Source organism: Apteryx rowi, unplaced genomic scaffold (genome assembly GCF_003343035.1).
Source record: "Apteryx rowi isolate R43461 unplaced genomic scaffold, aptRow1 scaffold_15, whole genome shotgun sequence".
Lineage (NCBI taxonomy): Eukaryota > Metazoa > Chordata > Aves > Apterygiformes > Apterygidae > Apteryx > Apteryx rowi.
In genome coordinates this window covers 2800992-2873080 of record NW_020447752.1, presented here as the reverse complement: position 1 = coordinate 2873080, position 72089 = coordinate 2800992, and positions in this window count along the sequence as shown.

Here is a 72089-nt window from a genome sequence, read left to right as displayed (position 1 = left end):
GGATTTTTGAGCTTTCAGGGTACAGTAGTTAGTTAGTTTGCTTTTACCATTTCATCTTCTTAGTGGTAGTTCTTGCCCACTGTATTCCTAGGATGTAAGTAATTCAGTTGAATTGATTTGAATTAGTGTGATTTTCAAACCCAATGAAATGGGAAACAAACAAACAGATAATCCAACACAACACTGTGTTTCCTTCATAAAAAATGAAGGTGCTATTATGGATAGCAGCCATGGAACATATAAAATATCTGAAGAATTCTGTTCTAATCTGTAGAAATCAAACTGTGGACACACGAAAAAGTCCCAAAGGCTATGTGAAAATTAGAGCTAGGCTGGTGATATACAGTATTAGTGCATACAGATTTGGAACTAGTTTGGAGTAGAGAGAAGGGCACAGCTAAGTCAAGGTTAAATAGCTTATGGTCCTAGTTTTCAGACATCAACAGGCTTATACTGATTTATGCCACTGAAGGACCAGGTCCGGTATAGGTGAGAAGAGATCTGATATTACTGAGACTCTGTACTATTGCAGTACTGCTTTGTTTTCTTATAGCACTTGAAGTCATTTAGGAGCAAGCTCAGTTTTCATTTACAATAATGTAGTCTGAAAGCTGCAGGGATGCAATGGGAAAAATGAGTGGCTATTGATCAAAAATGTCTTCGGGCCTCACTGAAATATAAGTAGGAGGTGGAACTGAATGAGGCATTTGGAAACAATAGGCCTGTATATTGAAAGAAATAGCTTGAAGAACGGTTACAAGTGCTGACTGGTGCTGGGAAACAGATACTTTCACCTCCAGATCATTGTCTTGGAGCCTGTTCTTGTTTATGGTGACTGCAAATCATCCTCTCTGGTGGTCAGCTGAAAATAACCAGCTCCTGTCCAAGTGGCCAGACATCACCAAAACTGTATTCTTGTCAGTGTGAAAAAGGAAGAAGGAAAGGGCAAGAAAGCTAAACTCTGCCACTCCTAGCAGAGGATCCTGAGGGTCAGTGCTGAGGATCAGTGCAGGGAAAACTGCCATGTCCATCTTGCACTCAGTGAGGGTACAAAGGAGAGAGTGACGAGCGGCAGAGACCAGCGTTCAGGGCTGTAGTTGTCACACTTCCCAAACTCTCTTGAAGAATTTGGACTTATATATGTTTCATCTTCTCCTTATTTTCCGATCTGCTTCTTGTTTTTTAACAGTGGCTCAGCATCCAGCATAGTAGTATTTGTGCTTGCGAAGTGGCCAGTTCAGTATGCAGGGATTCTCTGCGACTGGCATAGATGCTGGTGCAAGTAATGAAATGGGGCACCATTTGTCACTACCCCACCTTATCTTAATAGACTACTGCTTCAATCCCTCTGTCCTGTTATCCTGGTGAACTGTACTGCCCTCATGTTCACCGGCTAACTCACCTGATGCAAAGCCATTACTTATAACTGACTGAAGGTTGCAGAAATTTGTAAAAGGTATGTCCTTTTGTTGATAAATATCTATATCAAGGTTAATTGAAAATAAAAGGAAAAAAAAAGCATTTATTTTTTTCTTCACAAATTGAAATGTTATAAACTAAAAAACCCAAACAAACAAAAATGTAAGTCCCTCCAGTACCTTTCTATTTTGGTATCTTAGATACTTTGCAGGAAATGGAACTGTATAGGAGGAGAGAATCAGGCAGTGGTCCATCTCATCCATTATCCGAAGAGACACTTCTAAAGAAGACACAGAAAATGCCTCCCATACGATCTCTTGTCTGCAGGGACCATGTGTGTTCTTATTGCATCTTCCCTGTGTTGATGAGCATAAATGTGTATTTACTATTTCTTAATACTGCCTACTATTAAAAAATCAGTTATCATAAAAGAACACTTTCACTATCAAGACCTATAAGTAGCAGTTACAATTTAAGCTATCCTTGCTAAAGAAGCTGAAAGTACTTTTTCCATTTCTTTAAATTTTAGAAGATACTTTTGCTTTTTTGTCAAATGCATCTTTGTCATGAAATACCTGTAATTGCTACTTCTTGTTGCTGGCTTTCCTTTTTATCTTTTCTGATAGTAACAGTGGAAACTTTAATTGGTTTCACCCGGTAGAAGGAGTGACACTTCTCTCCCTCCTTTAAGGGATATATTTGTCAATTAAGACACTTTGAATATGTATTTGGGAAGCAGTTCCCAGGTGCTGTTTATTGTGCAAATGCCGCATGTTATCTTAGGCATTGTAGTGACAAGTTATACCCTTTTTTATTTTTATTTTGTTTTCAAAGAAACTCAGCCCTTTGTGGCAGCAGGAGGCTGTTCTCATGTCTTTGACTTCCTCTGTGAGAAGGGCTACGTAGTCACCAGGAGGATTTCTGGCGGGCCAGATCAGCCCCTTCCGTGGATGTTTACAGAAGGAAGGAGAGGGGTGTAAGAAACTCTGCCTCTGTTTCTGCCCAGCTCGGATTGATTGCGGGTTGGCTCACAGATGCAAATTGCATTATATTCTCTCCCTTTGCTGGAGGGCTTTGAAACAGCCAAAGCAAGGTGGTCAGTGAGGTCAGCTCCCTCACTCACCCGCACTTTGCCTGTTAACTAGGCAGTGTAATTCCAAGCTGTTTTTCTGCTTCCTTTTTCAAGGGGAGCGCTTTTGTTCATGCTAGAAAAATATGAAAAAAAATCTCCATTTAGTCTTTGCTTCCACTTTGCTGGAGAGATCTTACTCAATTAAAAAACAGGGGTTACTGGACCTTCTGGTCACTCAAACCCCTAAAACTTTGGACCAGACCCTTCAAAACACTTCAAAAGAGGATTCCAGAGAAAAGCTGTTAAAATTAGCATAAGACCAATGGGCTGGAATGACAAAATGCATCCAATTCATAATCAAAACAATTCTGTCTTTGTGATTTACCTGAAGTTTATCATCAGGAATGTCTGCTGTGCAGGAAAGCATATAGCTACATTAATAACGTTGTCTGCTGTAAATTAACACTGCCTCTTGGTTCCAGATTATTCATCTTTACGTTTTGATCAACTGTAAAGCACAGTATATTGGATCCTATTATATTTCAGCTACTTCATCTCTCATGTTCCTTGTTTCCTTCTCCTCCCACCAGTTGTGCACATCCATCTAAAAGTGGAATTGTTTTATACTAAAAATAAAATTAAAAAGCCCCAAGGGTTTCAGCTCCTGTTGCACTCACAATTGCTCACCCTTTCCAGTCCATGAGCAATCATCATTTAACATAGAACTGAAGTCAGATTTCCTAAAAAGAAAAAAAAAAGCTTGATGACGGAATGTGTTTTCCTGTAAATCRCACAGATGGAGTGAGACACAGTGATTGTGATGCAGGGCTGACATTCCTTTACACTGTACAGTCATCTAATATTGGTTGCCATAAACACTATAAATCAGTGCACAGTGTAACTGTGCAATGCAGTTTAAAACATGAGAGTCTGAGGCTGATGCAAGATGCCAGCAATAAAGCATTTACCTCTACCTCAGTTGCTTGTTTACAGCTTGTTTGCTGGCTTTCTAAACTTTCTCATGGTTCACACTTGACATCWATTGGTGTGGCAAAGAGCATAAATGAGGAGGGAAGCAGACGGCCTGGCCAGGGAGCTTGGTCAGATAGCTTCTGGCAGGCCATGACTGAAGCAGATTGTTTTCACTTCTTGAGGCAATTTCTATATAATTTGTGCTTTTTTTCCCCTTTGTATCCTAGAAATAATTTTCAGAGAGTTGGGAGTGAGTGTTTTGATGACTAACGTTAGAAATTCATATGACTTCAAGCCAAAATTACTGACTGGGACATTTTTCTTAGGAGCTGGATATGTCTCTCAGTGTCACCTGCAATGCCTAGGCCTTGAATGGATGACTCTTTAAAAAAAACTTTGATGTTTGTACTAGATTTAAATTAACATTCAAGAGTTCAGACAATCATATAAAAATGTTTTACCTGAGCCTCTCATTTCTCATCAGTGTTTGGTTTGCAAGAACTGTCTGTTGTGTATAGTTCCTCTATACCCTTACTCTTTTCTGACTGAATTTAATTTGCTCCTTTCCTGATCTAGATGTATTGTTTAAGCAAGTAAATATCAACAGACTCCGCTGTGTAGAATGGAGGTCTGAAAGCACTTTGAGAATGGTGGCAGCTCTCTGAAAGATAACGATAATAATAAATTAGTAGAAAGTTCTTAATTTTTTTTGTAATATACCTCAGGGAAAAGCTGAATTGAAGTTTGCATGCCTACTGTCTTCCTTTGGCTTCTAGACTTCAGTTCTAGTTAGTGAACGGCATTAACAGCACTATGTAAAATGTTTCTGCGGTGACCTGTGCTAACCAAGCTCCTATCTCCTGTTCTGAGACCCAGGGGTTTTTTGCCATTCTGAGCTTGCTTCTACTAGAGACATGGCATTTAGAAAGATCTAGGTAATATTCAGATGATGTCTTCTTAAACCGTGAGTTAAAAGCCATTAAAAGCCAACGGTATGACCTGTGAAGGTATGAGCCATCTGAATTATCTGTAGAGAAGAATGCAGCAGATTCCCCTTGCTGCCACATTTCATTGAGCTCCCAAATGCAAAACTTGAACAAAGCAGCCCTCACAATCTGAGGGCTTGTGGAAAGAGTGGAAGGATGTGCCAGCAACCCGCCGCCGCTCACTGCCGTGCTCCAGCAAACGTTCTGCTGAATTTTAGTTCCAGTTAGTTTAGTTTAGTTATGGGAGAAACGGAAGTGAGCAGCAGAGTCATCCCCTGACCAGAGATTTTTCTTGCAGTGCCACCTGATTGTAGTGGGTTTTTGCATAGGGGCTGCACTCTGCATATGGAGCAGCTTGCAGGATAGAGACTGTGTTTTGTAAAGCTGTGCTATGAGATTTTTGGATGAAAGGTTGAAAACTAGGCAATTAAAGTTGATTACTAATTTATGTATTATGATTAGTGCTGAGGGTTATCTCAATAGGTGGATGATACAAAACCACTGTAACTGTTGCTGTTTAGTAATACCTTATACCTTATAATACCTTATAAAGGTCAGGTCTCCAACGATGGGGGTGCCGCATCAGCACACATCTTTCCTGCTTGCTGTTAACAAATAAAGCTTGGAGGTACAAAGCACAGGCACCTACGAGCCCGTTCCCTGGTCCGCTGAATCAGTGTTGAGTCTTTCCACGGAGTTCAGTGGGCGCTAGATCAGGTCCCAAATCCAGAGTTTGCAGGTCTGCATTGCCTGTCATTGCAGAGAGACACAGAGCAGCTAATAATCCAGAAGATTAACCATCTGAGTCGCAACAATCTCCTTCTTTAATTTCTTTCACTTCTTTTTGTCCCTCAGCACAGATTAGCAGCAACTGCTAAACAGTGGTTTTCTGTAGGCTGCTGATGTGGTTTGGCAGGGGAGGTTTTTTAAAGTGTTATTTAAAAAAACCAGATGATTTTCTGTTTTCTAAATCTCATTTTCCTAAAGCTAGGCAAAGTGTTCTCTTCAAGTGCTTCATGGCTCCTTACGTTCATACTGCAAGACACTGATAGAGAGGAACCATTTCAGGATAAAAACAACATCTSTCCATAGGGTTCTTTCTTTAAAACATTTGCAGTTCTTGTCAGGAAAACTCATTTCATTACATTTACTTTACCTTTCTCTTCAGTATTAAAATCTCTTTGTTCTCCTGTCCTCATACTCTAAGCTGAGATGTAGGGTAGCTGTGAGAGGTAAAGGCAAATAAAATCCGCTCTGAATACAGAAGCTGTTAGTGGCATATTCTACAAGTACCAGACTCAGGCAAGATAAGGCTGCTCAGAGTTCACAGTTTGTCATCTGTCACTGAAAGCCTATCTGTAACCTGATTTCATGGGCTGCATTAGCTTAGTAAACACCATGGCTAAGGCAGAGGAGGAGAGAAAGGTTGTATTTTCAGGGTAAATTTGAATTGTTGGTATTGGATGAAAATAAGGCATTTCAAAATTAAAGTATGGAGATAAGGAAGGGAAGGGAAAATGACCATAACTATTTTTTATTGAAGGTGGAGATAATGAAGCTTAATGCTTAAATTCAAATTAGAATTAATAACGGATTGAAAAACCAGACATATGACAGGTAGCACGCAAACTTACTTGCATTATAATCTTATAAAATGACAGGAGTAACATCTGAATTTGGAAACATGTAATATTTGTGTTATCTTTTTGCATTCCTGCTGAAGATAGCTGGTTCTTGGCAGGCTGCAAGTAAGAAATGCTTTGCGAAGGAAAAGAAAAAAACAGTTTATTGGCTTTTTTGGCGTCTGCTTCAATCATGTATTTGTATGTGACGTTGAGGAAGGTAGCATTAACGGTAGCCAGGCAGGGATTGGCCATAGTCATTTTCATCTGACTTTATAAACTTTGCAGTGCTGGTGCTCAGCACCCTGGCAGGGTGTTACGGTATGTCTACGTGTGCAGCGCATYGCTGCGTGTGGGTGCCCACGCTGACCTGGGCTGTGGGAGGTGTGCCGTGCCTGGCTGCGTTTTCATAGCGTTCTGTGTTGTGTGATGCCTAAGAGCCAAGCTCGTTTGCTCAGGGAAATCTCTACTCCAGTGCCCCCCGATGGGTCTTGCTGTCAGGCTCCTGATTATAAAATTTCAGTCTAGACAGTAAAGCTCCAAAGGATCTCCATTCCTATGCTAATTCTTACTGAAGATATTAGATGGCATTTCTTAGTAAAATGTAGGACTTGTTGGACCTTTTTTTTTTTTTTAACCAAGAAGCCTGGAATCTCTTTTGAATTAATATCAGCTCCCTGTTCTTCAGCTAAACTAAGTATCAACTTCCTTGTATACTTGTGCATCAAGAGAGTATCCATTCAGGCCTTAAGCTCTCTTTAAAAATAATGTACACTCTACTAAAAGAAAACATCAACAGTCAAATATTAATTACCTATACTCATTTGGATCCTGAAGATTGTTAAATATTCAGYTCTTAATGGAGAGCTGCAGCATCAATTTTACAGTTTGACTTATATAATGTTGCCAGGTATGTGATACCAGCTGCTGCACCCTTTGTTATAAATCGCTAGATGCACAGTATGTTTCTATCACATAGTCTGTTTATACACTTCCACCTTGGAATTCATGTATTCCATAAAGTATTGAATGATTACTGGGGCATCCAGCTGCAATTTGTTTTCTAAACTACAGGCAGTGAGACAGACTGTGCCCATGTGGTTGTATATTCTTCTAAGGAAGCTGAAGATCTTGATGTGTGCTACTTCCAGTGTCTTCTAAAGGGCTTTCTAATGTCACAAGCACACGCAGTGGAAAGTTAACTGAGGTGCCAGCTGTGCAGGACTTCAGTTCTTGTACCAAGGAGTATGTTCACTAGGACTGCAAATACTACCTATTTAAAGCATTATGACCTGAACTCTGTTCCTTCTGGAATTCTGTTTTTATCAATAAACTGCAAAGACAGAATTTAGCCATTTACAACCTTAAAAGCTGAATTATAAAGATCAGTAAACAATTGTGAAATTCTCTAAAAGCAGTACAAAAATTCCTCTCTAACATTTAGACTTAGTAAGAGCTCAGATCTATATTTTGGGGTTTTTCACCATGCCTAGCTCTTATCAGTAGTGTAAGTTATTTGTTGGAAATAGTTATTGTACTATTATTAATAGTTATTGTACTATACTAATCATTATTCTTAAATTCAATATGATAGAAATGGAACACTGATATTTCTTTTAAAAGAGGGTTGCAACAATAATTATATGATGTGACATTCTTGATTCTTGCAAAGAAATGCTTCACTTTGCTTGAAGTATAATATAAAAATTAACTGAACAAAATTCTAAGTAAATTATCTGCAGAATGATTCGTGGCTCTAAACTTCATGAACGTTGACCGAAATATCTGAATTTTTTTATTGTGCCAAAAAGAGGTGGAGAAAAAAAATGTACAGCTTACTGTCTTGCCACTTGAAAGCCTGCTCCTGATCAAATACAAGGGTGTYGGATTGCATTAAAAAAAAATGAGTCTAAAAATGCTAGGATAATTTTTTGAATGTTTTTCTGGTTAGGGAAGTGAATTGAGATTCAACAGCACAGGCTTCACTTTCTTATTCTATTTTGCAGACTATCTATATTACCATTTGTTACTTTTTGTCTGTCACCTGTAAATCTCAGTTCTTTTCTTTAGGGTATGAATAAGCGTACTTGCTTTTATCCTGTCCCTTGTCTCTGCAGATTACCCTCTCTCTACCTGGGACTCTGTTTTAAGTGCTCGTATTCAAGATTCTCCTACATCACTGTAAGACAAAGGAGAAATTCCCAAAGACTTTCTAGGTTCCAAGGGAGAAGTCCAGCTTTAAATAATTCCTTTATCAAAAATGCAAATCAACACTGAGTACTTCTGTCACATACTCTCAATTTGAATATGCTTTGATTAGCCGCATCTTTGATCCCTATGACACACAATGGAATTTACAGGCATAAATGTTTTAGGATTCCTATTAGTTTATTGAAAAAAAAAGTCATGCCAGTCCCTAGAGATAGCAAGACAAATTATCATTGTTGACCTACTGTGCTGGTTTCCTTATTTATATTTATTTAGACTTGATTCACAGTCTTTAAAATGAAGGAAAATAATGACTAGAAAAATATGAAACAGCTGGTAAGGTCCTTACCTATCAGCTGGATAGTTACAGGATTGTGTATGCAGGTTTTGAATACAGAATGATGGTAATAGGTTTTTCATTTTACACCACATTTCAAAAATATCCCCCACTGGAAATGAATTGGAAAGATACATTAAAAATAAAATAACTCCCAAGTTTTGACTTAAACTGACAAAAGCAGGGAGATTCAAAGACTAGCTTCCCCTTCTTTTTCCCCTCATTGTGAGCACTCATTTCACAGTACATTACAGTGCATAGGATTGTGCTCTGCTCTAAGATCTTTTTAATAGCTTAATACAATAGGATGAGTTAATAAAGATGGAGTGACAACTTAAATTCAGAAATTCCTTTTTATTGATGATATAAAACCATCATGTTTGTAACAATTTATTGTGGAGTTTGATATATATTTAACTCTTCTATAGTACTTACAGTCCACAACTGACAAAGAACTTAAGAAAGAATGATAAGTGACATTGGGTTACATTTTTCAAATGTTGTTAAATGAATTAGGAGCCCCAGTAGCACTGACTTTCAGTAAGATTTGGATTCCTAAGTCACCAGATGCTTTTGAAAGAGATAGCCTTTTTATTTATGAAGAAACCAAAGAACTAAATAGTGAAGTGACTTGCACAAGGTTACACAAGACAAATGGGACCAAATCTCCTTTGTCTTGACTCTGAGCCTGGATTTCCAACCAGATGCAAACTATGCCTCTGTGCTGCTAAATGAATTCATGTTGTGCATACCAGTAACTTAGTTTGGTTTAGGCAGCTGGCCTCTGTATCTGTAGAACAGTCATGGAAAGAAAATAAATTTCTTCCATTAGATCCTGGTTCTATGAGATTCTGAGCACTTCATCTGAAGTCAGTGGTAGTTCTCTCATATCTCCATTTCTTATTAGCAACAGAAGTTTTGGTATAAGGCTAATTAAAGAGAGATGCCTGTTGTTGTTAGTGACCTTGGATCAGACCTTGCAATAACTAGGACCATTAAAGCAACAGAGATTAAAGATTGCTCAAGTTAACTATGACAGCTCAGAATATTTTCCCTAGCATGCACATATTATTGAATGTGCATAACAACAGATAGGGTGGAAACAAATAAGATTAATTAGATTCTGCTGAGCCAAATGGCATTTGACACGAATTATACAATATCTGCATATGTTATTAAAACTATGAGTAAGTAAATGCCATTTCTCATCTCCATTTGCAGCATGGTCTATTTTGAAGCACAACAATTACACAGACATGAYGTCTGCAGTTTTTTTTCAAAATGTCAAGGGATGCAGATTTTTATTTACTCATGTTTTTAATTGCTTCATGTCCACCCTGTTGGTACATGCCCTTGTGAACGAAGGAGCAGTGTTAAGTGAGGTCTGCATGCAACTTTTGTATTGCACAAAATTATTGAGTTGGTTTTCTTTCCCATTATCTTTACATTTGTCTAATAAATTTGGCAGTTCACAAGAGATACTAAGTTGTGAACAGCTTCCTTCTTTCCTTTTGCAAAGTCTCCTAGCCTATCCTCTGTCTTCCTTTTTGTTTGTTGGTATATGCCATAAAAAACAATTCAGGCAGGTCTTTGCATCCAACTGTACTTAAATGTGCTAAGCAGTTGTATACTTTGAAAAATATGCCAAAGAGCATCCTAAATAAAAAATGTTCTCTTCTTGACAACACATTAACATCTGTAAGTTTAGGATTTAATTTGTCTTTCACTATATACCTATGCTCTGAATGGTAGGTGTTGTTAAGCTTGATATATAAATACTACACTTTTGATGAAACTCTTCTGGCCTGAGAATGAAACTGCATTTCCCTCCCGGGGAATGCTGGACCGTTGTTTGCTGTGCTCATCTGCTTGGAGCAGAGGTGAATGACACTTTCAAAGAATTATCCTTTTATCTATCTTCTTCGCACAGCATAGTTCAGCCTAAAATCAACAGATTACTGCTCTCATTATTGTTAATCATATCCATGTTAACCATGATGCTTACAGGATCTCTCAAAATGGGAAAGTGCCTTCAAAGTCTGATTTAACCTATGATATTTTGTAGGTACACATTTGCCCTTCTGCTTCAAATGCTATTTATCATGAACATGCACAAAAGCCACCTGATTTGTGCTACGCTTGTCAAGGGAGAAGGGCAAATGCCAAGTTTAAGGGGTCCTCTTGGAGAACTTCCTGCTGATAACTTTCTTTTAAATACCATCAAGGGAGCTCCATCTCCAAGCCCATTCAGACTGTACTGCAGTATTTGTCCAACAGTAGCTTTTGTTTGCAAGTAAAGATTTTTTATTCTCATTGTGCTAAGGGGTAAGTACAAAAAAAAAAAAAAAAAAGCTGAGACTGTCGCATAATTACCCATGAAGTATTTGTATCTAAATTGCCACCCCAACAGGTCTCTGCACAGGTCTCAAAGGTGGTTAGCAAAGGTTTGCATTTACTTGAGGTGTACAGGAGGCCTGCAGCAGGTTCAGGAAACGTGAGCAGCCTAGAATCAAAGAATAAATGAACCTGACTGACAAGGGGTCAGAGAGGGAGTGAGAGGAAAAGGCAGTTTGTACAAGTGTGATGGTGAGATAGCAATCTCTCTGTCTGAAGGCAAACAAGAATAGGCAGACTATGACTGACACCAACTAGTCAGAATTTTACACAGCTAGAAACAAAATACTTCCATCGGATCTCCTGTGTGAAAGTTTCAGGAGTTAACCTCTGAGGATGAAAAGAAATGAGACATGCCCAAGCAATGTGATTTAGACAACTGGTAAGAAAGTCAAGCAAATTTCAATAGCATTCTCCACCTACCCAAACAAGGCAGATGATCCTCATTGTGGGCTGTACACCACAAAAAATGCAAAGCCCAATCTGCAATGTGCAGCATGCCGTGTCCGTGTAGCTAAGAGGTGAGCTGTGGTTCTACTGTTAATTCCTGAAACTAGCAGAAGAGGAGACATTGGTAAGAATGAGCATGAACTTTAATGACACTGCAGGATACCTTACAGGGCATTTTTAGAGGACAGAGAACATGGCTGAAGGAGAGGAATGTATAGGAGTTTTCCTTGTGAGATTTTGCAGGATATTCAGTGAGCCACTGAAAAGGAAGGAGAGGACACTGCATGGCCTTCACCTTTGTCAAAGGAGGACTGGTGTCCAGATGCTTGTCTTGCTAGTGGTCAGCAGAGATATATGTGATAACAAACAGAAAGTGAAAAGAGATAAAAATGAGTGCCCATTTTGCACAAAATTAGGATGTTGAGAACAAATTGATCTATGCAATTAAAAACACAGAGAAGTTCTTTAATTGCATATATACGCATGCTAAGTAGCCTGAGCATTAAACAACAGAAACCAGAATTGCTCATTACCAAGCATAATTTCAATCTTTTGCGTATACTTCTGAGATATGGTGGAAAGATCTGGTGCGTGACTGCATTGTTGAAGTTAATTGTTCTGAGTAACTTTGGATGAATTCAAGTGGGAAGAAAAGAAGGAAAGAATGACATCCCCTGTAGCATGACCTTACCTCTGACTCCTTGGCAACTTGGAAGCAAATGTGAGTTCTAGGAGATAAAGCAGAAGTTGCCAAAGTCATTGTTATCAAATACTGGCCCCCAAATCACACTGGAGAGCAATATGATGGGTCCCTGAGGCATTTCTTAATATGGTAAGAAAAAGTCGTCTTGGGGGGTTGTAGTGACAGATACTGGAGGCCTCAAGTGGTCACTGCTCACAAGCCTAATAAAAATTATGGCTGATAATTTCGTAATACAGAAAGTGCCGTGTCTAACATGGATGAGTCTGTGTTAGATGCTGTTATGCCAGAAAGAAAAATTAATGTATTACAGGACTGAAGATTGCTGATATTTTAGGAGTAGAGGATTATGGCTTGATTTCATCTGTAATATGCAAACAGAATAAAGTCCAAATCTGTCATGGATGTATACTAGTGATTTTAAAAGGGCTAATTTCATAAAGCTTAAAATAATTATGTGTCACATTGATTTGAAGAAATAATTAAAACTGAAAAATTTTAATAATCGAAAACTGTGTAAGAATATTTTACTAGGTACTATGCAGAAATATTTCCACAGATGAGAAATACTTGTAATATGGCCAGTGTTAAACAGCAGGCACTAAACTGTCATATTTAAATTGGCAGATCTGGCTAGGCTGCATCCTTGACTTCTAAGATGTTGGCCAAGAAACTGTCTGGGCCATTACTATTGATTTTCGGGAAGTCTTAGAATACCAGGAAATGTTCAGAGGACTGAAAGAAAGCTGGTGAACTAAGCTCGTGTCACTATTTAGGAAGCTCAGTAGGACAACAGAGGGAGGAATATGTATCTCCTTCTGATACTGAGGGAGAAAATAATGGAAAAGCTGATAAAAGATTTGATTAATAAATTTGATTGATATGATTAATAAGTTAAATGTGAGTAATTAATATCATTGAACAAAGGCTTGTGGAAAGTAGTTCTCTCTTTTTTGAGATGTAATAACATGCATGGCTGATAAACTTTAAAGAAACCCTTCTCATAAGTCATTTCATAAGTCATTTCATAAGTCTTTTCATAAGAATTTACCAAGGACTGTGGTTCATTCTCCACCAGTCAAGTGAAGATGGGTTTTTTTGTGTAAGACTTGTATAAGGCTTGCTGTAGTACAACAAACAAAAAACCTCAGGGAAGCCCTGCAGACTATTATTATTATATTCTTATTATTACTATTTATTATATTAATATTTATATTGTTATTATTATTATTATATTTTTAACAAGATAAATGGTGCAAATGGCTTTATTATCTGTGAATTTGTGGTAAAAATCTGTCCCTGTGAATAGAAATACTGGCCCTCCCAAAGCCTTGCATCATGCTATCTTTTCCTCCTTCTTGAATCACTGTGGTCCTGAACTGCAGCACACCAGGAAATTCATAAAATTCCAGTAGTCCTTATGCAGCAAAGATGCATAAATTCACATGAGTTTTAAGTAAGTAAATCATCAAATTGTTGGCTGCATTGGTATTTGTTACCTGTGTTCAATGAGATGCTTAAATTCTTAGCTATTTTGTTTAGCGCTTACCTATCTGTAACATTCATGCTGTTCGATAAAGATCAAAGCTTTTTTTTTTGTGATTGGGTATCAGTGCATGCTGCATAGCTTTGGGCTGTATTTTCTTTTCTGTCATAGCTTCAGGCTATTCTTAGCTCTCTTTAGCTACAACCACCCCCTTTGACCAGATCAGGTTATCAAAGAATCTGCATATGGCAAGGTTTAAGGCTGGGATGGACTCTTTGATACTGTCTGCACATGTGTCTTTTCCTCTGCCCTTCCACTGTGTAAACCTATATGGATTTCGTTTTGTACAAAACATAGAGAATATACCAGATAAGGCAGRCTGAGGAGAGATAGAGGAAGCCTTATATTTTAAATTAATGTTTTTTCACTGTGGCAAAAAAAAAAAGCAAAAAATGTGGTGAGAGCAAGCTAGGGACAGGCCAGGAGAGAAGTCAAAGCCATATAATTGCCGGGAAGGACTGTAGTATTGAGCTTTGTATGTTAGTTTATCCTATTACAAGAGAGGACAGTGAACCAGAAAGTCAGACTGATGTAATAATTTATTATAGGTAAAAATTCATCTCTAAGTTTAAATAGTCAATATATATAACAGTATGATAATTATATAATAAATAGTTATATAGTTAATATCCTATATATAAAAACATATATAAAAATATATAATTTACAAGGCATATCATTAAAAGAGATCTACTCAAAAATGGCATTTCTTTCCAGAACAGTCTCATTTTTGAAAACAAAACAAAACAGTCTAGTTCCTGTTTGGGTGGATACAATTTTTTGAATATTTAACTGAACTGAAGAATTCAGAAAAATTTCCCTGCAATGTGCAACTCAGTGAATCTGAAACATAAATTTTCATTTCTACTGGCTTCCCAAGTCCCCAGGATGGTGATGGCCCAGCTGTCTGGTTGTTCCTGGAGGAGGGAGACCCAGGCACCCGTCACCTGGAGAGCCAYGGGAGCTCAGACCGGCAGAAAGTCAGCAGACTGCCTTGACTGTCTCTTTACCCCAGCTCTACTGTTAAGTTTCAAATGACCCAACACATTCTCAGAGCACAGTGTCACAGCTTCTGACCAGCCATTTTCTATTTCCTAGGGATAGACAGTATCTTCTTACTGTGACTGAGAGTCCGGAAAGCTAGTTTTACACCTGTTTTGCCCCTAAGGTGCACTGTGAGCCCTAATAAATTACTTCTTTTCTCTGTCCTAATAGGAAAGTAGTGACAAAGGAATCACATCGACTCATATACTGTAGAGCTTCGGGATTTACTTCTGTTGATACCTGCTACTTTATATTCCTGTTTGTCTCATTTCTATTTTTCTTTCAGATTACCCAGTTTAGTCTCTTCCTCTTTTTTCTGGAAATAGATGAGTCTGGGCCCTGCACAATACATTTGCCAGACATTCTGACTGTTATTCAACAAGATAGATCAATCCCTGATGGATATATAAAATATCAGGTTCCAAATAATAAAAATTTATTTATAGTTTGAAAAGTTTAATTTTGAGTGTTCAGATAGAGATAGGCAATCAGAGTTAGGCATCTGAATGCAGGACAGACTTACAATATAAATTAATTCTGTCCCCATTTTTATCATTTTGTCTGAGTAATATTTAATTTATAGCTGGAATATTAGTTTTATTTAAAGATTAGCTGCAGAAGTAAACCTTACRTTGGTTTAATTTGTAATATCTTGAAAACAGATCATGACTCAAGTTTTGTAGCTCAAATATGAAAAATCTTGTCCATCACTCTTCTCCCCACTCTTTTCCCAGCCTCCCCTGAAAAACAAAGAGCTCTTGGAAACTTGAAGACAGTAAATGCTCTTTGCAGTGATCAGTGATTGCTACTAGCAATGTGCACAGTGCCAGAATCTAATGAATGTTTTCTGATGGTGCTTACATCATATCTCATATTCTTCTGAAATTGCCACTGAATCAGGTCATGGTTTGTGAGATCTGCTGTTTTGAAAAACACTGTATTGCTGTGTTGGTGGAAACTTGATTCTCTAGTTTCAGAGTATTTATATGAATGACTGCTTTGTTCTTTATCTATCTGGGAAAAAAACCTGTGACTATTAGGAAAAGCATCTCGGAAAAACCTGTGACTCACGTGAGTTCTGATATAACCACTGTGCCATCATCACCTAAAAGTCAGCTACTATGTGGCGGTTGTTGGGGAATATACTGTTTTATCACATGCTGATATATATAGATATCTACAGGACTCGAAAGACCCTGCAAACTTCTTACCTCATTTGATCTCAGAGAGGAATTTTATTTCTTTATAGAATACCCCTCTGTGCTCTAGTGATGCAACTACTTATATATGGTTAGCTGACGATCACAGGTTAATACGAGTGTATAACCAAGGATCATTATTGTCTGCAGCTCTTGGGGTACACTGACTAGTTATTAAGCAGGAAATAGTATTAATAACACTTTTTGGTATTGCTGACATGCTATGTTTCATCATAGCAAGACATTTCAAACAAGGGAATTAGTAGCAATGCTTGGACAATGGGTTGCCTGGTAATTGATGTAAATAGCTTGGTTAATGACTCTGCTAAACCAAAGTGGCATGTGATTGTAATGGAAATGCTACACTGGTTGGAAAACAAGATATTAATTTAGAACATAAGGACAAGAAGAAATAATGTTTGGGGACTGAGTAAAGGGCATTCAGTTTCTCAAGGCTCATTTCCTTTTTCTGTAGTACTCCATTAACCACAAGATGCTATCATGATTTTTAATGACCCCAATGTTTTTGCCTCAACAACTTTGTCTGGTAGACAATTCCAGACACCTGTGATGGTCTACATGATTGATAGCTTGTTTCCTTGGGCCTGTTTGGATTTTATTCTTTAATCTTATATCAGAAGCTCATTGGGAATCACCACTACGAAGGAAAAATTCCCTTCAGTTCTCATCATACTAAAAAGTGGCTGGAATAAAGACACATTTACACTGATGCTCTACATTTAATGGCACTGTGTAATTTCATTTCTTTTTTATTGAGTAACACTCTAAATCAGTTTTCAAAGACTGTCTCAATATGTTTTAAGGAACTTACTGGTGCTGGAGTTCCTAGTTTTTTGGGTGAGATGTTTAGATCTGAGTTTTTATGATAATTAAATCTCCCGTGACAATTTAAACCATCTTAGGAATGTATTCTTCCTAGGAGGTGTTCAATAGAACTGTGATATGAGCAGTAATGTACTAGCTAAGGAACTTCTTCTGTAACTGTTGTACATTGCATATTTTTCTTCTATTCTGTTTTTAAAATGTAGTGCACGGTATTTTTGTATGCTGGAAAACAACTGCCTTACTTCATGCAGATATTGGCACAGACATCCTTACAAGTCCTGTTTTTTCTCCATTATGGTGCAAAAATAGATGTATTTGTATTTACATATTTATGATGCAGTTTTGTCCAGAAATGCCAATCAGGTGTCACAAAAATCCTGTTAATGAAGATGTCTCTGTGCTCTTGCAAAAGAAGAATGCTGCTGCTGTTACTGAGTTGTCTGGAAGAAATCCACCAACTGGGCATAATCACTCAAATATGTCAACTTCTAAACATTTAGTGATGGCCTGTTACCATAAATTTTAAAGCTGACCCTAACGAATACATACAGTCCCTAATATGTCAGCTGTTGCAAACAAGTTTTGGATTTCCCCTTGCAGAAGTAAGGTTTTGATTGACAAATTCCTTGTACAAACCTTTTTCACATCCTTGCTTTATTTAGATTTGTAATAATTTTAAAATACACTTCATGTGGTCTTAGGCAAAGCAGACTGTAGTAATTAATTATATGTGCTGGAAAGATTTACATTTCATCATGAAACTCTTAGCGTGCTTCATTCTTTAGTGGATGTTTTGGCAGATGCTTAAAAATGCAGTGACCTTTACTAAACATCTGCTGATGAAAGTTTATCCATTCCAAGAGAGAGAAAGAGAAGTGCCTGGGTTGAAAATTCAACTTTTTCAACCTGAAAATACACAGTACAAGGTGATTCTGGCTCCCCCAAATGTTTGGAAGGTATTTTGTTTTTAAGACAGGATGGAAATAAACTTAGAAAGAGAAGGATATTGTAGAGAAGTGACATTGTTGTTCTCTGCACGTATCTATGRAAAACAAAGAATGTATACATTTTGAAGTATATGCTGTAAATATATAAAGGTGCTTTGTTTCTACTGTATCTTGGCATATATTAAGAGCAGAGTCTTATGGCTGAAGCTCCAGCACATGCACAACTCTGAGGTTAATGCTCTTTTGTTAGCCTGGCTCTTGTGGTTTGCTCCATACCTGAATGGTTAATTCACCCTCTTGTATTCCCACCATGCAGAAGATCAGGCATATGCTGCCGTGACCTGAAAGGGACATTATAATTGTGAGGTGCATAGATAAAAAAGGCCACATTTAAAGAATAAAAGAAAAAGGCAAAACCACATTTCATGTTTCTGAACAAGAAGCATTTTGTAAAGTAAACTGAAGCTGATACTACAAACAAGCATGGGAACTTCATATAACAGATTGCTTTAGGACTAAATGGAGATCAGAAAATGGTGAACTCAATTTATTATCCTCTGTGCACATTATACAAACCATTTGGGTATTGACCCAAGAGGTGAGGGTCGTTATATCTCATGAAAAGCAAAGGATTATTTACCATACTGAAAAACACTGATAGTGGAAATTGCTTTTTTATTAATCCATGCTTAAATTCCCTGTCTCTAATTTTTGTGACCTAAATAGTTGTTCAATGGGAAACTTGAGTACTCTCTAAACTCTGTGTGAGATCTTTGTTTACTTTTGTCATTTGGAAAGACTGCACCACCTAATACTTATACTCCGTTAAAATTGTATACATTTTTACACATGCTAAGCCTAGCACAAATTGTTTCTTGTTAAGCTGCTGGTGTTTTTAAACTGCTCTCCTCAGCAGACACTTTGCCTGCAACAGTCCTATCTGCGCTTCTGTTCTGCCAAACAACCTAATGTTCCTTCACTGCCATGGGCAGCTCTGGATGCCTAATACACAGCCCTTTAGGGTGAATGAAGTAACCAGTGGCCAAAAAAGTAGATTTAATTACTATGCGATAAAATGGAAAAAGTAAAAGCAAAAAAGGGTATCTCCTTTCCAACAGGCTTGGAAAAGCAAAATAAGGTGTTGCCCAAAACCAGTGAAGTCAGTAGGAACCTTTTGGTCAACTGCAGTGGGTTTTGGATAAGGCCCAGGATGTGAACAGATGACTGTTATTATGCATGGCTATTATTTAGCCCCCCTTTTTATTAGCGAGAGGATTACTGAGAAAACGCTGACCACCTGCTGTTTAAGCAGTGAATTGTTGTTTAAGAATTTTGGTGGGGTTTTGATCACTTACATCTCCATGTCTCTTAGGTTACTTGAACTATTTTGGAAATTATTGCAGAAGAAGGGGCTGGTGGGGATTGGCTGCTGGAAAAGCCAGGTGAAAAGAATTTTTCAAAATATTCAGAGTATATGAAACAGGGGATTTGTAATGGGGAAGTGCTTCTCAAATGTGTGTGTGGTGGGGGCAAGGAGTAGGGCTTGGTGTAGTGTTAAAAGGCTCGACTCTGAGCAAGTGGGAATATTTCCAAAATCACTGTTGTGCCTTAGAAATCTTAAAAATAGAACTTAGGTGCCCTGTTTAGTTGGGAGCTTCTATTGATTGTATCCCAGAAGGAGTAGAGGAAAGCTTGGGGACTTAAAAAAAAAAAAAAAAAGTAATTTTTGCAAGAGTGTGTTTGCTGTGATAACTTGGAAAAGTTTTGATGCACTTATTAGGAGTATATTCTAATCCCACTTGTGGTTTCTGCTGGCTCTGGTATTCTTCACTGCCTGCTTTAAACTGTTGTGGAGTATTTCTGTGCCTGTTGCTAAACAGGTGCCATCTATCACTTCAGAGGTGGGTGACGTTATTCTTGTGTATAGATATATCTTGTAAAGCACTTTGGGATCCTTTGGGATGAAAGGCGCTATTTAAATCTGAGACTTTATTATTGTCTGTCCTCCTCTACAAATAAATCATCTTGCAAAATGACTGTGGAAGAAATTACTCTTGCATAAATGGATTCATCCTGCTTTCCCACAGAGAGATGAGAAAAACTTTATAATAACTATCAAATTGTTTTACAACCAAAACATTGCAATGGTTGAGTAGTTTCCTACTTGTGACTTTGATAATGAGTTTTTGAAAAGTAACAGAAAATGTTTCTAGAAATTGGAAAATAAGATTAGCATATCTGATATGTAGGATTCTTTGTTAAGTCAAGTTATTTCTTGTTTGGGTGATAATAGCTGTGCCTTTGTTAATTATTATTTCATATTGTCATTATTAGGGCATTAATAATTTATAGTAAAAGCTGCTTCTTCCTGCTATGTAAATGTTTTCATTCTTATTCATCAGATCCTTGTTCCATTATTAATATGATTCATAAATACATTACATTTAAATTCTCTGATAGGAGATATGTGCTACTATATTTTTCCCTTTTGTTTGGAAATGAAGTAAAACAAGCATGAAGGCAAGGGAGGATGTCCAGAGAGTTTCTAGGGGTTGTACCCACACCTCCAAAACAAAGCAGAGATATAATAATAACTGAACAACTCTTATGTTCTATTTGGTAAATGTTTATTCCTATTTAATGATTTGCCAGCCTGTCACATTTGCCCATTAAGTGGTAATGGCTTACAGGTTTCCAGATGCATATTACAAACAGCAGGACTGTAATGTGGCTCTCCTGTATCCAGAGGAACTTGCAGAGAGACACTATCTCCACCTTTCCCAGTTTCTCAGTGTTTTGCTGTAACCTATATTCTGGATAGCTGCACTTGAGGAGTTTACAAGAAGCCTACCAGTTGATCAGGAATCAGTTGATTCCTCAGTTTGAAAGAAAATAAGATTCTCAGAAGAGTTCATGAGTTACACAGTTAAAAATGTTTTGTAGGGGGCCTCTGACAGAACAGAGGCTTTCACCTGGAGGCTATTTCTTCACGTCTACCCCAGGTTGCTAATGACTAAAATTTTGTTGCCATCTGGCTTTCCAGTGATGTATGTGAATTGAAAAATGGAAATATGAGGAGGAAAAGGGGCTTCAAATCTCAGTATCTCTTGTAGCAATGCAGACAGGCAGGGCTAATACATATGGAAATTCTTAAAAATACCATCCTGAGGTTATTTTCAGTTTTCATACTTGCAGATTAACAGGAGCTGAGAATTTACTGAGCACTGAGGCCAGACCCCTGCTATCACAGTCACCTGGACCCTTTTTCAGTTTTATATTAAAATTAGTTGGGATGTGTAGACCCTGTATCCTTTTGGAGAACTGTTTCAGAACCTCACTTCTTAGGTATCTCTTAATATCAAGTTTAAACATATGCACAGTGAGTTTATATAACTGCTTCTGCTTGCACCAAAAATGCTGTTACCTTAAATAGCTCTTTTCTGCATATTTACATGTTGGAGGATTTTTAGGCAAAACTTGTATAGCCACTCATCTTTCTAGGCTAAATGAAGCAAACTCCTTTTGTCTCCTCTCCTAAGGTAGGCTCTGTTTCCTGTATCTTCCTACGAGCCCTCTCTGTATCTGTCCCTCTTTGCACGAGTCTTTCTTGATTGAGGGTGACCAGAACCGGGCACAGCATCGTGCCCACACAGAGCCGATGCTCCACAAGTGCGGTACAGAGCCTTACTGCTTCCCCCACTCTCCTGCTGGAGTGGCCCAGCCTAGACCATCTGAGAATGCTGTTTGCCTTTCTCATGGCTACATCTACTCTTTTTAGTTGAAGAGATACCAATTCACAGGAAATTCCTATCATTCATCTTACTTGTTGCTAAGTTGTACAATTACTTGTGCCCCCGCTGACTGAGCCTCAGCCTCGCTGTGGCAAAGCCTGTCTCAGTTAGGAGGGGCTAGTGATAACAACAGCCGGTGCCGTATGTGCAAGTTCGCGTTCTGTCTTATTAAATTTCATAACATTTATTCCAGTCCTAAAGTTTACCACATGTTCATGCAAGCTTTGATCCTACTTCATACTGGCAATTCCCTTGGATTTTGTCGCAGCAGCAGATTGCATTAGCTCTTTTCTGGGTTTTGTGTTAGTAATTTGAAAAGAGAAAACCTGCAGCATAAAAGGCACTTTTTGTATCATGGCAAATGTAAGTGTTCAGGACTTGCTCATAATAATCATTCTATCAGCCCTCACCTAACACAAATGAATATCCAGTTGAATGATGTTTGGATTAGGTCTTACAGATGGGAAATATAATAAGCAGCTTCTTAAAGAACAAACAAACCCCCAATTCACGACCAAATACTTTTCTTTATAACAGGTTATAAAGAAGCAAAACACTGCTCTTGGATTCTGTGCTTTTAATGCTTTAGATGTTTGTAAGTTCAAGAGCAATAAATGTTAAACTTGGAGCAAACAGAAATTAGGTTTATGTCAGCTTATCTGTACCACGATACTGCGGGAAAAAGTCATTTATTTTTTCACTGGTTCAGAACAAATATTTTTTACTCAGGCCATGGAATAATCAGGAAGAGTCRGCTTATTTGTTATGATTCTGTTGCATGTACCAGCACTTCTAACCCCAACCATTTGGCTATCATATGTCAGCAGCAAATCATATAGACATCTTAAAAATCACATTTTAGGAAAGTATGTTCTGATGTCTTTTTTATGTTTTCTATTTGGATTTGGAATGAGTGAGCTTCCTGTTTTCAGAGAGGATTTTTTCCATCTTTCTCTTTTTGAAACCCCTTTTCCTCTCTTCTTCCTCTTTCCCCTTTCAAGATTCTCGTGTGATCATATTGGGTCACCTGGATAATGGCTGGGTGGGTCTGGAAAAGCGCATGACTCTAGCATGTGGGAGATGGTCTAGTGTTCCCTCAGCTTTCAGTTCTCTAATGAAGACCTGATTGCAAAACAGCCCTCCCACCTTCTCCAGTTTCATGCTCTTCTGAGCACTCTTCAGTGCTTTTTGCTGGAGTGATGCACAGAAGAAAGCAGCTGTATTTGAGTCCCCTGTAAAGACTTCCGGGAAGGAAAGAAGTCCATAGTCCCCTGTCACCACTCTCCTGGGAAAATACCAACAAGAGAAGGCATTTTGAGGGGAAAAAGAGTTCAGTGGTCCCGTTGTAGCTTTGATTGCGTCGGTGTTCCAAAATGAAAGACAGTACGTCATGGGATTCCCTCTGCAAGGACCTTCCTGTTTAGAGTCCTCTATAGAAAATGGCCAGGGCCTGTGTTGATATCCAGCGCGCCATGAGAGGGTGTTACAGAGGCTGATGGCAGCAGTGAATAAACGCTGTCATGTGCTATCATGTAGATGTAGCAGGATGGGTTAAAGATTTTGTTTGTTTTTCAGCTGCATTATTGTTTTTTGTGAATCTGAAACACATGACTGTTAGAGAGAAAGAAACCTCGCAATCAGCCTGGTTTGAAACACTTACTTAAAAATACCTTTGGATTTTTGGAAAAGCTCTGAAATTTGGTTACCGGCATTAAAGCTTTGACCCAAGATGGTTTCCATTGCTAGGACTGGAATGTATGAGGTTTTATTATCATAACAGTACTTGAATTGCCAATATGTGAGGAAAAAGTCAATGAGTATTATGTATTACTGACACAGTAGGATAGTTATTTGTCCTTTCTATACATAAACATCATGACATACTACTTTCTTTATGAGAGTCTTGCTTCATGAAAAGTGGCTTAACACCAAGTTAATGCAATATCAATGACCCTTCATCTGATAATCCTATGATAACTCATAGACTGTACAACTGTTATACCTATTGGTAAAAGCTGTACAGGTTTAATTGTTCCTTTTCACATCCATTGCTGTAGCGTAACTAACTAATGCCATCCAGTGGTAATGGTACAGCATAAATTGAACATGTCATAAGCTTGCTTACCTAAGGTTCAGTAGTGTTGTTCTTTCTTCTGGCCACTGCCAAACTTAATTAACCTGAAAAATACACTGATGGGTGGAAAGTTGCTCATTCCAGCAGATGGCAAAAGCAGGGAGTATATATGATAATAACAAGTGACTATAAGACCTCTCCCATAGTTATATAAAACCAGCCAGTCAAGCCATGCAATATGAATCATTTTTGTGGGCGGGGGGTTGAATTTTGAAACAAAAATATCGCCTACCTTTCTCCCTTACAGCACAGAACTCAGATTTTATTTACATTTTGACCAGATGTTTCATTGGAAGCCAAAGCGTGTGGTTTTCATTTTTTGCGCAACATGTAAAATTGACTCAGTTTTGCTTATTTCATACTAAGAGGGGCACATATATACAAAAAACCCATCTATTAGCAAGCTTTCAGGTGTCTCCAGCAGTTTCACTGACTATAGCAGTACATGAATCTTTGTATTTTCTGCATGGAAAAATGGCCCCACTCTACATTCTTAATGAAATGCAAAATACTTTTTTGAATTTTGAGTAATTGTGTGTTTTGCTGCAGGGTTTTTAGACATCTTTAACAGGCACTAATTCCTGCTGCTGTTGTATTCTTTGCGATTTCTACAGCCCTCACATATACTGTGAAAATTATCCACTGCTGACACCAGTGGTACAACTGAACTGAAGATAAACGTGTTCAAACCGCAAATGTAGCCAAAAGAAAATAGTTATGGTGCTGAACTTTCCATTTCTGAACTGATGACAATCCTGCCTTGTTCTTGACCACATGTGCTAAAAAGTAGCATTCTTTTAGCAGCTCTGTTCTGTTACTGTTATCACATGATGTCAGCAAAAAAGAGGCATTTTTCCTCCTATAAACACTAGTTTTTGCTTACTTTGCCAAATGTTCATTTAGACAAATTGGGGACCATACCCAAATTAAACTCAACAGTGAGTTTCTAAACCTTAAGTATACCTAATCCCCAAATTTTATATAAAATCAAATAGTACCCTCATTTTTGACTTTATCTACATCTCCAAACAATAGAATAACCAATCAATGTTCACTACAGTAAATATTTTTAAAATTACAGTTCAAATTTATCAGGGATAACCAAGAAGAGCAGTAAATGACCTCATATTTAGATTTCATTGCCATCAGTATTGACCACACAGTCTGTTCCAGGTTTCTGAAGCTAACTATACAGTAAAACTTTTTATTTAATGCCATCATTACAAATGTTGTTCATTTGGTATTCATTTAAGCAGCAAGCTAATTTTGAATGCTTGACATATCAAGGTGTGTGAACAGCTGCTTGGTCAGTATTCCATACCCACTTTTTATGTCAACACAGGTACAAAATTTAGGATGTGGAGCATTTATTTTTCAGATTTGGCTGCAGTGATAGAAGGGATTACTGCCTGGAGCTGCTTGCCTTCGGCATTCCTTGCAGAAATTTACTCTCTCCAACAATTTAGCAAAGCTTTGCCAGGTTTTATTTTAGATAATTTAAATAGGTGTTCTGAGACAGTCTGGTTAATTTTGCCTGAAGCAAATGAAGTGATTCATACAAACTCCACTCCCAGGGGATCAGGAGGGTCATTAATGAGCACTTAGGGGCAGTAACCTCTTCTACAGGCACATCTGCATCTTGAAGAGAACATCTGCCCTCTGGCTCAGGCCCACTGATATTAAACAGCTTGAGATCCACTATATCAGTAGCAGAGATTAAACTATAAACTAGAATTTCTGAGACTGGCTCCTCTGGTGTAATTCTTTTCCTACCTTGCTTGTATAGAACCTTTCAAAATCCAGAGGCGCAATTCCACATTACAGTATTATGGCACAAAGTTGTGTATGATACTGTCATTGAGGAGTATTTCTCCTTGCTTCTGCCTATGCCACAGATTAGGGATAAAATATATGCAACACAACTTCTGCATTTTAGAACCTGGCTGTTTATAATATTTTTGGCACAAATGCTTAGAATCTAATAAGAGTAGCCCAAATATTATGAGTACCAACAGCACACAAGCTGCCTAATGTTTTGCATGGTTTAATAATGAAATTCTGTTTCTCTTGGACTACAGCCCTAAAAAAATAAAGAGCACATATTGTTTTTTCTGCATGAAAACAACAACCACGCTACACTGAATACTAAAACAGAATTACTTCCATTATGTTTTGTCACTTATTGTTGAAGATGCACTGTGCAGACTTAAAAAAAAAAAAAAAAGCCAGAATTATTTATATAAGCTGAAAGGTCATGAGTGATTTTCCTGCCAACTAATATCTATTGCCAAAAAAAAAAAAATCCTTTTCAGACTGAAGTATATTAAAAAAATTTTGACAGCACAGAAGACCTTTATCTGGGAAGGAAGAGTGTTAATTATGCCACATTGATTTAATCTCACATAGACCTGGTGGATAATTTAAAATTCATGCTATTATTAATTTGATAGGTATATTTTACAGCCATCACATTTAAGGAAATGCAAGTACTGTCACTGCCAGTGAATCACTTTCCTTAAACATTTTGCAGTGGTATTTTTCTTTCTTTAATCTTTTCCTAGTAATATTGAAGAGACCTTTGGCACAGTAGCGAGCTGGGAATTGCTGATGGGTGGCTGGAACACAATGCAAGGCTCACTGCTGTACGTAATTCCCTTGGCTCCTCCGTTAGRTTATTGGAACACTGCATGGGAAAGGCACCAAGAGAAACACCTGAAAGACACTTTATTTAGTCCTCTCCAATAGTATGCAGGCAACTTTCAAGTGGAAAACTCTATGTTGTTCCGGAGAAGCCAATCGCAGTGTGATACCAAAGGCTGACCTAAGTTTTTTGTATAGGGCAAAGATGTAATCACTTTATTAAAAAAATCACAGTATATTTAAAATTATGACACTTGCTCCTGGAGTGTATGRTTTTTCTGCAAATTTATAAGTGACTTAATTACTTTATGAATTAAAGTGCTATGTTATTAATATGAAAACCAGAAGTGTTTTCTGTTCCTAAAGATCTCAGCTCAGGCACTTTATCATGGCACAAAACTTGACAAAGATATAAACTTTGGATAGCTGGTGCAATGCAGAGTTCAAAAAAATTGGTGTTATTAGTGAAAATGTCTTCTTGGACAGTAAAAGGCACAAATTGGAAAAAGTTCTCATTTCATACAGGGTACAGAATACTATCAATAAAATGCACTAAAACTACCAAAGAGAATGTAAATAAATGTATTATGAATGTACAGGATAAGTTCGGGGTAATGTACTTAGGCAAGAATAATTAGGAACATAAATACAGATATGAAAGAAGTGAATAGGTAGCAGTTTTGCAGAAATGGTTGCGGGCGTTTAATGAATGACAAGCTGAACATGAGAGAATACTGTCATGTTGCTCCAGAAAGGGCAGCCACAGTAATGGAGCCTACAAACAAGAGTAAAGCTTGCAAGATGTAACAAGTGAGCTGCTTGGCGCTAGTTAAGCACTAGTTTTGTGCTCCTGTTCTCAGGAGGGATGAGGACCCATCGGAGAGAATCCAGAGGAGAGGGAAAAGAATGATATGAAGTCTAGAAAATGTGGTCTAGAAAAAAGACTGAAGAAGTAGTTGACCTCAGAGAGGAAAAGACTGAGGAACTGATAACAACCTTCAAATATGTAAAACTGCTATAAGAAGAAAGGAAAACAAATTCGGATTTCACAAGAGATAGGACAAAAAGTAATGGGAAGAGATAGAATCAACAGGTGTTAAATATTGAATTAGAAGCAATTTTCCATTGGTAGGAATGAGTATAGATCACTTGGCAGATGTGGGTGCCCTCACCTTTGGAGCTCCCTAAGAACAAAAGGGGCAAACTTCTTTCAGGAATGACCTAGATATAGGGCATAATGAATGCATCTCCTGAGATCCTTCCTTTCCCATGGCTTTATGACTAGTAGTTATATATAAACTGCCAGATTTTTGGCTAACAAAGAGTGCTTTTTGCTCACCTTGTCAAAACTGTGACCCATATCTGAACTAAGCACTGTTCTTGACTCTCTTGGCTTTCAAAGGTGTGCACTAACGATAATATGAACATACCCTTGGCCTTAATTACTTTTCTCTGTGTTCAGCTACTACTCCATTTCCTGACAAGATGTTTTATTTGTGTGGTTGGTCTGAATGGGACACAATGCATTGACAATATTATCATCAGTAGATTCTCAGCCAGAATGAATCAGAGTGCTAAAACAAGCCAGTTCCACCCTGACGCCCAATTATTTGCCTCTTTCATATTTTCATCTGCCATGTGGTAACTTGAATGTGTTGATCTTTCTGTGAAGATCACTGCTTCCCTTAGATACACTCACAATAGCTGAGGAAAAATCGTTACAACTTCTGCATCTTCACAGTTTTTATTGTAATTTTCTTTTTTTTGGCTAACTGTATGATTGAGGAGATTAATGCAGGGGATTATTACTGTCTGCTTCAGTGTAGTGAGTGCCATTAGCTCCACAACTTCAGAGACCTTTTGAAAATCAAAATTTTAGAAAAGAAGTATGCATTTAGAAATGTTTTCTAATAGTGGAAAGTGAAGGCTGAAGATATTAAACATGAACACACCTGCATAATTATGAACTAAGAGCTAGATAAGATTTTTTAAGATTGATGATTAATGTTTCTGGATTACTAAAGAAGTTACAGATAGTTGGACTTGGCCATCAATGGATATGTACAAAGCAGTGCACATTCTCTGTTCTTTTAAAACAGAACTGGGTAAACTCTGCAGAAAAGTGTTACTATGAAAAAAATTTCAGCTGGCCAATATCCATGATCCTAACATCTATTTTTCATAGTCTTTCCATATGAATATGTTGTTTATACAACAAAATATTCAAAGAGAAATGTTACCATTATCTTGTTCACTTTTTGTACTGTGCTGGAAGCATTTGCATGTCTATTCTGTAATCAGTATTCTCTCTAGTGTTTATAGAACTTAGCCCCATGAGGAGATATCATACAACCTGGCTCATGAGGATGCGGGGAACTGAAACTATGTTATTTACTGTAGACTGTCTAACTGGTGGTCTGTAGACCACCGTCCTGTGACTTCCAAGGAGGCAGAGGACTGCTGTGAAGGGAGTACAYAAAGCCTAGCAGCCAAGTGTTTTGTCATGTGTCTAATCCTTGTCTGCAAAAGGGAGCATAACACAGTTCAGCTGGAGCAGCTGAGAATTGCCTCAGAAGAAGGGAGCTTTCAGCTGGTGCAGAGCCTGCAGGACATGACCTTGAGTCCGACCTGTCCYTGCCAGAAGGCTGTAGCCAGGGCATGCGTTGCTGTGAAAAGCCTTTGGACCAGTTGGCTTCTCTTGAGTTAGAGAACGTCCCAGGGTTTACTGACCTAGAGTGGATGCGTCATGGTGATCAGGGCATGTAACAAACTCATCATCATTATTCATGTACCAAAAAGATCTTGACCCAGCAGGGAATTTGAGCTTTTCACATGCTGAACACTCTGAACATTGTGACAAATCATGTGTGACCAGCTCATCCAGTTCTATTCTAGGCCTAGTGAAAGGACAGCCTGTGCACAGGTCATTCAGATTCCTGGCACAACGGGAGTTTTGCAGGAGTAATGTTTAAGAATTATCCCTGAAATGCATATACTTCCTAGCTTCATCCTGCAAACAGGACTGCACTAGCTATATCTGCCTGGTTCCCCACCCATCAAYGCTACAAAGGTTTCTTGGTGTATGTGAGAAAGGCATTCTTTTCATTAGAGAAAACACAGTGCACAGAATATAGGTGCTTGCTCATGGCAACAAAGGAGCATTCAAATTCATGACATGAGAGTCAAAAATAAACCACACTGATGAGCTTCATCATTTACTGTCCTACTTCATCATTAGGATGTAAAACCACAAAGTTCTGTAATTTGTAACATGCTAATGAATTAATTGCAGTCATCAGGCTTTTTTTCCATTTATTTAAACAGTATGAAATTGCCTGCTGATATTTATGTTACCATTCTTCTGTTTCATTTCTCTATCCTCTATGTAGTAGTACTGATACAAATATTCCTTCTGCCTGAAATATGCATCTCTCAAGCCAAACCATATTARTGCTCCTATTGTACGACTGTTAAATAAGCAGCCCACAGCCCTACATTTACTTGATTTACATATATAAAAATTCAAAAATGCACAAAGGTATGCTTCAAGCTTTTGTCATATCAGTTCCATTATATACTGGCTTCTGAAAATAAAGATTTAGGTGTCATTTTTTTTCTTCTTCTATCTTCAGCCAGGATTTTTTATAGTTGATTTGGCATATAAAGTAGTTAGAAAGGCAATTTTATCTTTTCTTTTTTCCTCCTCAAATATTCTCTGCTGAATCGGTAAACATCTATAATTTCTGACAAGGTCACTTAATTATCAGCGGTGCTGGATGAAAAAGAGCTGCCTTATCTTAGCTTCTGCTTCTTTTGTGGAGCTGAGCATTGCTGAAAAACCTCATGCATGTTCATTAATTACTATTCAGAAGTCACTCTTAGTGCATGCAAGCATTTTGCCTTCCTTAAGATTTGCTTGTCACTTATGAGTGATTTATCTCTGTGTTAAACATCTATCTCTCTAGTGTGCCAGTCCCTCAAAGATACCAAGTTTGAAACAGGAAGATAAGCAAACAGTTTGAAAAACAAATAATAACGGATCGGTGAACATAGGAGAATGAAACAATGTACAACAAAACTAAGGGAGCTTGGTTTCTCTTAGCTTGTTTTCTCTACCTCTAAGGAATAAAGAAGAGCAGCGGTTTGTGCTTAAAGTTCCAGACTGTGACCTGAGAACTTTAGATTCCATTTCCACTGCCATAATGAATGTCTTATGAGACATTAATTCTTCCTGTGCCTCGTTGCTCCGTCGGTACAACAGGGATAGTAATCTTCCTTTTACCCACACTACTCGTGTTACCAGCTTTATGTAGCAGAGACAGCTGTGTTCAGAGCACCTTATGCAACGGAGACCCAAGCTAAAATGGGGGCTCTGCATGTCACTGAAGTGAAATATAACTTGATCTATTATTAAGATTCAGATGCTGGTATTAAGTGTTATAAAGCAGAAGTATTACCAGCCATTTACATGTCTTAAAATAAATAGCCATATGTGGCCCCTCCCTCCCCCCATCCGTCTTCCATTCCTTGCCAAACGCGTTTCAGGCAGTGAAGCCCACAACAGCAATGAGCCCGGGGACTGTCTCTCCAGGAACGTTCTGCCTGGGCATGGTGTTTGGGTCCATTTGGAACCAAGTCACGAAAAGACTTAGGAATTGTTTTGGATATTTCCAGGAAGCCTTCTCAGTGTACAGCAGTGGTTCAAAAAGGATAGAAAATATTAGCTGATACATAAAAGAGAACAGAAAATGGTATGGTGCCATTATAGACATAGATAGGAGCAGAGGCAAGCCTTACACATTAGGAGATGCTGATTTCAATAGAATTATACATGTGTAAAATTGCATTTCTGATGAATCAAATGATGTATTTCAGTTCTCATCATTTTATTCCCTTCACTCTCCACAGGGGAGAAAGGATCCTATTTAAGCAACTTCCATATGAAATGAGGCTGAAAAGGATTAAGAATGTTATCCTAGTTGAGAACCTCATAAAATGGGAATATATGGGAGGTACACAAAATAATACACTACTGTGTATTATTTTATATTTGTCAAAGGAAACACCTATTTACCCTTTCTCATAATAGAAGGACAAGGGAGATAGATCACTTACAAATTTAAAACAGGCTAAAAGAAATCAGATTTTTTTACACAAAGAAAATTTACCCTGTGGGACAGATAAGAGCTTAGTAGGAATCAAAAGGGATTAGACATTTGTATGGATAATAAGAACATCCACAGCTATGTTAGATAAGATTAGGGGAGGGGAAAAAGGATATAAGCACTCCTGCTTCAGGGCATCAGCCAATTACTGATAGAGATAATGAGAATTTTTCCAGTGGAATATTCTTCTCCTGAAAAATGCCTTTTTGTAAAGAGCAGATATTTTGTGTTCATTCCAATGAATCATCTAATGAATTTTGCTTCAAAACTTGCTAATCTGGTTTCTTGGCAACCTACTCAGAATTGGGAATCCAGAAATTTTGGAGGAATGTGTTGCATATTGGCCTATTGTCTAATTTGTCCAAGATAGTAAATCTCATTCTTATTGCTGTATGCAATGATTAGAAAACAGTTCATACATTTTGAGATGTTAAAAATGTCTTCTTTTTTTCCAACATGGAATTACAGGTTTTTGCAATGTTTGGATTCTGCATAGAACACAAATTTCATCTTTCAGCCTGAAAGCTGAAAATTTCCTCAGGATGGTTGTTCCTTTTTTTCCTGTTATTAGTTACTGAACTTCTTGACATTAGCCTTCTAAGCATCTGGTAGTGACCACTGGGGCTGGAGACAGGCTCTTCTTCTGTAAAGAGATGTCCTGTCTGAAGACTGCAGGTGGACTAGGCAATGGGGATTTTTGTTGTAGGTGAGTGATTGACTGCAGGTGGAGGAGAGAGCTTTACCTCAAGTTTAGCTGACTGCATTACTGAAGACAATAAGTAACAGTATTTTACAGTTATATAGCTTATCCCTGTGGATTTCAAAGTTTTTCACAAACTCTGTGGAAATATTGTCACAGAAAGGTTCCTATTCTGGGACACGGACCTTCTTAGCGTGCGCTAAGACTGGTAGGATGGTGATTTGGCCAAATCACCATACCTTTGCATTCTTTATGGTCATTTTATGCTCTCACTATTCCTGCTTATTTTCATTTGGACCTGTAACCTCCCATGTGATGCTTAGTTGATTCTGTCATGACAAACTTTTGTTTTCTAGACCTTTGTAACACACACCAGTGATAAATGGATAACAGTATAATCTCTCTCCTGGCTTAAATGGGAAAAGCTTTTGCTGCAGGGACATGTCTTAATTTTTAGCATACACTCTCTTATAGATTACAGAATTATTCATTGTAAACCATTAATCAGACCAACATCTGACTAAAATCTGGGTTTTTTGTTTTGTTTTGTTAGCATGTAAGAAGAACATCAGACAGGGGAATGGAGGAAGATAATTATGTAGGATAATTGCTTTAAATCCTTTTATATCTAAGCTGCTAAGAGGCTAGCTTTGTTAAAAGAAAGTAGCCATGATTAATATGGCATGAAACAATAGAGAACTCAGGTGAAAAAAAAATCTGGTACAGTTGCACAAGACATTTTTGGCAACAATTTCATGTAAATCTCTGAAATAAGTGCAGGTACTTAATTGGCAATTAAAAAGACAGCCAATGTAAATGAATTAATAGCTGACTCTTAAAATGCACTAGCTGCTCTGTAATTAATAGAAAATTAAAAAGGAAATAAATGCTTACTTACAGCCTTAATAAGATCTGAATATTACATCTTGGTCTGAATTGATTGGGATGATAAAACTTTGAGGGGAAAATATGGAAAGCACAGTTAAATAGTTGCCCAATCTCAGTAATATTTCAGTAACGTGTAATCACCCACCTATATTTCAGAATACTTATGCAAGACAACATTCAGAATATTTGAATGTAAGTATAGGGAGAGGACTATAACAGTCCTGTTGGTTTCCCAGGGAATTTGGACAGTAATCGTAAATAAAGTTCACTAGCCTAAGATGGAAGTCCTCGTGCATTATTCAGTTAGCCCAGTAATAAAATTAACTGCTACATAAGCTCAGAATCAGTCTTTGGTGTCCTAGTACTATATAGCTCCATTACATGCCCATCCATACATCAAATTCAACTTCAGTTTTTATTCTCAGGTTTAGTTTTAGGCTGCCTTTTAACATTGAAAGGAATAGTTCCACTTTCAAATTGGTGTTCCAGCTCAAAGTTTTGCACATCATCTTCCTGCAGAGTAGTTGCTCATGTATAAGAGGTGAGGGCTTTATAATACTTTATATAAGTATTTTGTTCTTTGTCAGATTTTGCTTGTGAGCTCTTGGAGCAACAACTGTTCATTACTGCGTGCAAGTAAGTGGCGTGGGGTTCTGATAGTAGCTGGGAGATGCAATAAAAATAGCATCATAACAACACAGTAATTTCCACCACTGTCAGTGTGTACATATCACTCATGGCATCTGAGTGGCTTGTATGAAGGCTGACCATGTTAAGCTCATATTACCAAAAAGAAGGGGGAGAAGGAATGGAAGGATTATTTTTTGCTGGAAGTTCTTCTGGGAGAGATATTTGAAGGCTCCTGGGTGTAAGAGGGCTTAGATCCTGCTTCCAATTTAGTCCTCCTAGCAGCAATAATGCACAATTTTGTGTAGAATCATAATAGCTTTTATGGGAACAGAGCACTTTGCAGATCCTTCTTCATGACCTAAGATATGGAAAGTGAACACTAATTGAATAGGGCTCTTAGATGACATTCTTAGAACCATTTTTTATAATGTTAGTTGTCCATCTGACCTATATAAAGTTGTTGACGTTTCCCTGGCAAGTAGCTTGATGCAGCTAAATCAAAGGTAACTTAGTTCATATCCAGCATTCAGATCAGGAATAATAAAAGAGAATGGCAGGGAAATAGCAAAAATAATTTTTAGAGTTAAGGAGAGAATAAGGAACATTCAAATGGGAAAGACCTATGCAGCTTCAGAAGTGATCCACTATGTTTATCTTGTGCATTATATCAGAACAGAGGCATCTATGCTTGAATTCAGACATGTATTCAAATGTATCCTCAGAAGTTCCATGAATTCCAGAACAGTACTACCTAAAAACTGAATAAAGTTTGAGTCTTCCTTCAAAACCAATATTCTTGTTTTAAGCATTGTAGTAGCATTTTGCAGTACTGCAGTATTGTACCCAAAATTTAGGATACAGGGAGGATATAGAGGAATTTTTAGTTGTTTCATTACTGAGGCAGAAGGTATCAGGGATTTTTGGACATGGAAACAGTAGCAGCTCTGTCTTTCTCCTTACTAGGTACATTAACATGTACCCAACCGGTACATTTTCAAAGAGGTTTCTACTTAGCCTATAACCTGCTTCTTGGAGAATGGTAATCGGATTTTTATGACTTCAACCTTCCTTCCATCTTTAAGTATTTAACCCTCTACCTGCTTTGTCAGTGCTCATAAGCATGTAGTTTGAAATTACAATTTGATACTGCTATTTCAGATTTGTGTTGATTGGAAGGCTTCCATTACATCTGCAATGGAAGACTGAACTAATGAGGTCACTTCAGCTGCTTAAATTGACAGTAGCCTGCTATAGTTAGAGAGGGAAACCAGCCTTTGCAGGTTTCACTAATATTAAAGATTCACTACTAACATTACAGTAATATCAGATAGTAACCCTACCTCTTTCAGATTGTTTCACAAACTTTTCTCTGAAGGAAAAAGTACTAATTCTACACAGATGTATACCATCTTTGCTAAAGGCTCCATTTCTTTTAAAAAAAAAAAAAATTGCCACATGCAAAATTGATCGAAAAAGGAAGGATTTCAGGTGCTGATCACCCAACATGTTTGAAAGTGAGCCATTGTTTTYAGCATCACTCAAAAATAAAGTGCTGTGCTAAAGTACAATAATAATCTTTTTTCAGCTCTTATTTGCTTCCCTCAAGGCTATAAAAATGGTTTCAGAAGAGGGGAAAATGTCCTACTCGAAAAATAGCACCTTTTCATATTTCTGTTTTCTTCTTTTCTTGACTTATTTTCAGATAATGAGTGAAGTGCGAGTGCATGCAAACACACTGTTCTCTATTCATTTTGAAACAAACCTTTTTTTCAGAAGCAACTTTTTATCCAGCAGAATCAAGAAGATGATGTTTTTTTCCAAGAACTACCTTGAGAAACTAGTGGAATATATTTAGGGATGTGAGAGCTTGAAAAACAAACAAACAAACAAAAAACAGCAATGCAGGCTAAGAGCTATCTGAGGTTTTTTTTGCAAGTGGAGGTGTTGGAAAACTCTGCTGGCACTTGCTCTTTCCTACTTATCCTTCTTTATGCATTTTCATGTTACAAAGTTTCTTTACGGATTGCAGACCTTTTAAGAGACTTCTGTGAAATGAAACATTTTGGTTAGACACTGTGAATGTTTTAACAATCATCAACAGGCCAACACAGAGATGCTCCTGTCATCTTCATAAGCTCTTTCTTCTAATATTACTTAGTCTTCCTGGTGTTATATTACAGATGTAAGATCCTTAGATGTAAGGTGTAAGATTGAACTAAGAGTTTTCACTCACCACCAGCTGAGAAAGCTGCAGTATTCTCTAACCAAACCTTTTGAAAGTTTTACTGACCTCTGGTCAAGTATCTCTTAACCTCCAAATGCAGGTAGTGGATCTGAGTAACATTACACTCCTCTTTTAGATCCTCTTTTCTGTCATAAACTGTGTCCTACCTCTGTTCAGTCTCTATAAACCTTGGTACAACACAATATGGATTCATTTTTATAGTTAAAGTCATTGTTTTTCAATCTTTGTAAGTTAGTAATTGTTAGCTGTGGTCTGACTTTTTGACTTCTTACCTATCCAGAGCAGACTAGTGAAGTCCTGATGAGATAGGGTAGGTAACCATATAAGAAGCCACCCTGGGTAGCTTATATGACAGGCGAGAGAGAAACACCAATGCCTTAGCCAATGCTGATGGTTCCTGTAAGTATAATGGAAAGATTAAAAAGTGTTACAAAAATAATATTGATCCACATGGATAATATGASGGTTGAGAAACTCACAGACCCTTGAGGGAACAGGGTTGGAATGTATGGCTGGGATATTTTCTGAAAACTTCCTGCCCCACCAGTTGCCTCTCAGGCCATGACCTTATGGGTAGGTACTGCCAGCAGGCATACATGATAAATTCTGTAGAGTTTTATGGCTACAGGTTCCACACAGGCTCTGTAGATGGTAAGAGAACAAAGGCAATAAAAAATGAAAGGATGAGGATAGTTGTGGTAGAGAGAAGATTATAACAGAAGGAAGTATTGCAAGGATAAAATGATGAAGAAGCCTCTGAATTTTAGCTGCATCTGAACTACCTTCTGTGCTTGAATCTGAAAGCGAAGGTCAAGGTAGGTTTAGAAGGTAGTGAAGTGAATGTTGCCTTAGTGTCCTCCCTGGATGAGCCGGAGAGGCTCGTTTATCTTTGGTCTCATTCTGTTGCCTTTAGTCACATGTCTGAAATTGGTCCAATCTTAAGGCAAGCATGATTTCCGAGCCCCACTGTAGCTCTTCTTCTTATGTCTTCTTTTGTGTATTTACATGAAGTTTCAAAGCAGCAAGGGCTTAAGCTAACCTTCTACTCAGAGACTGATTAACCTATTGAGTAGCAATCACGTGAATAACTCTTCTGGTTTCAGCTGGACTATTGTGTTTTGAGTTGCCCAAACCACTCAAAGTTATACAGGCAGCAGAACGTTATCAATGTAAGAGTTGAATTATAACATGTGCTTTCAGCAAAAGTTAAAAAGAAAAATTGATTTCAAATTATAAGGCACTAACATGAAAATGTTTGGAGACACTGGTGCATTTTTTATAGGGTAGGTCCCATGCCATCTGAAAGTATGGGTGAATGTGAGTTGTGTTTTGTTCTGTGTTCCCTGTGCCTCTGGGAAATTCATATCTACAATTCATATAGCATGTATATAGCCTGGAGAAGCTTGTAAGTTAATAATAATAGTGTGAGACAGGTGGTAGAGTGCACATGGCATGTTACATTGGTGAGCACTCTCAGAGCATTACAAACAGAATAGATGGCTCTTCAGAAGTTACTGACAGTCTCATATCACACACTTTCCAATAAATATTGTCCCAGATGCTTGTACAAATCTCTGGTGCATGGCTCTGGTAGAAATGGCTCAGTAATTAGAAACCTATCTTTAAAAATATCAAGCCTGGATGACTGGCATTAATCTAAACTACTCTAGGGACTCCATTTTATGTCTTGCTAGTTCTTTATAGTGTTAACCCTTGTATCAGGCTCAAGAACTTCAAAACAAATCTTCTGCATGGCCAAAYCATCAAAAGTTGTGTTGTAAGGTGTTTACTGAGTCCTTTGTGGAAAGTTTGCAATTAAAATTAAGCAATGCTCTCTTGGCTTTTGAAGTTTGTTATAAACCTGAATGAATGACAGTGATTAAAAAATTGTAATAGTCTTGTGTTTTTGCCTAAACATTTCGAATGATTACTGGAGCTTGTTGGAAGGTCTTAATCTCCTGTGTAGTTTTACATTAAAATTATGATGGTATATTGTGAAGCAAAGCAATAAAAATCTCTGTTTTCAACTGAATGGTTATTTGAAGCAAACACTTAAACAATAGTCTGGATATGATCCTTAGAAACAAATGTAGGTCAAGATTTATTTCCTTTGTCAAGGAAAGAGTTGATCAGACTTCCTGAAAAAATTGCTGGACTTCCTGATAATCTTGTAACAATACAGCTGAGAGCAAGAAATCCATTAGTTCCTGTGAACTTCAAAAAAGGCCATTTGACAGAATTGTTTTAGCACAGGAAAGGTACGTGTTTAAGACAGGAAAGTTTTAGGCCTCCCCCCATTTGGAAACATCTGTTCTTGCTTGCACCCTAACATTTAAATACGGGAACCTGGGTGAGTTAATAGATAGGCTGTAGATAGAAGACCACCAGTGGAGAGATAGTGCATTGTGTTTTAGAGATAGAAGATCAAATGAGGGGTTTTTGTATCCTTATTTAGTCATTGGTACTTAGACATTTCAAGGTAACAGAACAACCACAATACCATTTTGCAGACTTGGAATGCTGATTAAAGGAAGCCCTGAGCCTCCAAAATGTGTAATTCAGAGCATGCAGGGAAAAAAAAAAGGTTCTTGTTACCAGAAAAACAAGTTCATTTCACTATTTTTAAACAGACAGTACAAGGCTTATCCCAGCAATAACTGTTTACATGACAGAACTGAAGAAAGGAGCCATTGAAAAAAAGGACAAATATTCCTCAAAGCATCTCAGATTTTGTCACACAAGGCAGCAGCAGGAATTAATGTTTTTGCTAGAAGGTCAAATGTAAGGTGCTCCCCTATGGAATATGTTTACCCTGAACTTTGTGCTGGCGTACACACGCTGACCTTTTCCTTCTAATTTTTTCTGATTCTAATATCCTCTTACCAAAACACTTCTGTTTTGTCTCTGTTCTCATGACCAGTCAGCTTCACTTCCACTGCTTCCCAAACACTCTCAGAAGTGGTGAGCATCAACATTTAAAAGAACAGTTACAGTCTCAAAAAAAGCTTTGTAAAGATGTCTTTGAAAGCAACAGAGAAAAACAGCCACAAGTTTGCCAGCTCCTACGTGGCAATGGCCCTGTGTACTATAATATGCCAAGCTGATTTTTCTGGTGAAGTGCCTGTTTCTCAATCTATAGTCTTGGATTAGATTATACATAGCTGAAAAAACTTGCACAGTTCTGTCAGTCTCAGTGGAGCTATGCTGATTCATGATAACTACTCTCATAAAGAAGAGTAAATGTGGAAAAATAGAGTTTATCCACTTGTAACTTGAGTAATACAGATTCTGGCCAGCTCTCCCTGCCCATCTGCAATGTGAGTCTACCCAGAACACCCCTGACACCAGCTGAGGTTCAGCTGGCTCCAGCTGACTCCCTGCTCGTCTCTGGTGTGATATGTGTTTACTCGTGGCTACTTTGCATTTTTGCTGTAATTTGGTACCAAGCTTATTTTTTCCTAGGCAGTGAGACTTTTTTTTCTCCCCAGAGCTGAACTCCAACTGAAACTAACATTTGATCAGCGTACTGTTCTCCCCTTGAGTACCATCGCCACCTCGCAGCAGTCTGGCCCATCTGATTTGGTGAGTTGGAGACTCTCTTAGAGAGTTACACGTTTTTGTTCACATTCTGACATTATTATACAGCTGATACTGTGAAAATCCCTGTGCTCTGCCTGCTACTCTGTTGATGTAAATGTACCCCTGCGCAGAAGGCGCTTTTCATGTCTGTTCCAGAAAAGGGTCAGCCAGTTGTTGAGTCTCACTGAGCTGATAGTGAGATACAAACAGCCTGAGACAAAGCTGAGGTCTGAACAAACTTGGGGAGTGGTTTGGGTGAATGGGACTGTGGTTTAGAGCTGAAGAAGTTGCCAAAAGCTGGAAAAAAAAAACAGAATCAAGAAAGGAAACCTGTAAACAGAGAAGATCCTTATAACACAGCAGGGAGCTTGAAGCAAAGCAGAGGGAGTTCCTGGCCATGTTGCCAGCCCAGCATGAGGGGGAAGATACAAAGTAAGCCTCATGGCAGCAAGTCACTTAGTCCTAGGAACAGATGGACTTTGCCATCACCCTATTTCTTGAGGTAGGTGTACTGTGATGAGGCATATTACATTCATGATGCACATTGTGCATATGGACATGATTACATTCATGTTTACATACAGTTGTTGCGATTTGTATAACTCGTTAAAAAAATTAATTTGTTAACAATTTGTATTTCTTTTGCTGCCATGAAGAAAGAGCAGTTGTATGTGCAGGAATCCAATGTAAAGTGTATTTGTGTTGTTTCTCACATCCTTGAAGCATTAAGCCAAGCAAGGCTCCTACYGTGAGTGGGGAGTTTTGAGAAGTCTCTTTTTAAAATAAAGAAAAGCTTGGGTGTTGTCAGAAATGCTAGTGAAACCCAGCTCTCAGCAATAGGTGTGTGCTCTGGCAGTGCACTTAGGCAGCCTAAGCCAGCACCAATACCTGGGCCCCGTAGGACTCTCAAGCAGCATCTACGTGGGAGCTCACCCAGTTCGTGGTGGGTGTAATGGATGGGCTTGGGTTTGCTGCTGGACTGCTGAGGTGTGTATGGCAGCTAACTGCGTCTATGTGATAGGGTCCGAAGCATTCCTCTAGAGATAAGCTGGGTTCAACTCGTATATAAGGGTGGATGCAGGCTGATCATGAGGCACAGGGGTCTGCGTGCTGCATCAGACTGTGGCTGGGGAAGTACCACCTCCTTGCCTACACCTGCAGATATCCTGTGTAAGCCAAACATACCAGAATTTTTATACTTGTACAACTTTACACCTTCCCCTTTTCAGCTTGCACTATTATACAGTCATCCTACTGCAGTGCTGTCCCTACTAGAATTCTGCTAGTCACAGTGTGCTTGTTCACTTGTTTGTACAAGACAATATCTTTCCTTTGTTGCGCAAAGGTGTTAATAAATGCCTGGATTTGAATTAAAAGGTGATAATGGAAAACAGAGACCTCAATGTGTCAGTCCTTCTGATGCCTACAAAGCACCATCTGATGTTTCAAACATCCCAAAACAGGCATATGTGAGTTAACCAAAAACTCATTTATAAGAACAAATTCTTGAAAAGCTAACTGGGGAGAAGAGGAGTATGTGGCAAGTGAAGAAGGAGGAAATAACAAAACCCTGAAACAAATGCGGGAAACAATTTTTAAAGGCTGCACTGAATACCCAAAAGACTAGACCAGGATTGCAAGTGAAGCCTTATTATTAAAAARAAAAAAAAAACTGTTAAAGTTTATTTTTCTTTGTCTTTCTGCATTTAATCAGAAAATGTTGAACACTGAAAGCAGAAGTTCTCTGTTTGTCCCTCTCCTCTTAGAATGGTCACTACCTGTAATTTCCTCAGTGGAAAGGTTTTTCAGTGGTCCTTAATCTGGGTCTTATGAGGGTATAAAGGACTGAACATTGCAAATGCTCCCAAATCCTTTCCTTTAAAAAGTCTTTGTAATGAATCTTTGGTTGCTGACCCTAGTAGGAGCCTGGAGTAGCTTTGGTTTAGCAGTGGTGATATGAAAATCTACCCAAGACTTATCYGATTGCACAGTTACACAGGCATGTCATTGATTACATCAGGCATCCTGGCCTCATGAAGAACTACAAAGCTGCTTTTCAGCTGTGTTATCTGAAACCAATAGTGTGGCCCCTCACCCATCCTGCGTCGGGGGCTGTGATCACTAGCTCACCCTTTGCACCTGCAGTAACACGTAGGCTGGGCCCCAGGCTGCTGCCCCAGGCCTCTTCCCTTCCACCCTGCTGAGGTACAGCGTGCCCTCCCTGACGTCTCCCCTCTTACACTGACATGAAAATAATTTGCACAGTTGAGATGACTTGCTTTCCTGCAAGCTTTGACATTATTTTTCCTTTGGCAACCAAGAATTCCAACGTTAAAAGACCTGATAAAGCATAAGTGAGTTTTTAATCCAAAGTGATTCCAGGCAAGATGCTAATTCTTCCATTAAATTGTGTCCAGCTTTTCTTTTAATTAACTGATGCAAGGCCGAAGAGTTGGTGATGAAAAATGCTATTAATCCTAAAAATCCTATGATGAACTTAAATTCTAACCTTCAGGCATTATTTTTACTTTACTTTTTGAAATTGAATCATAAGTGCAGTGTCAGCTATAATTACTGGCACCCATCACAGGGACCAGGGACAGCTGGCACTTACAGAGATTGCTCTGGTGTTGGAGGTTGTCGGTCAGAGCTCTCCTCCTTGCCCTCGCCACAGCTTACTGCAAAGCTCATCACTCAGCGGATCAGAGCAGAACCTCCTGAAGCAGGGAGTCTTAAAGAAAACTGTGTGTAAGCCAGTGATGAACAGTGAAACTACAAGTTGAAAGGATTCTTCTCTGTGTTCTTGATCCAGGATCTCCAACGGGCTCTCAGGAGATTTCCTGCTCTCTCCTGCCAGATTCACAACTTTTCCTGTCTCACTGTTTTCCCTCTGTATATGAACTTCTTACTGCACATTCAGAGTTGCTTTGATTTCCACTTACTTTGTTTCTTTTTTCCTGTGCGCGGATCATCACTAGGCTCTACTGCTCSTCTGTAAACCTAGAATAGTTGGAGTTGTTTTTACTTTTCCCTCTGATTATTTCTTTGCATTTTATCTATCTACAGCATTTCTGAAAATTCATCCTTCCTAATATGCTCCAATAAGTTAGCCATATGATTACATATCACACTGCATCACAACCAGGAAGTATGATGCTACAATTAAGTCTCTGTCCTGCAACTTTAAACAAACAGGGTTCAGCTTCTGAATTGCTCTTTCAAGCCTCCTTCGTGATTTTGAGAATTTCACTCTGATCCAGTTGAATATTTGTTAAATAGGATTAATAAACAAAACAGGTTAAAAATTATATGACAGAACATTTTTCCATGAACAATCTTAACTTTAGAAAAAGAGGCTGCAGCCTCTGACTGACTGCATCCATGTCAGATAGCTTCACTCTAAAATAAAATGAAGTATTTTATTCCATTTTAACCTTTTTCTGAATGGAATGTTTTAATATTTGATTAAAGTACACTTTTCATTTTTAGATTATTTTAATAAAACTTCAGTGTTACAAATAATAATGGAAACATAATGGATGTACAGTTAATTCATTTGTACTTTTGRTTTCCCAGGAAATATTAAAAAAATGAAGTTTTGATCAGATTGAAATAGACAAATTCTCTTTTTTGTTCATTCAGATAGTAAGGTCTTCAAGGCAAGGAGCATATGGACACTAACCATGATAGTCTGATCATATTTGCAACAGTAGATATTATCATATATACAATGATTTAAATGCCTCCACCAATACATTTAGAATCTTAACGTTAGCCAGAGGCTATAAATCTAGCAAGTAAGTCATGCCTGAATGCTGTAATGCAAAGTTAGCATTTTTTTAGTTTGGTTTTGGTATTTTCTAGGTCAGAAATTTTAATCTGAATTGATTTCATGCAATGACAAATCACCAATGTCACAGCTGATTCCCTGTGATGTGTTCAACTCTCTTTTGAGATTAAGATGTGCCTGGATGCCAAAATAGTGCTCCATATACCAGAGTGAATAACAGGATATATTCCCTATCTATGCTCATGTTTTTGCATAGCTTTGCTAGCTTTACTGACCCCTTTGCTTTTTCTTACAAGTTTGCATACAGTTCTGCTTTATGTATGTAAAATTAATCACTTGTTGTCATCTCATATTCTGAGTCAAATCAAAAGCCAGACAAACCTAAACCCTAATTTTTAATTTTTGTATACGCATATATATAAACACACACCCAAACCTACTGATGTATGAATTTCATTAAATCACATAGAACTAAAGTACAGGCTTTGTTCTATATGTAAATGTATTTTCTCTGAGACTCGTTCAGTATCAGGGTTGTTCAGTGAGTTGAATAAACCTTGCTGCTTTTCAGCTTTCTGCAATCATATTAAATAGAAACTGACTTCAGAGTTTGTTCTTATTTCAGATTTTTATCTGGGAAAACTTGTCCATGGAGAAAAATAGAATAGATAGGAATAACATCAGTGACTATGATAAAGTTTGCCAAGAGCTTCCAATTGTTAGATCTTATTTTTAGTTAAGTTTACTGAACTTCAACCAACTAGACRGAATGTTTATATGCTTGGTGTCTGCCTGGGGCAGAATTCTCTGTGGAAAGTTAGTGTAGCAATTGCCAGCTTTTTCCAAGCTTTATAATGTTCTTTTAACAGAGTTTTGCAGAAGAAGAGCAGAATGGTTGGTTATTTCTTGTTTTTTCTATTTTGTATAATATTTTTATATGGACTGTATCTGCTGCATTGCACTTCCATTTGAAGCCACATTATGCATTTGGTCAAAATGTTAGCTGCAATAAGTCATTATATGCTAGATATAGTAGACGCTAATGTATTCATTCTATCAATGAGAAGATGCAATACTGTGCATTTTTATTCTAAATACAAAATAATAAAGCTTAGTTCCAGTCTTTCTGACATAATTGTATATCAGAAGTCACACCCTTGGTGTAAAATCAAGACAATCAAATAGTGAAAATAACCTGTTAGCAACATCATGCTTGCAGAAAACTGAAATGTAAGAGTGGTTTAAGGGGCAAAATTTTCAGTTGTTCCTCTCAGTTGTTCATGTTTAACAGTGAGGAGATAGTCCTGCAATAAAAGCATCTCATCCCACAGAGTGGGGAGATACTCACCAGATGTGGTTCTGCTAAGGGTTTTCCCAGATAAGAACTTTCCCTGTTTCCCATAATTTATATTGCTGGATTTCAGTGCACCAGAAACAAATGAAAAAACTCACAGAGTTGAAATCAGATAAAGCCTCTGATTTAAGTCTTTGGTTTTTTTTTTTTCTTCCCTGTGCCATGTTTGACAAATTATGCATGACATGCATCTCAAATGATCTTCTGGTCTCCCTTCTTCATGTTCTGTCCCAGAATAGTGCTAAAAATGACATAATGATCGTTCAGAAAGAGTATAGAGTCAGCTCAAGATCAAAATGTGAAATGGAAACAGATTTGTTTAATTCTGAAGTGTGTGTGTTGCCCAGCATGCACCTAAGTTTACTGTTTTGATAAAGATACTCTAAAACTGAAGCAGGCATTTAGGAATTTTCAACTATACTTTGGCTGTACCTGGAAAAGACTTCACTTTCTGCATTTATTGTCCTACTTGCTGATTTACTAATCTGAATTTTTGCAGTGTTAAGAAAGAATTCCTCTGAAGAAAGACGTACCTATAAAATATAAGACAATTGCCAAAAAATATTCCAACTTGCTTTTATTTCAAGACTATGAACTTTCAGACCCCAAAAATCTTCTAAGACTCTGTGATTCTTCCAGCTTTTTCTTAAAAGTCAATTATTGTGAAGTTAAAAGTATTGGTTGCAGTAGAGTTACAGATCTGATAACACACTGAAAGACCTCAGCCACTGTGAGCAGTCCTTTAAACTTCAGAGATAGCACAGGATAGAAAAGATGAACAGAAGATTCAGCGCTCTGGCCACAGCCTTGCAACACAGGTGTCTGATACTGCACTAATAAAATGTAGTGACTTCTCTTGACCTCAGTAACCACTGGGTTAAGCAGGAGAGACAACATTTTATACAGACCATTCATAACTTACACTAGTACTTTACATTTTGAAAAGCAACTTGAGCATTTTGGATCCAGTATTCCAAAGACTTATCCCGTGACCTCCTCAGGCTCTCTCAAAACCATCCCTTGCTGTCCATGCTGCCTACATGTTGGTTCTGGCTGTAGTCCACAGATGATCTTAGCAGAGAAGCTTGGGCAGAGGTAGAAGAACTGGTTCACACTTAGGTCTGTTCCTCCAGACTATACAGGTTCAACTAGTCTGAGTTACTTTTTTTATACAAGATGCAAGGATAGGGATGCAGGTTCACATGCAAGAAAATGCAGAACCTTCATGCTGAGATCAGCCACCCTGGCTATTCCTTTAGTTCTGAAAATGGACCTCTTTTAATACCCATGCATAGGAGGGAACTCCAGCAACTAATTCCTAGTAAGCCTAGCCCCACTAAGCTGAGTCTCTCTGGATAATAAAGCACCCGAAGTTGTGACGTGTAAAAGAAGCCAATTAATGTAGCCATCACAACTGCAGGCATCTGTCTGTAATTTCATGTCTGCATCATTGCTTTAAGCTCTGGAAGGTACCCCAGCAACCTGTTGTAGCGTGAAACCTGTAATTACTTTGTGTACAACACTGATGAAAAGACGGGTCACTAGGAGGTTAACAAATCAAGCTCTGCTAGACAAACAGGGATGGTGAATTGTAAGCCCCTGGCCCTCGGTGACAAACATGCCGCTATAGAGGGCTTTCATTTATTATCAAGGAAGTTCGAGCACCTGTTAGCATACAGGCTCCTTCATGCTGTCACCAATTCCATGCCTTGAGTTTAAATCACTTGTGCTTAATATTCAGCTCCAGACTGAAAWGGTCTGTGAAATGCAGCTTTGTGTATTTCATATGTCCTCAGAGTACTTGAGACTTATTTTCTAAAATACCACACAATTTAGATCCGACACAGTGTAACAGTAAACCTTTCTATCTCTTTGTTCATACCCATAGCTGCCAGATAATTTTCAGTTGATGTAAATCATTTGCACACGTTTTATTTACATGATTACAAGATACAGTCTGATTCTCTTCTTGCTCATAAGAGCATTAWATTAGCAAACTTTACTGAGTTCAATTAAATTGTCCTGATTTATATCAGTACAGGTGAGAAACAAATTGGAACCTCCATAAAGGAAAAAAGCCCTGGATAAGTAGCTTCTATTTCTGTCACTGTTCTGGCTGTTAATATATTTTCCGTTATGTGAGCATCAGAATGATACCTTTTCATTTAAAATTGCAGGTCCTGACAGAAATGTATATCATTGGGTTTAAGAGATGTTTTAAAATCTATGCTTGCAAAACTACTGTTAGTATTTATTTTACCATCAAAAAGTTTCAGTTCAGTTAAGAAATCTCTGCTTCTTTATTTCATGATGTTTTCTACTTGGCTTTCAGAATAAATGTTGTAAGATAATTTTTTGCAAACTTTTTTTCCTTTTTTCTCTCCATAATTGTGACTGCTTCTTGTACAGCAACTTCATCATCCTCTCCCTTCTAATCATCTTCATCATCCTCTCCTCTTCTACTGTTCAAGTATTTACTGGTTACATAATCAGCAGTGCTTGTTGCTATCTTCAAGGGTCACAACAGGACTAGTGTTCCCCTTACCACTTAAAAACAGCTAGCAGATTCACATTTTTTGAAAAGGTTCTGAGAAATAGTATGTTTAAGTTATGGGAACCTGAGAAGTGAGGATTTAACACTGAGAAAAGGAATCTGAACTTCAGTTTTCAACCTTCAGAAACCTCTGCACCTCTTGGAGCAATCCCATGTCAGATACCTGTCCAAGGCGGAGGTTCATTTATAGGGCAGGGCTCAAAATACCTGGGGTCTGGCTCTCCCCACAACACCCTCATGCCTGGTTAACAGTAGATGCCTACTCCAGTAGCCATCTATCAGTGTAGATTTAGACATCCCTGTTTTCCTTTATGTCACCAACCTTTTTGAATCTTTTTAAGGTCTTGGCATAATTTATATCCTGATTATTATTCCATTTAGCAGTTTTATGATGTTAGTCCTAAAAGCTGTGTGACAGTGACTTGTGTAGGCCATTGACATACTTAGACATTTTACATGTGTTTACTTTAGTTTCATCAGTTGTCCCATTATTGAAGAAGATTAATAGAAACTCATCATATATTTTATGAGACTGTTATTTCCTTTTAAAATAAAACAAAAACAGAAACAAAAAAAATAGTCCAGTACTTTCCTGCAGAAATCTCATGTTTTTGACAGACTTTCATGATTCTTCCTTGCACACTTTCAGCTATACACTTTTTGACCAGGGGCATTATAAGTATAATGGTTAAGGATTTTAATATTGATTGCTATCAGTCATTTTATAGCTACATGGTGAGAATAATTTGCCTGAAACTGAGAAAAAAAGTCAGTAGTGGGGCTGGCTAGCAACAAGAATGTGTCATAGCTTTGTGTCCCCTGGGCTGTCAAAGAGGTTAAAGTCCTGAAGATAAAACCACTGTTACGGTAGGAATGCTTCTCTTTTTTTTCATATAATAATTAAATTTCAATTGCATGCCAAGTGCTTGTCTTGTTTTCATACCACTGAAAAGGAGATGTGACATCTTTGAAGCTTCCCCAAATATTTGAAAACCTACATCTTTGTGATCACAAAGACACGAAGCTGACAACTCCACACAAACATGAAAAGAAAGAACTCACAAAGCAGCTTGGCAAAAAATGGAGCTCTGAGCAGTTATTTGTCTGTCTCAGACAGAGAATTTAAGGGCCCAATTTAGCACTGAATTATGCTCTCTTCAAATCATTCTAATTATACAGGATGGAAGATCCTGATACGTCAGGGGGCTGCTCCTGCTGTGGACGGAGCTGGATGATCAGTCAGGTGGTCTGAATTCAGTTCCCAGCTCTTCTGCTCATGTGCTGCGTGATCTTAGGCAGTTTGTTTTGTTATTTCAGTGTCTCAGTTCCCAGGTATAAAAATCAGCATGATAATGCGTTATTCTTTCAAGCCCTTTTAGTCTTCAATTGAAAAATATATGATACTCTCTGATGGTATTAAAAATGGTCCTAAAGTCACCGAGATTTTGGTGAGGCACAAAAATAGACAGTAAAAATACAGGTGAYGCCATTTTTGTTGTTGATTATAGAGCTAGCTGATTTCTTTTGTGTCCTTTTGAGTTTGCACAGATTGTCCAACATTGTTATCAGTGTGGTGTGTAATGTGGGCTTGGATTAATAGACAGTGATGGGAAACTCTGAAGTGATTTCATCTTTTCATTTAAAAAGTGTGATCTTCCTTTCCTCTTGCCTTGAGGTAGCTACCAAAAAACAACTTTGGATCTATTTTTATGGTGTAAGGGATCTACTCTTTTTGTTGATTAGTGCCTGTTCAGACTCGCTGTAAGACAAAACAGCTTCCTTTAGTTGCCTCATTATTTAAAATGGAGGAGATGAAAAACTGTCCAAGAGATGGTTACAAGATGAACTAGGGCATGGAAAACTGTTCCCGTTTTTGGTTCTGCCATGGTCCTCAAGGCTGGGAAAGTTGCTTGGTGTTCAAGCTAGTGGCTGTGTTACTGCTCATCAGCTGAGCCATAATAGTTCACTAAATGTGTGCATCCACTTAATCTGTTGCAAATGTGAAATAAAACATATTAGCCCTCATTATTTACTTTGAGACATAAGCTAACGTGATAACCTTTTGTTTGCTGCAGGCTAAGAGTTCACATGGTCAGTAACTGTGTTCTGATACGGGGTAACTTGCTGAGTAACTATATCTGATCCATGTAGTAGAGGAAATTGTCTGGATGCATCATTTCCCTGGAGCAAAATGTTTCTCCGTGGGGGGTGGGAGATGCATCGATGTTTGAGTGGCAGCCTTCGGGGGCTCCAGCCGGAGGACTGCTGCTAGAGCCTCTCCGGAAGGCAACAGTCCGGGTCTTGCACTGAGTCTTCGTTTTGAAGCATGCAATTTTCTGCTCAAATAGAGGACTGGCAACTACTAACTTATATTCAGAAGAAGTGTAACCCAGGATTTCCATTCATATAAAATCTTTCAATACTTTACAGCTTATGTTCAAGTAGGCTTGTTACACGGCCACACATAATGTAGTGATGAAAATCTGAATTTTTAAAAGCTGTACTTTCAAGGTTCATTTCAAAGCTACAGTGAAATATGTTAAAATGGAGCTGAATGAACAGTGGATTTTTCAGTTTGTCTGAACTGAAAATTGTATTAAAATAAATTGGCTTGTGTTAATCCAAAATAGAAGYGATTCTGGTTTACTGGTGAAATATAAATCCCACACATTTAATTTCCAGTCAACCTGAAATATTTAATTCAAAAAAGAGCATGTTTTGTTTAAATCTTGCTCTGTATTACCCTTTTCATAGAATCCCTTTATCCTCTCAATGTTTTATATAATCCCATTTTTAAAATGCATTTTTGAAACCTAATGCTGAAAAATTGTATTCTAAAACAGTTAAAATGAAATATTTTAGTATTTCCCAGATAAAATATTTAATTTCGAAAATGTCAGAATATTTTCTTCCCTTCTCAATTTTTCACTCACTACCAAAATACACAGCTAACTTCTGTTGCCCTGTTACTAAATTATTTTTATTGTTTTATTGTAAAGAAATGCCCAGGTCTAATTATAAGTGTATAATTAGAAATTATAATATCAGATTATAAATACTGTGAAGAAATATTCTGAAGAGCTAAAATATATTCTCCTAACAGGGGCTCTTCAGAGTCTGTTTCTGCTAAAGCTCTTGCACAAAATGTTTTTCCTTAGGTGCACATGCTTACTGTAGCTCTACAAATTAAATATAAGGTGAAGGAAAAGTGAATCATTTGAATGCCATTTCATTCTGTTTATGGCATTGGCCCAAACAGGCCCTGATTATTTTCATTGCTGGATTAGTCTGTAATGTCAAATCAATAAAATAAAAGGAAATGCCTTTTCATACATAAAACAATTAACTTACATATTTGTTACCACATTCATAGTAAACCAAGATGCTTCACTGCAGGAACAGGAATACTTCTGTGAATAATAAGAATTATTGGCAAAAAAGGAACACATCCAAGAGTTTGAAAGGGAAATACATCAGCTCCTGATAGTAAGGAACTTTCCATATGTAGCAATTATTTCATAATTGTCCTCTTCAGAATTATTTTCAGTGCTCCTCTGCTGCCTGTGCCAGGTGGTAGATGGAAGGACACTAGTGCAGGAGCTGTGGGCCTTCTGTGCAGTAACAGAATATGATTTAGAGTGTGTACAGCTTGCAAACAGTCAAGTAACTTATTGTACGTACTTGATATCAGAGTAATTTCAGTTTCCGGGAATCTTCAGGGATAGAAAGTGCGTATTTTTTGTTTCATCAGATCTCCTGAAAATCTTTAAATTTTCTTCAGGGTACTTCAGAAAATCCTACCATAGACATAAGTTCCAGACAGGGTTTGAATACTGAGGTTAGATCATTTGTTTTCGTTCTTTACCCGATAAGGCCAGGAAGTCAATGGGAGTTGACTGAGCTTGGTTAATCTAGTTATGATTTATCACAGAACTCAGAACAGCTTATTGCACTTGCCTGCAAAAGCTTTCCCTGGTGATGTATAAATTAGTTGAATCATACTAGATAAAATAGTAACAGAAATTGTAGGTATGTAATCTATCCCACGTCTGAGGACACTGAGCGCAAAGAGGTGCTGGCAATGAAAAGTGAGTCTTCCTTATCAAGAACCTTTTGTTTCATCTCATTTAGTTAGACTCAGTTAGACTCTTTCAGGCTTCCTTGGAGGGTGTCAGGCTATTGAACTAGAGCACTTCACTCTGTCGGACTGTTTGCATTTACTTCTCTAGCTGCGTGCCTTTATTTTTCATGTAGTGCACCTTTAAACCCCTTAAGGCTCTGCAGTCTGCAGAGAGATGCATGGGTGTTCAGTTCAGTGTAGACCGAGACGGAGACACCCAGCTGCAGGCTACGCTTTCATGGAAATCTCATTTTTGTTCTGTCTTTTTTCTCTTGTTGTTCGCTTCAAAGTCATTCAAACTGAAAATAGCTGTTGATCCTTCCGTGTGGAGAAATCTAGCACAGACAAATCAGCAGAGACTTTTTCACGTGTTACTAAATTGTTTCCTTCCAACACAATGATAGTCAGAAATAGTATTCTGCTGTATAATAATTTCATGGCATTAGATAAGTTCATCCCATAATAATGGAATACTTTAATAAGCCATTGCATTTCCTTCGTGACAGTTAGTAGTGATTAGTGCCTAGATTTTCTTCCGCACTGTACCTAAGAATCAATTCTGACATTGTTTTAATGGGTTTGTGCATATTTATCAGACACATGCCAATAAAACAATTGGTTTGCTACCAAGTATCATCAATCTCTGCTGTAACTGCCAAGCCCAGTGAGTAGCTGCAGGGGTGATAACAGTGTTGTGAGCTAATTCCTTTCCCTGTCTCAAGCCATTCAGCAGAAACTGCCTCTGTTGTGCTTCTTCCAGRTCTTGAGCCCATTGACTGTTAATCTGGATTAGCAGTGCTGTGAGTGGTGAACAGTACATGCTAATAAATTTGCTTCTTGACATCCCTTTGGGTGACATAGGTCATCGTCCAAGTACCTTCTCCCTTTATAACACTATGCTGCAGTTACTATAATTCTGTTACCAGTGGAAATGACATTCTTTACAAATACATTTTTTTGCCCTGTGTAGGTAGGTTGGGCTACCAGAGATTTAAAGAATGCTGAAATCATTAAAAAAAATAGATTTTAAAGACTGTAGTTGTTGGCTGGATTTTATTTCTAAACAGGCTGTTCCATATATAAGCATCTCTTGTAAGAAACTGGAAGGTGAGGGAAAGGAGTAGGAATATGAAAAAAAATCCAAATATATACAAAATCTAAATACGTGTAGCTGGAATACCAAAGAAAGTACAAAGGGAAGCAGTAGGTAATTCAAAGGCATTCACAGGTGGAGCTCCCACTTTTGTGAGCCTTTGTGAGCCCACCCCTGGAGAACAAAACAGAACAAAAAATTAAAAGAAAAAGGAAAAACAACCTTCTAAACATATATACACAGGGCCAAATTTAGAAACAATGAGGCTTCTTCATCTGTTCCAGCACATAAAATAATTTATTTTGATCATGTTCATTTGGCAAAGACTAGATGAAAAGTTCAAATACTGGCTAAGGAGAGAATATAAAAATGTATTTTTATGAATCAAAAATGCAGAAACCTTATAATAATTCATACCTCTGTGCTGGTTTTATTGTTTTCAAATCACATACCAGTGTTTGTGTAACAGAATTCTCGGTTTAATATGTAATGCATGTGCTATTCAGCAGTATATTTTATTAGGTAACAGAAAGAGTTATGGAGTCGTCCGTATGATATGCAGTATTGAATATGTGTCAAGAAAGCGAGGGTGATTTTTGCTTCCCTATTAAACAAAATATACTCTAAATAAAGTAATTACCATTAACTGATAGTACTTACCAGAAAGTCTATTTGCATAATACAGAACAAACTTTAAAAAAATGGAAAAACAAAAACACACAGTTGCATTTTACAGAGAAAGGACCTGCTTTGGTTTTGTTTTTGTTTTAATTTTTAGTATGTATAGTCTTAAATTTGGTCTTGTGTAGAGAAGTCGAAAGATAGAGTTTTAACGTTAACTACTAGTATCTACCAGAGAAAACTAAATGTCCTCTAAATACTTTTGGATGACTTCTATGGTTATAAAAATTCTTGTAGTTTAAAGTAATAAAGGTGGGCAGAACAAGAAAAGGAATAGATTGGTAATTTTTTTTTTTGTTTTCATTTTGAGAGGAAAGGCTGTTTTAGGATTGAGATAATAAGACTTCAGAGCTCTGAATTTAAATGCTTGTTCCAGTTGAAGACTTTTTGAATGTCCTTGGATAAATCAGCTGATTTATTTGTATCTCCATACCCATCATAAAGCCTTTTTTCTGGTGTGATTTCCTTGATTGGGTGCTTTTACTAGTAGAGATTACTTCATCTTTGTGCAGGACCTAGCACAAGAGCAGCTGTAAACTTCCTTGGCGAAGTTCAGAGCCTCTCTACCCTGCTATAGTAATAAAAAATTATTTGTTAAATTTTGCAAATATTTGTCATAACCCTTGTTCAACATGGACAGGAAAATCCACTGTGTGTACAGTCTGCTTGCCTACTGTATTTTTCCATTATGTTTGACTGCTGTGTGCCAGAACCTACTCACTTTTCAAACACAGCTTTAAAGCCAGTTTTCTTGCACCAGAAAGAAAAAGCACCTTCAAAATGAAAATGAGTCACAATGAGAAAGGAAACTATGAGGATGTTTTAGTCCTTTTTAATACTTTCTCAGCTTATTTTATACTGAGTTACAGTACCTTAGCCAAAACACATCTTTGCCACAGTTCTTGCTGGCATGTGAGAAGGGCAGGTATATTTGTGTGCATTGCTTGACTGTTAGATGCAGCGATGCTATGTCTCTTACCATACCCACCATTTCAGAAAGTGCCATCCTTTCATAAAGGCTGCAACCAGTCATTTTCAGAAAGCATGTAAAAAGGTGCTCAGTGACATTTCCATGGGGACTGTCACCTTTCTAGAAACAGAACATGTTTAGGTGAAGTTTCACTGCAATGTAATATTTGATAATGATTAAATCATGATTTCCATTCTGCAAGGTTTTGAGGACTCCTGCAAAGGACTGATGTACACCTGAACTGTAAGGACACACAAGAGCTCAAATAAAAGGTCCAGGTTAGAATCAAGCTGCAGAACACTTTGCTTAGCTTCTTTATTTAAAGCAAAACATAACTTAAAAAAAACTCTTCATAACTTTTTATAAAAGTCAATCTCAGTCTGCAAGATTTCCACCTATAGAATAGATATTAAGGAAGGAGATTTATGGCTTGCAAACAAATTGATCTTCAACACATATTGTTCTTATTCAAGCAGAAAAAAACTTCAGCCAAATTAGTCAGCTCCATGTAATGTAAACTAGTGAGCAGGTTCCTTAACTACCAAAGTGCTTTATTTTTATCTCTTCCATCATATCCACAAAGAGAGTTATAATTAACCTACAAGTTCTTAAAAGCTATAAGCACCAATTCTTTTAATTGGTTAAATGTTAGAAACTTACATTATGTAAGTACAAGGAGGGTTTACTGAAAAGCGTTCTAGTGATAATCCATCTGTCTTGGATAAAGGCCAACGTACAAGCAGTTGTGCCACTTGTAAAGACAGTAGAAGAAAGATTTCTTTTCCTTGTTCTACATAACTCAAAGTGATCTTAGTATACTTTTTTATTCTTAGCAACAGTCACAATAGCTTTTCTGAATAGGATGCCAGACAGTCTTTAACATGAACGGCTTTCATTCACATTGCTATACCATACTTGCTAGCATGTTTATCACTGCTTAGAAATTGCACTATAAAATGAATATGTTTTATTCCTTTAAAACATGCATAGTATCAACTCTTTGTAGCAGCTAACAATTTTCAAGCAGAGAAAGCTCTAGCCAGTAACTCTAAAATAGCAGCATGGCAGAAATATGTATTTGCTACCAGCATTCAAATGTTAAAGTAGCCAGGAGAGAAAGATGAATCCCTTACTGCTGCCCTGCAGTAAGAGAATAGACCATTACATTTTTTTAACTGCTCTGCTTGCTGCTTACATCAAATGTGTTTTAAAATGGCATGATAACATCTAAAATTAGATGGGTACATGCACACTTTAATTTCACTGGGAGCATACCTGCAATACACTCTCTCACTCCTTTATCAACATTCCTATAGTGCACTTTTGGTATTAGGAAGTTACAATGATCATTTCATTTATCCTGCTTTAGAAGAAAAACAAATGCTGTGTRTGGTTTCTGTATGGCATTTGTATTGAATTTATGTGATCTGTATTCTAAAAGATACTGTAAAGTGCTTGACAGTCGTGCAGAATTTTCCCGGCTAGCCGGCCTTGTTGACCACACTGGGACTCTCAACACTTACTCCTTGAGAGTTAGCTCCAGCCCCCAGATCTGCAGACGTTAGCTCTATGAAAATATCCTGAGTTTTCAACACCTGCTTATAGTTCTAAGTGGCAAACACCACACAAATTAAGTCTAATCATGTAAGGGCTGAAGAATCCAGTGTTTCCAAGTAGGAAAGAAGCACTTTAACCCAAAAAGTGGTTAGCTTTGGTGGCTGGAAGAGAAGTCCAGTGGTTTGCACAGTCAGATCATATATATGTTCCATTCCAGGTGGCATTGAGTGATTGAGAATGAGTAAAATCAAACACTGGAGTGTTCCAGTTTGTTATTAGAAACACTGAAAGTGCAGAAGATTGTTTTCTAAATTGTTTCTGAGATGTTATTACCTTTCTCTTTTTTCAAGTGAATCTTGCAGCAGCCAAATGCTCTGTGCTGTTAAAATGCTTCAGATGCTCCCTGAAGTTTATTGTTCCCTAGAAGCAATTTATTTCATTATAATGTACTCATGAAAGAACATTAGTGTTTAATTATCAGGAGAACTATTCTTAGCAAGGCTTAGACTGAACTATGAAGTCCTTGACTATTAGTTGCTGCTCATCTACCCACTGATGGTTGACAGAGCAAATATCATGCAGGTTAGTTAAATGATCTCATGCAAATAATAGCTGTTGTGAATTTTATCAGTTTTTCCATTAAAAATCTTTTTGAGAATAAATCTTTCCTATTCAACCTGCTCTAACTGACAATGAGAAAACTCATGTGGAAGTAGCTTTGCACCACTGCAAGGAAAATCATGATATGGTAATATTCACCCTCTGTGCACTGAGGTGATACCACCACTATGTAAAGACCTGAAGGGGAATAGCAGTGATCACAGGTCTGTATTTACCCTCTGCACCGAGAAGGGAATTTTGTCCTCTTCATACTAGTTCAGGGTGTCAGTTACTAATGCTGATTCCTTACTTATAAGCAACAAATCCAAAGTATTAGATAGAATGATATATATAAGGTAATAAACTAGTCAGAAACTCAGAGAATGCCTTGACTGGAACCCTGGTCTTTCTGCTCCAATGCTGTAGCTTAGTGTCACTTCAGTTAAGGAATTCTCTCATTTATTTACCTGTAGTCACACAAAAGCAATAACAGCATTTTTGCAGAATCAGTACGCTATGGCTCCAAGTTTTGACCAGGGATTCTTCTGCAACTGCTCTACTCAGGAGTGTAAATCACACACGTGGTAATGCACTGTTATTTTGTTTTACAGTACTTTGAATGCAAAGGTCTGGCAAAGGATAACAGAATGACCCAGCAGTAAAGTCAGGGAAATAATCACAACTGACATAAAGTATTAGTCTTGCTCAAAGAGATGAGGTAGCAAATGGTAGGGGGAGTAGCATTAAGGAAGGAAAACTTCAGAATGTGATTGAATGTGAGGGAGAATCAGAAAATGGAGAGAAAGAAGAGAGAAGTGGGAAAAGCACTGCATTTAGAAATGGCAGCAGAAAGCAGAGCTGTGGGAAAACTGGGCGAGAATGAAAGAAGGCAGCACAGGAGAAAGCCTAAAAAGAGAGAAAGGTAAGTGGTTTTCTTGATCACTAAAATGAACGAGAATTTTAACAAGATGGCCATGAGCAATGGTATAGGTACTGGATGTTTAAGCACAGAGGGAATGCGAGAGGAGGCAGGGCAACCTGCTGGAGTAGGGCAGGGGCCCACAGACAGGGACAGCAGTGCCCTCAGGGCCGCTGATGATCCTGCGTGTGGCTTCGCGCGAGCTGAGCCCCAGCACGCTCTTCGTGGCCAGGGCTGGCTTAATTTATGTGTTYGCACACGTGTCTGCTACCAGCGCGGGGGATTCTTGATCTGTGTTCAGACCTCGTGCTTTAATTTAGTAACACAAGCCGCACAGCTCAGAAGCGGTCCGAGCAGAGGCTGCTGGCCGCTCGCCGTGGGCGCAGCGTGGTGGCACAGCACCACGGTGGGGCACACCAGCGGCCGCCGCAGTGCTGGGCTGCCCGGCGCGGGAGCGCACTGCTCTGCTGCAGCCCGGCTGCCTCCCAATCCCATCCAGGTCCATCGGAGTCCTCCTATTTCGAGACCATTTCTTGTCCATAAATCAATATAAACAGTTTCTTCAGTAACCAGAGAGCCATGATAATAAAAAAGTGATAAATGTCATTACAAGCAAGTATTGAGTAATGCGAGAGGATTTTTATTCATTGCTTTCACATATAGTACCTGAATATGCATGGAAACCTCTGGATACACCGGGATCAATACTACAGTGCATAATCTCCTTAAACTTGAAATAGCAAGGCACTCTGTTTTCCTGTCTGCATGATTTCTGCATTTCAGTTTTAATCTTGCCCTTTGTTCTCCCTCTTCCCTCCTCTGCTAATAATATACGGTGCCCTGCATGCAGCAGTGTGATGGAAGAGACAAATCTCCATTGAATTTAAAATGTTCCTGGATTTTGTAATCACAGGAAAAAACCCAAAACACCTCATTTCTTTTTCCTCCCCCGCAAAAACTAATTCAATGAAAAATCCTGCCTTTATCAGCAACATCAAAGCTGAAGTTTATTCTTCAGGACCTTAGAACTTGGCTTTAATCATAGATTTGGCTAAATACCATGCATAGCTCAAAAGAAAATGAACCTCCAGTGTCAGTGTGTCATTTGCAATCCCAGCTGATTAATCACTTCATTGTTGTTATAAATGACCGTTAATTGCCGCGTGCATATCTACATGCCCAGTGTATTGAGACATGAGGTGGGAATTTTTCATCTTCTCTGGCTGCAGGTCCCCCGAGGGCAGGACACTGTCGCATAGCAACGCCCGAGCGCGGCCCTGCTCTCGCGTGGGGGCACATCGGCCACGTGCGAGCGGCGCCCCACGTGCGAGTGCACCCTGGGTGTGAGTGCGCCCCGCTGTGAGCAGTGTAACCCACGTGCGAGCGGAGCCCCACGTGCGAGGGCGCCCCGGGGTGAACGCAGCCGCGCGTGAGCAGCGCGCCCCCCGCGAGCCGCGTGCTCCGCGTTTGGGCGGCGCAGGGCTTCCCCATGGCAGTTCAGCCCCGCAGCCGATTTTGTGAAGAAAGCTGCCGCCGTGGTGTTTGGTTTGTTTGAGAGACTGAGTGGAGAAGAAAAAAGGGCACATAACTTTTTGTGCAGCCCTAACTGTAGTGCTCGCTATACCATGAATGCTATAATATGTATTGATTTGTTTGCTTTCCACTGTGAAGTGTTTAATGTTGCTGCTTGAAAGATGATTTTTTAAATGTATGGTGTTATACTGAGTTGGTTTCGACATCAAAAAATCAAGAGAAAATGAGCAAGGGAGAGAGCAAGGATATCAAAATGATTAATTGCTGCATTAGCATTCAAGCACTGAGAGCATTTTGCTCTACAGATTGCTTGTTTCTAAGGGTATGATCATGGCCTCTGGATTGTATTAAAAATATGTATCTTAGGCATTGATACTTAATTTAAGAGGGATTACATTCCAGCAGAGTGGAGGGGGAGGGAGGGGAAGAAGAGGGAAGAGGAAGTAAAAAGTTTGGCCATTAAATACCAGCCGCAGACAGTGCAGAGTGGGCAGCCTGAGACGTGCTTTATCGGCTAGCGGCTGCAAAACTGAACTTGCTACCCTAAAAACCATTATTTATTTACAGATGTGTGAAAACAGTTACTGCAGTGTCTATCATTTGAAAAGTTAGTAAATGAAGTTATTACTTTGCAGTTCCCTGGACTTCTGAGGCTGCTAGACATATATCTGCTTGCTTGGTCTGAGATGAGATTGGTTATTAGGTAAATTCCCTGATCATGTTGTAGAGTAAACACCAGGATTGCTCAGGAGTTTTTAGCTTAGTGCTTTACCTTTAAAAAAAAAAAAAAGAAAAAGTCCATTATGAATAGCTCCCTTACAGTCAGGACTTCAGTGTTAAAGTGAAATTTAAATACTGTTTCTGATTTGGCAAGGTTGCGAAACCTACATCTAGCTTTAACTATAAAGCTAATCCCAATGTGCCACTCGCATGCTTAAAAGTAGCCACATGCTTATGCATTTTTTTTTTAAATGAGGACTACAAAAAACAACTGCTACCAGCTTTTTGTGGTGTTGCAACACCATAGAAATAATCAGATGTGAGGACATTCAATTGATAAAGTCTTGAGAAAGTCTAACTACAGAAATATACCCAAGGCTATATAGTTTGGGTTTTAACAAAACCCAGGTCACTGTGATGTTGCCTGGCCCTCTAACTGTRTATTTAAGGACTCTTTCAGGAATTATGTTCCCAAAGCACTTTGCACAAGTGAGAAGTGCACTGCCTTCAGTGCAGATCTAAACTAAAGGAAGCATTAGGAAAGTCTGTGGGATTCAGTGCAGTTACAGTCAGAAACAACCACTGGAATCAGCAAGCCTGGGTGAAGCTTCTCTCAATGCATATTTTTAGATTTAGTGTGGATCTTGGCAACAGCATTGATCAATGCACTACTGCAGCTGAAAACAGAAGACTTTTAAGTGGCATGTCACAGACATGTAACTCAAGGGCTGTTTGCTAAAAGGCAAATTGGTTTTTGTGCATTCTTTTCTTGTAGAAGCAGCCATGCATGATCATAATGAGTGATGGCCTGATTAAATCAAAAGCAGACATGGAAGAAACACTATTAATCTGTAAGCATATGTGATGCTAAGAGCCATCAGAAAATAATGTTGCAATTATTCTAGGTGGACAGGAATAATTCTCTCTAATTAAATTTTGAGGAGATATATTTGGATGCATGCTTTGGATCCTCTGTGCTCTGTGTCCTTTCTCTGCTACTAGAAAGGAAAGTATCAGAATTATTCCCTGTTAGCCTGACCACATGCCTTCTGATTCCAAATGCATTTTAGCACAGCCTGCCTGGGGACAGACTTTGTAAATACAATGTGTTATCAAAACAGATCATGTGTTCTCGAACACATCGGTGACATCGGTCTCTTTTTTTTCTGTGGCAAAAAACTGTAATTTCAAATCAGATTATACAGCTTCATGTTCGCATTTTTAGAAACATCAAAGTAATACGAAAGAATATGTAATATACTGTAGCAAGTTGATTGAGATAACGGTTTTACTGTATACATAACTGTTGCAGCCCCAAAGAGCCCCTCTGGCCATTCTCAGAAGGAGGAGCGAGAAATGTAATTTTGTTCTCTTCAGTTCTGTCTTTTTTTTTCATACTCCATGCAGGAAATTGTAGACTGCTTGTCATTCTTGGTTTGCTTAATGAATGCAGCAATTCTGTATGAATCCCAGCACCACACCCCTACAGTCATTCTGGGCAAAATATTCCCCTTTTATAACTTGTGGCCCTATCCTGGGATCACTGAGGAACGTACTGTAGGTGTAGGGCCTGGTCTGGGAAAGTGTAGCAGCCTGGGGATCCATGCTGTCAGTTTGGGTTGCTCACCATGTTGCTTCTGATTGCCCAATACTGCGTGCTTTCAAGRAAGCTTTCCGGGTTCCTTCTAGAGCAAGTAGGACAGTTCATTCCAGTGTCGGCTCCAAACACTGCATGGGCATGGACTGCATCAAGTCTTGCTCTGTTCCTGCCCCAGGTGGTCCCCTGACACTAACCCTCCAGTCCAAGTCCTAGGTTAAACAGGCTCCTACACCAGTAATGGGGGGCTACATGTCTCAGTGCTGAGAAAAGAGCAGTGGGGATCAGCGAGCTCGGAGGTGCACAGTGGAGTCCTGGCCTATGGGGCAGGGACAGCACTTTCTGTACAGACTGCGCAGTCCTGAGGCTTCCTGAGCAATGACCACTCGCTGCTTTTGTGGGTGGGGGTGGTTTCCTGAAGTTGCTTAACAGCTTGAGTTTGGCTCCCGTTGACTTCAGTGAAAGTAATAGCTGAAGTCTACCTTGCTGCAAAATGCCAGCACAAAAACATTTAACCTGCATGGATCTGATTTTCTGCAGGTGCAAATAAACTTAGTTCCCCTGATATGAACAATGCAGTGGTGCTAGTGCATGAGTTTCACTGAGTATTGACATGCAGCATAGCACTGGGAACTTGGTGGGAATAGTGTCAGACCTGGGAGTCCTGATTTCATGAGATTGCAAGAATTAGAAGATAATGAATTTGCCTTCAAAGGCTACCTATATAACTGAGGCCCAGGCACACAGAAAAATTTTTGAAAGAAACTTCCCCAGTCACATCTCCCTTTGGGTGTCCAGATACTCTGATTTGCTGCTGGGGATGCTTTGGAATTTAAGTGAAAAACGTGCATTCACATTAGCCTTTACCACTTTCAAAAATTAAAAACAAAACTAAAATGGTGGCTAATGAGGATATTTGATGATTTATGCTGACTTTGATGTAATAATTGGCTTCTAATACATAATTTCAAAGCAGTCTCAGGAGATTCACCCCCACAACTTCTGTAACTATTCCTATCTCAAATGTCTATTAAAAGGAGCCCTCTCAAATCCTTTGAACTGAAATTCCTTTTATCATTTGACGATTCTTGAAAAGTGTAATAAGAGAAAAAAAAATACCAAGAGCACACCTGATTAAATCAAAAATGAATTGAGGCTAATTTATATGGCACTATATCATGATGACTTTCATCAATAAATAAAACTATTATCAAAAGGAACATGCATTTTATCCTACCTTTGAGTATACCTGTTCAGTTCCCATCATTTAAGTAATCAAGCAGTTCCTTGCTGCCCGGTGATTGCCAAGGGTGAAATTCATTGTGGTGGAACAGACCTGTTCACAGCTCAAATACTCAAAATAGTAGAAGATGTCTTAGCACATAAAGCCTTGTGCTAGATCTCTGCATGAGGGTGAATGTTGCAGTTGTTCACATTACAGCTGCAGCTTTTGCCCCAGATATATATTCTGAAAAATATTCAGTCAAATATTGCTCTTGATGGCTTGGGAGTGTAGTTATGTTGTGCAGCTATTATGGGAACTAAGGCAGACTCCCCTATACTGAATTACTGATGAATTGGCTCAGGACACTAAGTAATTTCTCATTTGCTGTAAAATCAATAGTATTAGCCATCTGCCACCATTTCGATTTGTATGATACTAGTTCCTAGAAGTTCCTCTTGAGATTGATTGCCCTGTTGTATTCGGTGCTGCACRAAATGCAGAATAAAAGAGAGGCCTCATTCTACTTAGGTTATGGTCTTACAGACAAAAGAGTGGACAGTGAAACAGAGGCATGAAACTATTCATCTAGAATTGCATGGGTCACTGGCAAAACTGTTACCTGAACCTGCCTGGATTTTGAACCTGAAGATGTCAGGAATATGTATGCTTATAATGAGTGGAAAGTTTTTCTTTTGATTTAGGTAAGAACAGGACCCAAGCAGGTCAAGGGTGTGGCAGGAGTTTTGGTGGGAAATGCTGGACAAGGATACTTTGGCTGGATGTTTTCATTATTTTAACTGTCTCAGAGGCTGCTGTACTTTTGACTGTCATTCCTTCAAGCCCTGTGTGTAGCAACACTAATTACTAAAGGAGTTGCAATGTTGGCTGGTAGGTGGGAAGTTCAAGTGTTGTCTCCCAGACAAAGAGGAATACAAGTCATTGTCATACATGCAGATAAGCTTTGTCCAAATGACTTTGTCAATCCTTCTGTGAACCCAGATACAGAACTGGTAGGTTTTCTGTGTGGGTCTGTTCCCTATATTGCACGGTAATGCTAACAGGAGGTTTCTACAGCCTTCCCCCACCACAAAAGCTGTTTCTGGCAGCCGTCTCTGCCCTGTCTTTGTTATCATTATGCCAGATGATAATGGTTCAGAGAGGAGCCAGCTGGAGGAGGGGTTATTTTTAGATATTCTAAATACTTCAGATTCTTATATAACTGGATTTGAGCAATAGTTGATGCCAGACAATCTCACATAATCAGTTACAGAGCTCCGTCAGTTCTCTCCTTATATTCACAGAACAGTTTGTGTGCCAGAAAGGGGGTTAGGCAACAAGCATCATGTCAGGAACTGCAAATAACTGAAGGAAAAAAAGCAATGGGTTAAAGATTCCTGAATAGTGAGCACATACATAAGAAAATCAGAATCTTTGGATAATTTGCAAATTGGAAAAATCAGCTGGTAAATACACTCAGGCTGAAGACCTAAGGCTGAGTATTGGAGTATCCTGTTGCATTTTTTAACAAGCATCTGCTGAGTCAGTTCGTACCTTCTTGTGTGATGCTCCAGATAACACAAAGCCTGTCTACCAAGACAATTTATGAAAAAGGAGGACTGATTTTCTACTATATAAATGAACACTAGGAAAACCACTAGTAGTTAGTCTCAGTATCTGGTTATATTTGGCATGACTTTCATTTGTACAATGGCTTATTTATGGCAYTTTGCTTACTTTATGGGCTTCATAAAGGTTTCTATGTAAAAAAGAAATTGCTCTCTACCCATGTAGGATGCATGAGACTCGGCCTGAGAACTGCCAGTAAATTCTTTCATTGCTTAGTTGTTCTCAGTGTTTAGACAAGTCGACTGCTGTTTGTTCCTCTCTGTCCAGTTGTATGGTGTATCATCTGCTCAAACATTTGTGCTCTCCAGAGTGGTTGTAGAAATGGCCAGGGAAGATAAATGTAGAAGGTCAAACAGCAAAATGTACAGCGCAATTAACCTGGCTGCTGTTCCTAAATCACAAATGGAGACTATTCTCCAAAAAAGGGATAAATATACAGCTTGTTATTGTTAAACATGAAGGAAAAATAAATGCTGCCTTGAGCTTGTTTTCATGCTGAATTGCTTATCACCACTTAGCAGCTTGGTATAATGTAGAAGGCAAACAAGCCTGCAAAGGTCCCCCTTTGAAAGACCAGGGCAATAGCACTGAAATGATTTTGGTTCAATTCTAGGTTTGAATGTTGTTGACTTTTAAACCTTGGCAATGCAGTAGGTGTTACTTTATGAGAACAACATTACTCCAACTCAAATGTCTAGAAAGGTTGAGCATGACTGAGAGCATCTCATCTTTGTGTAAATGGGAACCCATTCTCTGCATGTTGCATTCACAGTATGACTAGTAAGCCTGATGTGCGGAGATGAAAGATTTCAGCTTTCTGTCTTACTTCCTCAATATGTGGGTCACTCAACTGCTATACCAACTTTGCAATGTCTTTGAAGAGAGAAAGCAGTCTATGTATATCTGCAGTAGAGGAAACACTGTTGCATGTTTTCCTAACAGCTTGCAGATGAAATAACAGGAGAATTTTCAGGTATTGATGAATTGTGTAGCTACTTAGCATTTCAGAAGTAACTTGGGGGCAGTCCTGTTCTAATTCTTTACCACCCTGAGAAGCTGCCTTTCTGGATAGACACTGTCTCTGAAGATCCCCTGCTCCCAGACTTTATGTGGTTTAGTGATGGAGACAGTTACCCTTTGAGAACCTGTAGAACATCAGAGTAGGTAGGGGGCTACTTCAGACTTCTTGTCAGGAGGACATTCTGTGCATTAAAGAAGCACATGGACACATGGAGAGAAAAGGAATGGAAAAAAACATTTCAAGTTTTATTCTAAAATGAGAGGCATCTGATGTCATGAAGGAAATGCTAGCTCTAAAAAATGTTTGCCTTATGTTTATCAGGAAAGGACATTTTTCTTTTTGCAGCATCTATTTTTAAAGAGTTGAATTAAAATTAATTATTTCATGTCTGATAACCCTTTTTGCACAGAGACCTGTCTGATGGAGTCATTGATTTCCCAGTTCACAGCACGTTCACCAGCAGCAGTCTGAGTGCTTCATCTTTTAATCTCCAATATGAAAGGAACAACAGAGGTCACTGTGGACTTGTATTGTTGAAAGTGATTGCTGGCAGAGCTGAGATAGCTTGCAACAAGACCAGCTTGCTCTTCATTTAAGTTTATATTTATTTATTTCTCTCTGTTCCCCCCCACCCAGGACCCACATGTTCATGAGTCCAGGGAGAGCTAATTAAAATGACTTGTTTCTTGTAAATATTTCTGCTAGCAGCTTGGTACAAAGCCAAAGCAGGTATCATTTTAATATATCTGCTTTAAAAATAATGGTATTGTCCTTTCCTTTTCTCTGGAGCAAAATTTGTCCTGTTTCTGTTCCTCCTTATCCCCGCCTTTAATTACTGTTTATCAGAGCCATTGGACTACTGCCTTGGAGATTTGAAAAATAAGAAAAGTGGAGGATCTGGCAGGGAACCTGCTACAGAAAGTGTCATGCCTTTGCTACCTGTGTTATTTTACAGTAGCACTTGCAGAGCCTACCTGGTACTGTGACTCCGTGGTTAGAAACAGCCCATGTCTGAAAGAGCTTCCAGTACAAATAACAGGCAGGAGACACTGGTATAAAGAAGAAAAATAACTTGTGCAAAATTGCACAATAATAGATCAGTAACAGAGCAGGGGGATACATCTTCTGTCTGTTAGTCCAGGGCTTTGCTAACTTTCCTAGCTTCTGTTAAACCCAGTTCGAGATATGGCTTGGACATGATTCAGGATCTGAACATTTCATTCCACACTCTCCCTCTTGCTGCTGCAAACCAGCTTACGTTACAACTTTGGCCTTTTATTTGCTGGGCGCATTTGACTCCCAGCCTTTCTCTGGGTTACACCACACACCTGCAACGGCCATTTCATTGGCATTCTCCAGCCACTAGCTGACCCTTCTCCCTTAAAAAAAGTCTGAAGAAGTCTCCAACATTTCAGTCGTACAGCAAGCTCTGCACAGTTTGTCCTGAATGCATCCTGGAAACTCCTCAGGTAAAGGGTTTTATCGCTGTATTTACTGTGTGCACATGCATCATGGAGCTACAGTCTTGTGCAATGAATTCCCATGGTCATAACTGATGAGGCTTTGAGTCAGTTCCTGGGGCCAAGACTTATTTCTTACAAAGACTTGCTTCACTTTCAGGACAGTTCATGCTATCTACTGTGCTTAGACCCAACTAATCCGCACCAGGTAGCTGCTCTTACAAGCCGCAGTTCTGTTACGAGTCATCACCTTTGCAATACAACCATAAAACCCTGGCACCCTTGGACAAATTCAGTCAAATGGAGATAGTTTACTGTTTCCCTGTTGTGTGACTGGACACGTGCAATTCCTGTGTGGCGACAGGGCGTCTGTTAAGTGTGAACCCACAAGAGGCACTGAGCATTCCCTTGTGTGAACCTCTCCTTCTTCTGAGGTAGCAAATAAGAGCTTTAGCATTGCTGAAGCCATCTGATAGCAAATTCTGGCCTTTAGCTGGGAGTCACACTGAACGCCAGAAGCTGTATTTTTGCCATACAATAATCTTTTGTTTAATACAAGGGAGATCAGAAATTCAAGTAATTAGTATTGAGAGATTGAGCAGCCAGCTAATTGTATTGTAAATTATTTTCACTGCATTTAACCATTCAAATCCCCTGTTTTGAAAGCAAACACCTTCCTTCTTCAGACTTTCTCGCTCATTTATACTTTCAAAACCTCTGAAACAAATGGACTAAATTAAAGGAACTGAAGTGATGGATAAATATTGTTTCCCTGTAGGGAAAATACATAATGAGAGACAACAGTTCCAAAGTTTGCTTGTAACGACAAAGATGACTCTGTTCCAGTATATTCCAGAGCTAGCAGACAGACAATAAGCTGAATCTTTAAGGTGAAGATGAATACATTGCTATGCTCATTAGAAGAATGACAGGCATACCAAGCAGAGCATTGTGCAAGTAAATTTTGTTGAATATTTGCATTCTGTAGTCTAGCTTTTTGTTGCAACCAAGACAAGCAAAATAAGTTAGTATCYAAACACATTTTTAACTCAGCCTTTCAATCTAATCTGTCGCCTAATAATGAATGGATTATTACATATTTTCTAATTTTGGCCACTGAATGTGTGGAACAGTCTCAAGTGCATGTGTGTCTTTTTGAAGAGTATAATATATCTAGGAATTTTTTATGATTATTTTAACAACAAGCTGGACAGGAAATTTCTTATTCTGGATACACTCTTTTCTGATGCATAGTTAAGCCTTATCACATCAAAAAGGATTTTTCTGTGTGTAAGTTCAACTGCAAAGTATCTTCCCTTTGTTTAAGTGCAGGTATATAATTCAAATGCTAGTAGGGCTTTAGTCTACAATTTGTCTTTTGAGATGTGGTTTAGGTCTGATAATTAACTTTGTTTAAAAAAGAAAAAGTCATGAGTGAGCATCTGCATTTAGTATCTATTAAAAAACCCATGGTAAGACTTAGTTTCTAAGTGCTTAAATCACCTTTGACAATAGGACTTACAGATACTCTTGAGAATGCTACCTTCATGTATAAAAAGGAAGTCCTTGTTTTACAAAGTAGAGGGTCAATTCTTCAATGTTAGTGAGGTACCCTGTGTATTTTCTGCTTTCATTTTCAGGTACCTAGATCACTGGAATCTGGATTCATGCTCCGTATGTTTAGACCCCATGGTTAGGACCAAGTAGCTGTAAACTCTGTTTATAGTGAACAGAGGTGGAGGGAATTCTAGAGATCTAAGATCTGAATTGCTCTTTTGAAAGGCCATTCTCTCTCCATTAGCTGTGTAAGGAACGTAGGGGAGCTAGTTTTGAACTCGGTTGCATGCTTATAATTCAGTGAGAATACTGTAGACCTAGGTCTTGTTTGCACATTTCAGTTACTGAATATCTTAGGAAGTCTGATCTTCAGTAACTTTTGGAAACACCTTGAATCACCATTTTTGAAATTGATGTGGCTCTAAGTAAAACAACAGACCCATTGGTCTAACAATGGTTAAATGGGGTGGAAAGCACAAAAGGCCCCTTTTGCCTGCTCCTTGTAGCAATACTTCAGAAACGGGCTGGATAGCTGTCTTGGTACTGCAAGGTTGTTGAGGTGGTTTGCCCTTCACTGAAGGACAAGACAAGCATCTACTAGGATGTAGGAGGACATATGGCAAAGCAGTTACTGGGAAACAGTGATTGCTCGGGAGCCTGTTACCCTGTGGTAATGCTCCTTAATCTACAGCCTTAGATATCAACTATCTAGAGGGTGTGAAAAGGTCTCCCTGGATTCAAGTAAATACAAAACCAGTTTTTGCTGCTCTGTGTATTTGCATTTCCCATATTCTCTTCTAAGAAAACTGCTTCTAGTTTTATTAACTGGTAAATTGATTGAGTCTTATTCACAAAAATGATTAACACAGAATCAGGTTCTTTGTTCATCCAAATCAATATATCTTCACTGAATCTGGCTGCTTCAAACTAGCAATACAAATGTGCAAGAGCTGAGGATCTGGTCACCAGTGGTTTATTAGCTCCGTGATTACTGTAAGGTTTTGGCTTCCTTTATGTTTATTTCTTCTGATTGTGCAGTCACAGTGTGGGCCACTGCTTCTGATAGCTCCAAACGCAGCCAAACGTTGTGCTTTACGTGTATGTTTCAAGCAGGATCTCTTTAGCAAATGTTTAAATTGACATTTGCAAAGCTTGACTGGCTGCCAGTAGCAATGAGACAAATGTCCCTTATTACCAGATTATATTACACATTCCATAAATGCCAAAGTCATCTCTTGCTGCTGCTCCAATACAGTAAAGATGGGGATGAATTTGAACCCAAGAAACTTATTGTAGTCCTTTATGTAATACAGTATATTGCTATCTTTTACCCACATGTACAGTGCTTATCTGTGGACTTGATATTTCCATTACAACAGAATCGTAAACAACATTGTCACTGTCCRTTGTGGTGGCATATACTACAAACTGCTTTTTTTTCCTACATTCAATTACATGGGAAACTGTAGCTAGACCTGATGTTAAAAATGCCTCCAAACTTCACATAATGCAGCTTCACTAAGGATGCATTGGAAGCACATTCTAACTTTTAAAATAGTAAACTCTATTAAAGCATAAGGATGGAATCTTTTGTATTATTCATATTGTATATGAATTATAGTAAACTGGGGTAATACCCTATTGTACTGTAACTGCTACTTTGCTCTTCCTTTTTTCACCCTGTCTCCTGGCATTTTGTACAACAGTTTATTTTGCAGTGGCTACAATAAACTGCCCATTCCCCTTCTACTAGATAGGAAGAACCAGATTCTTTGGCGTAGAATGGGATAGAATGGTAATCACTAAGATTACTTGGAAGTGCTTGTTAAGAAGGGGTGGATCCACTTCTGTACAGAAGAAGAGCACAAGATCTAGTTTTTCGCTACTCAGAACAGGGATTGAATACTACAAAGGAGCTCTCTGCTCAAGGTGTACTGCACCCTAACACTAGGACAGCCTAGTCTTAAATAACTCGTGATCTTATAGAAATGATGGATTTTTTTTCCTCCTTCTAATTCTGTAATTCAAATTCAGGCAAGCGAGTTAAGTAAAATCCATTGCTCAGTAAAACACCCAATTGGTTATCTGAAACAAAAGAATAGCAAACAAGAATTTATTTTTCTTTGTCACCAGAGAAGGTTGATAACAGAATCTCTGTGGAACCAAAGAGGAAATTATTAACAGAGAAGAAAAAAGAGTATTTTTTTGGAAAAAAACCATGAGTTTTTCCTTTCAGTGATTTTTTTTAACTGCTTGTTCTATGAATGTGGCTTGGGCCTTCCTTTGCCTGCTGTTCTCTTTCATCTTTACATCTTTATAGTCTTTGCTAGTCATTTACATAAGCAATGCCAGTAGTCAATCATTTCTCTTCCATTCACTGCTCAAGCRAGATGAAGATTGCTCCCCACTGAAACAGAGTACTAATGCAAACTCAGCCATCAGCACTGGGCTTGGTTATTAAAGTTCATTGTTTTATGCATTTTCTTCTGCAAAATGGCACTGACAGATTTATTTTTCTTGCTGTGTTCAGTGCTTTGAATCAGTTTATGCTTGTTTGTTGAGATTGCCCTTTGCCAGCATAGCAAGACCAATGACCAGCCACTCATCAAAATCCTGATGCCTCCCAGCACTCATTAGTGTTCTGGGAGGATTTTCCCCCTCCCTTTTCTCCTATGAATTAAACTGTCAACGTATTGAGCCAATAGTTCACGACCAGTCTAAAAATACTGAAGAAAAAAAGTTCTGTGTGGTTTGTAAACAGAATTATGGGTCATCTTGGAAGACAGAAAGCAGTGAGCATTAGATTATGGGATTTTTGTACTGCCACCTCTTTCCCCTGATCATTAAGAAGGGGTCTGGTTTTATGGAGGTCCTCATCCTTCCAGGCTGCCTGCTGTTGCTCTCCCCCCATCCTGCCGAGCTGTTGTTTGTGAAAGACAGCCGACATCTGTGAGGGTGGGACGAGTGGTCTGCTGTGCAGACCCGAGTCAGTGCTCATGTGCCAGCCAGGGAGAGGACCCACTGCGGCAGCTGCAGACAGTCCTTTTAACATTAGTGTAATGTCTTCTGGGGATGTCTGAGTATTAGCTGGCAATGGTGTTTCTAGTAATAAACAAACAGGAAGGAAAGTCCTATTCACTTGCTCCTGAGAGCCCCACCATCTGTCATAAGAGCATAGATTTTCAGACTCACTGGGTTGCTAATTAATCATATTGGGTGCGAGGATAACTTGCATTTGGCATCTCTGCAGGGATATAAGGTAGAAGAGAAAAGTCAGTCTAATATCCCTGCCCTGGTTAGCTTCATTACAAGGGACAGCTCATCAGAGATGGCAAGCTCCTCATGGCTGCTGTGTCCCCTACCAAGCAAGCAGGTGGCGAGTGGGAAGGCCAGGACTGGCTGTGGATGGAGCCGTGGCTCTGCCTGCCCTGAAACCATGAATCACTTGTTATGGYGAGGGAAGTGATCTGTGCAAGGTAAAGGGCTGCTTGAGATTACATCTCCCAGCAAAACTTTGTCCTTTCACAGGTTTTGCTGAAACTCCACAGATATACCAAGTCTGGGCAGACACATGCTTAAAGAACTGAGTATCTGACACAATGTCATTGGCAAATGACACTGCAGTAAATTCAGAGGGAAAAGCACTGTATTCCCAATATGTGTTATATACGGTATGATGAGCACACACTGAAGAATGAAAAGCACATATTGCAGCATATAAAATGTCTCTGGCTGCACATAAACTATATTTCAAGTGTTCTGTGAAACTAGCCTATTTTTATGAATTTCAAATATATTGACAGACAATTCATAGGAAAAATGTGATTGCAGCAGTTCTAAAATCATTTTAATGATGTAAAGTAGCAATATTTTTCACCTATAATAAAATTATATTGGCTTTGTATAATTCATTTAATGGCAATTTTACTAAAAATACTTCCACTTCAAGTAGGTATCTGTAAGAGCTTCATAGACGTGGGAACAGTTGCCAGACATTTGCTTACACAAGCTACACCTTCACAAGGTAATCAAAAGAAGCTGTTTTGCTATTAGTTCTGCTTGAATTTATAGTCACCAAGTCACTGGCAACATGTAGATAAATAAAGCCATGTCAAGGCAGTGTGAAGGCACAGAAGGAAGCTAAAATTTCTTATATTTCAAATTATTCTCCAAAGCTTTCAAAACTGGATTCAATTGA